Source organism: Cavia porcellus, unplaced genomic scaffold, assembly GCF_034190915.1.
Source record: "Cavia porcellus strain 051 isolate PalLab524CR breed Dunkin Hartley unplaced genomic scaffold, mCavPor4.1 scaffold_10, whole genome shotgun sequence".
NCBI classification, from domain to species: domain Eukaryota; kingdom Metazoa; phylum Chordata; class Mammalia; order Rodentia; family Caviidae; genus Cavia; species Cavia porcellus.
In genome coordinates this window covers 73,547,958-73,619,799 of record NW_026947493.1, presented here as the reverse complement: position 1 = coordinate 73,619,799, position 71,842 = coordinate 73,547,958, and the positions used below count along the sequence as shown (strand labels likewise).

Sequence of the window (71,842 nt, the reverse complement as noted above, 5' to 3'; positions counted from 1 at the left end):
AGTAAAACACTACAGGAAATTTGAATAGATGGTCTTTATCTCAATCTGATAAAAGCCGTCTATGAAAAACCAACAACCAATATCATTCTAAATTATCAAAATGGAAAGCTTTTGCTCTAGAATCAAGAACAAGACCATGTCACCTTTCTTATTCAATATAGTCCTAAAAACATTAGAGCAATTAGACAAGAGAAAGAAATAAAAGGAATAAAGATAGGAAAGGAAGAAGTTAAATTATCATTATTTGCAAATGACATGATATTCTACATAGAAAACCTCAAAAACTCCACCAAAAGACTTCTAGATTTAATAACCAAGTTCAGTAACATAGCTGGATGCAAAATCAGCGATCAAAAATCAATAACAGTCCTAGCAAACAAATTCAATGAGAGAAAAATTAGGGAAACAACATCTTTCACAATAGCATCCAGAAAAACGAAATAGCTAGGAATCAATCTAACACAGGAAGTAAAAGACCTTTACATTGAAAAGTACAGTACTCTGAAAAAAGAGATCAAAGAGGATTTCAGAAAATGGAAAGATATCCTTTGTTCTTGGGTAGGAAGAACCAGTATAGTGAAAATGGCCATATTTCCAAAATAGTTCTACAAATTTAAAACAATCCAAAATATCAATAGCATATCTCACAGAATTAGAGAAAACAATCGTAAAGTTCATTTGGAACCAGAAGAGACCTAGAATAGGAAAAGCAATTCTAGGCAACAAAAGCAAGGCAGGGGTCATCATAATTCTTCACTTGAAATTATACTACAAAGCTACTGGGATAAAAAACAGCATGGTACTGGCAAAAAATAAAAAACAAACTCAAGGATTAATGGAACAAACTAGAAGTTTCCGAAACAACACCAAACACACTCAACCATCTTATCTGTGACAAAGGAGCAAACATGTTCACTGAAAGAGAGACAGCTTCTTTAATAGATGGTGCTAGAAAAATTGGTTTTCAACATGCCAAAGATGAGTACTAGACCCATATCTTTCACCATGCACTAAACTAAAATAAAAATGTATTAAAGATCTAAATATTAAAACAGAAACACTAAATCTGCTAGAAGATAGAATAGGTAGAACTCTTAAAGACTTCAGTGTAGGCAAGATTTTATGAACAAAACCCTGAACCCGCAGGAAATATCACCAAGAATAAACAACTGGAATCTCATCTAATTAAAAAGCTTTTGCATAGCAAAAGAAACCATGAACAGAATGTGGAGACAGCCCACAGTGAGGGAAATCATTTTTGTCAGCTGTTGCTCAAAGGACTACTATCTAAACTATATTTTATAAATTCAAAAAAAATCAGAACCCCCCCCCAAAATTTAAAGATCCAATTAAAAAGTGGGCATCTGAGCTGCTCTCAGATGAAGCAGTAAAAATGGAAAATAAATACATGAAAATATGTTCAACATCACTGGCCATTCAAAAGATGAAATTAAAATATGGCTGAGATTCCATCTCACTCCAGAAAGAATGGTTATTATCAAGAAATCAACCAATAACAAATGCTGGAGGGGCTGCGGGAAAAAGTAACACTCCCACTGTTGGTGGGAATGTAGACTGGTGCAACCACTGTGAAAATCAATGTGGAGATTCCTCGAAAAACTAGGATTAGATGTTCTATTCGACTCATCTATTCCCCTTCTTGGTGTCTTCCTGAATGAATTAAAAGTATGTCACAGTGATATATGCACACCCATGTTTATGGGGGCATATTTTGTATTAACTTAAATCTCAGAAATAGCCCAATGCCCATTAACCAATGAATGGATAAAGAAGATGTGGGGTTTTTAATAGTATGAAGCACTACTCTGCCATAAAGAAGGATAAACCTGAAACATTTATAGCTAAATGGGTATACCATGAGACCGCACTCTTACGTGAAATAAATCAGACACACATCTTTAAATACCACATTATTTCTCAGGTGTGGGAAATCAAAAGTGTAAATAAGGAGCAAAATGTATGATAGATACTAGAAAATATTCAAATGAGAAAGGGAACAAAGAAGAGGAGAAGGGTAAAGTAGAGACAGAAAAAAAGATAATAGAAAAATTCTTTTGGGCTTGGCAAGGTGGGCATGCCTATAATCCCTGCACTCAGCGCGGCTGAGACAGGAGGATTGCAAATCAGAAACCAGTCTGGGCAGTTTAATGACTCTGCAAAACCCTGTGTCAAAATTTTAAAAATAAAAACAAAAAGTGGCTGATGACGCAGCTCAGTGCAGAGATCCTCAGTGTAACCCCTAGTATTGCTCCCCAAAATTATTTCAGTAAAACATATAAATGTAATAAAGTGCTTTCATGACATGAGATGAACCAAGTCAAGGAAAGATCTCTGCCCAGTCTGCGACCAAAAGGAATTCTGACAACACCCAGAGCTTCAGGCAAAAAACATTGACAGTGCGGCCTCCTTTTATCTCTCGGCAAGCAGGAGGAAGACAGCGCTGTCTGAGGAACAGTCTGCAGAACCCACAGAAACAGAAACCTGTCTGCACGCCTTTGCAGTCTGCATAGTGGCGTGCTTTTACCTCTGGAGACTCATTGTGGCTGGACATCTAAGTTGCACTATTTTTAGCAATCTTGCTATGAATGTTTAGCACTGAAATTTATGTCTTCACACTAAAGGGTGGTTTCTGTGTAGCACATCTCTTAAACAAATTGTTAAACCAGAGGATATAACTATAAATATTCCTAAGATGTCTGAGAGCATCTTCAAACACCTGTTGCTGAGTTCCTGACCTGTGAAGCTGCCCAGGTCCTGAAGTTCTGTCCCCTACTCTGCCCATCGCCTACGAGTCTCTCTGATGCCCCTTCCTCTGGCCTCCAGCCCCTGGATCCCCTTGCAGGGACCCAGGCTGCTGTAGGACTCCTGAGAGGACACCTTTCTCAACCACAGTCACCCCAGCCATCGACTGTCCACAGGCAGCTGCTACCGTTCCCTCCTGCCCTCTCTTTCTGACTGTAAGAGACACATAGAGTCCCAAGCCACGACAATTACTGCAACATCTTAACTCTTAGGCTATGCTATCTTCGTCCTGCCGCCTCCTTGGTCAGGAACTCTGAACTGTAACTGCCAATTGTAACTTTGGCCCCTTAACAAACAAAGTCTTATAACAGACAAATACGTACCACAAAAACTGGATGACAGCTACTAACAGCTCACTGAAAGACTAGCAATTCTATTTTGTAAATTTTATTTTTATTAGTTCATGTTTGCATGATTACATTCAGTGATTATAATCACAGTGATTACATTCACTGTGGGAAGTTGTACAAGTTGGGAACTGATATATGTACATAATTCTAACCTAATCACAAAAGAATGGCATTTAATTTTTTTATTTGTTGTGGAAAAATACATATAATGTGAAATTTACCATTGTAATCATGTTTTTGTTTGTGTGCTTGAGACAGGTTCTCTCTGCATAGCTCAGGCTGGCCTTGAACTCACAGCAATGCTGACTCAGCCTCTCCAGTGCTGCGATTACAGGTGTGCACCACACACCCAGTCTGACCACTTTTAAAGTATAATCCCATGGCATTAAATATTTACATTGTGTAACCATCACCACTGCTTATTTCCAAAATTCTTTCATCACCTCCAATAGAAACCCTACCATCTCCTGACCCTAGTGACTTCTAACCTACTTTCCATCTCTATGGATTTGTTTATTCTAGATACTTCATATAAATGGAATCATATAGCATTATCTCTTTGTGTCTGGGTTATTTTATTTAGCATAATATTTTCAGTATTCACCCGTGTTGTAACATTTAATAGAATCTCTTCCCTTTAATGACTGACTAATATTTCATTATAGGTACATGCTAAATTTTGTTTATCCATTCATCTACTGATGGACACATAGGCTGTTTCTTCCTTTTGGCTATATGAATAATGTTATTAATAAATGACTAGCAATTCTAATTACTCTAATTATGAAACAATGGCATTTAATCTGTTCTTATGACTCATCTCTGTTCTGAACCCTTCTAATTAACCATATTCACTCTGAATAATCAGTGCTTTAAACAGAACACCTAACTAATCTAATTTTATTTTATCTGTGAACTAGCCTCCATACAGGAATGATTGGAAAAATAAGCCCAGCTGTTCCCAGCATGGAATTAAAAGAGGATTAAGGAATTGTTCATCGTCATAGGCTGCATCTTCATTAACTTCCTTACACTGAAGGCAAACTGGGTTTCACTGTGGCTGCTATCACAGGAAGATGAAGGTGTAACAAAGTAGAATCTAGGGGTCCTAAGAGGAAGTGGTAAGTGAAAACCTTCCAGGTAGTCTGATCTTTAGCCCAGGGGTGATACTAGATCTTAACAGAAATGACCTTAGCAGCACATTCTCAGGAACTGGTTCTTACACCTACATTTTTGATAAGGGTTGAGGAGGCTTTATTTTCAGTGAAGAACCCAGAGACCTTTTGATCATGCTATTGATTAAGGGAACACTGATTAATGGAGCCATCCTCTGAGCAGGAAACACACTTGAGATCTCTTTATTAAATTTAGAAGGCTTAGACAGCATCACATGTTGGTGAGATTATGGAGCAACTGGAATTCTCTCACTGTTATTAGGAATGCAAAACACTATGACCACCTTGGGGAAATGTTTGGCCTTTTGTTAAATACTAAATATGTATTATTGTATAACTTCTATGTATATCTTGAAGAGCAATAAAAACATGCATTCACAAAGGACTTGCACAAAAATTTATGGCAGCATTGTCACAATAATTTAAAAAACTGGAAAAATTATGATTTCTATCAATAGAAGCATGGAAAATAAACTATAAATATAAATACGTCTAAATGAAAGAATTCTGTTTTACAATAAAAAGGAAGAATAACTGATACAACCAATTACAAGGGTGACTTTCAAAAGCACCTGATAAAAATTTAATAGAGGAGGCAAATAATATGAGACCTGAAAAATGTGCTGGGGTTGAGTTAGGATATGAATTTATGCCCAGTTTTCTGGCCCACGACATATTGCCTCAGTGTGCAAATGGGTATAAGAAGTAATCCCTGGTTGTGGTAATTTCATAGCATAGGTGATATTTCATTTTGTATTTGTAAAATTTCTATCTAGATTATCTGTCTATGCCTTTGGAAAATGGCATTGCTTTAAAAACACTTAGTAAAGATCACTGCAGGACAAGCTAGGTGTAGTGGCACATGCCTGTACTACCAGTGCTCGGCAGGCAGAAGCAGGACGATCACTGTGAGTTCGAGGCCAGTCTGGGCAACACAGTGAGACCCTGTCTCAAAAACTAAACAACAACAACAAAATACCAGTGTGGGACAATTATTCTAGTTGTTCAAAATAAAAATCATAATGGTTTGTAAGTGGTAAGAGAAATTTTAAAATATGTCTTAAAGAAAGCATTCTATAATACAAAAAAAATTATTGAGTGCAAGAAGCCTTACCAAAGAGTTCATGCTGTGGGATTTCATGAAAGGAGGGACACATCGGATCTGTGGTAGATCAGATAAGAACAGCAGGCTCCTCTGGTGAGTGGGTGCACAGATTAACTGTCACAGGGAAGAACAAAGTTTTCGGGGGTAGTGCTAGCATTCTATAATTTATAGGAGGCTGCATTGGGTCAAAATTTATTAAAAGGTACTCAAAATTTCTGCATTCCACTTTACGTAAATTTTAGTTCAAAAATGAGAATAATTATTACACATACTAAGCTCTCATTGGTGAAAATCTTATATGAGAAGCATCTATAACTTAATTTAAAATTCACTATAAAATAAACATGAATGGACAGATACATATAGGGATGATAAGGAACAAAACAAGTAAAGCAAATGTTACCAGTAGAATTTAGATGGAAGATACATGGCTATGTGCTCTACAAAGCTTCAGCATTCCTGCATACTACAAAGTTTTTGTATTTTAAAAAAATCCAAATCAATTAGAAGTTTTAACCAAAACTCTTGTCCAAAGGTAGACATGGGCACAAAGTATGCCTGTAGAAATTATATAGAAATGAACATTGTTTTTAAAAAGCCACAAAAGAGATTTGTTTGTCCTTGAGATTTTCATTGTTAACCTACTGTGAATTTTTTTAAATGCTTATTATCACTGTGTCAATCTTTCAGAAAGTTTCAAATGACATAGTTCCAAAAAATGTAAACCTCACCTGCTAAGTTTAAATCAGGACTCAACCACTGCAATTTTAAGTGAAGTCCACAGGGTGGCAGAGAAAAGGAGCCACAAATGTACACATTTTAATATTTAGTGCATAATTCAAAATAAAACTGCTTCTGTTACCAGAAAAGATTTTCAGACTTGCAACTCAAGCTTCGCTATCAGGGCACAGTATTAAATTTCCACCCAAATCCAAACTCTACCTGGGGATATTCACTTCCATAAAACAGTGGGGATGAGGATCCCAATGCTGGTTTGCACGAGGCTCTTCTGTTTTAGAGGTTGTCTTTTATTTATGAGCAAATGACTGACCACACAATGAGCAGCCTTCTCATGCTCATGTGATGAATCAGGTGCCTCCATCGCCCTGTTTATCTTCATGAGCCCCAGCCTCCCCAACTTCTGCCTCTACTCTCCTGGCAGAATGCTTAGGTTTCCACACTGCTGATGTGTAAGCTTGTTTCCTCTTACGTTGAGCAAATGCTTTACCGCTGTGTTGAAGATTTCAAAGTGCCAGTGCGGTGAGTAGAAATAAATGATATAAAAAAAGAAAAAGAAAACCTGTGATGTAATTATAAAGAAGCCAATAAGTAAGCAGACACAGCATACTTGAGTTACTCACAGGAATGAATATAATAGACATGATCAACCTCATATTATGCTGTTCAAGCAGCTCTTGATTTGGCTCCCCAAACTGATTCCTAAGCAAGCCACTCCCTGCACTTATCGATTCTCTGACACACACCAGAATGGCAATGAGGCGACGATGTAGCAGATGTCAGCAACTGTCTGACTAACTTTGTATGATGAAAATCAGTGAGGAAAAAAATGAGATTTATTGAGCCAGAATTCCTTTTGCCAGAACCCTGCCTATTTTGGAGTTATTGACAAAGGACAGTGCACATAGCAAATTCTGCAGGGATAGCATGCTACCAGGACATTCTAGAGATTTTTTGTGTAAAAGAATTGTGAACACAGCATGGACTGCATCCAGGTATCACATGCAGAAACAACAGCCCAGGACCTCAGACACTGCACCCAAACACCAAACCTGCCTTACCAGGAAGATAAGATCCCATTGTCTATTTTACCATGAAATGGAAAGCAAACTCTCTTTGTCTCTCTGTCTCTCTGTCTCTCTCTCTGTCTCTCTCTGTCTCTCTCTGTCTCTCTCTGTCTCTCTCTGTCTCTCTGTCTCTCTCGCTCGCTCTCGCTCTCTCGCTCTCTCTCTCTGTCTCTCTCATCTGGCAAATGTCATCGTCTGGGAACACATGAGAACTGCCTTCCAATTTCAGGTCTTCATGTAGTCCCTGTTGGGCTTGTCTTGCAAGTTGACTCATCCTTTTCTTAAGAAGGCGGCAAGCAGATGTGCTGGTGCCTCTTCAGGAGCACACCCTCCTGTGAACGCTTATTCAGCTACATTGCTGACAATTTGGACCTGCTGTCTTTGCTCACACTTCAGTGTCTGTTCATGCCCTGAAGTTTGAGCTTGACCACTTCACTATCACAATTCAGGCTACACATTTTATAAAAGTATGAGAAAAAGAATGTCACACTAGCTAAAAGATACACCATCATAATTGCAATAATAATAATACAACTGCCAGAAGATGGTCTGTCTGAAAATGGAACTCATGACCTATCAGATTGAAATAATGTACATTTTACTGGATAACAAGAAAATTCAGAGATTAAAATGCATATATCTTTCCCCAAAATTTTTGAATCAAGAAAACAAAACAAAAAAAAAATCTTCCTATTTATTTTCATTTCTTTCAGTTCTCCCATAATGAATTGTGTCCAAGACTGAAAATAATTTCTTTTCTAAAAGTCAAAATTAGTTCTTGGTCAACACCATGATTTTTCATATTGTGCACTGTCTTTCCCTCCAGTTAATTTGGTTATTTAAATAACAAGTCAATTGTTTGCAGGCAATCTTTTATAGGCAACATACACTATGGAGCAAGATTTGTTGTTATTTTTGGTTTTTGGTTAGGTTTGGTTTTTTGTTTGTTTTTGGAGACAGAGTCTCTCTGTGTAGCCCAGGCTACCCTTGAACTCACCATGAATCCCTGGCTAGCCTCAAATTCATGGTGATTCTCCTGACTCAGCCTCCTGAGTACTGGAATTGCAAATGTGTGTCACCAAGCCAGGCCAGGGGCAAAGTATTTATAGGGATGATCTTTGTGGACAAATGTTGAAAAGTAGTATGACTTGTTCAGGTCACGTAAAAATTTCCTATCTCCTGACACAAAAATCATCTGTTAAGACAGCTGAGTAGATTCTAAGCCTAATAGTACAAAGGCTTGGGGCAGGAGAGATGCTACAGTGTTACAGTCACAGATTCCAGTGAGCTTGACATCTGAGGCATGTAGGTCACTTCTTGAAAGATGGGTCTAGCAAAAGAAAGATTTGTGTGTAGACATGCATCCACAACAGAAACACAAACTCCATCGCAGGCACAGCTTGGTGACATTATTCCTGGGGTTGACATAGACACACACCACGCAAGCTGGGGAACCTTGATGGCTATGTTAGAAAACCTGCATGGCTTGCTGAATTTATCCCAAATGCCACATCATGTGTTTATTAAAGATACCCTGCATTTATTCAGACTTTAAATTTCAAGCCACTAAAGATAGCTCTCTTTAATGTTAACCAATTCTCAGTGTTCTTTGTTGATTTTCTGAAATTATGTGAAAGAAAAAAATGTTAAAATGTCAGTTAAATAAAACTAACATTTGGTTACTTGGGTACCCCAGATCTATTTTGGAAATAAGAATCGCATGAACAGCAAATTTCTCAAGCATTACTTAGCAAAGCTATAATCATCTCTTCATAATACAAATTGTTATAATAAAAGAAATGTACTACAAATTATTTATTTTTCAGGTTAAGAAACAAGAGGCAGAGCTATTTCCTCGTGCAATCTAGTAAAGCAGCCAGATGTACTCGTGACAACAGAAAGAAACTTGGTACCTACCACTGGTCATTGTAAGTCTAATACATGGTACCTGGTTCACCTGGAGGAATTCTCCACACTGACATTATTCCCAGGGCAATGTGGCCTTGGGGGAAAGAGGTTGGGAGTTGGAATTAGATAGGTTGAAATTCTCAACCATGGCTCTGTTACTTGCCAGCTTTCCATTTTCTAACTGTAAGACAACAAAATAAATTTCTCAGAGTCTCAATCTCTGCATCAATTGATTTATTTACCAATAATTATCAACTCTTCACTGAAAGTCTGATGTGAGGGTTAGGCACGCACACAGATGCTTAATAAGTTGTAATTATTGCTACTATCTTTAGGAACCTTTAGTTAATAATGGATTGGCTGGGATGTAGCCTCATGGGACGTGTTACATGAAGCATCTTTATTGTGAGGCATCTGGTCTCATCCCGGGGTTTGGTGTGCAAACATAAAATATTGGAAAGCTAAGTGACCCTCATACAGACTGAGTTAAAAGAGCAGCGTATCAGTTATACAATGTGCTAAGCAAAGTAATCAGCAATTTATAAGATGTCCCAACCTACTGTAGCTGTAAAGCTCAGGGACAGTAGGATGTGAGCCTCCCCCCGTTTACACAGATGATAAAAATTGACCACAGGTCTAGCTTGTGCCCACAGGATTATAATTTGTGGAGGTGACTGAGCAATGGCACCAGGAGCTGTTGCCTTTGAAAGAAGAGTTTATTTTGAATATATCCTGACAAAAGGAGGCACCACAAGCCACATAGGACTGCACGGAGCAGTAGGATGGGGAGGGTTAGGCCAGGGCTTCCAGAAGAAGGTGAGGCAGGGCCATGTAAACAGCTGAGGGTTGGCCTGTTTAAATAACTTCAGTGAGCTTTGGGATATAGGAGCGGTCTTCTTCGCCTGGTGTCTGGCCCTGGATCACTTAAGGAGAAGGAACTATTGCATTGCATGGGAGAATCAGATAAAAGAGGTGGTCATGGGTATAGACTTGGAATTCGTGTCAAAAAGACATTGCCCTATGCCTGCTGTATTGTCTTCAGGGATGAGCTGCTCCTAAGAAGGGGGACAGTCTCTCTCCCCAAAATGTCAAATCACAATATACAAAAAAAAAAAAAAAAGAACATTCATGTTTGCTGCACAAACTTCATGAGAAGCTTCATGAGAAGCTTCACAAAGCATTTCCCCTTAGTCCATGTTATTTTCTGTTTATTCCTCAATCACTTAGTCCTCCAAGGAATATAGAAATTTTTTTATTTTTATGTAAACAATAAGCAGTTTTAAATTTTCATAGAAATAGAGTTCTGTGCTATTTTTATTCTCTCTCTCTCTCTCTCTCTCTCTCTCTCTCTCTCTCTCTCTCTCTTTCATAAAGTTTTTTTTACAACCCCTGAAGTTCCTGTTGAGCCATCAAATCATAGAAGTACAAGGATGAGATGGGGTCTTGGAAGGCACTCAGAGCAAATTTTTAATTTTCTCTGTGGGTAATCGGATTGGTCGTTAAACTTTCTTGTTGCCTGTCACGGCTTATGTACCAGTAAAATCAAATGTGGAATATAATTATGCAAGCAACTAAAGGAGTTAATAGCCACATTCAGCCAAAAATGGTTAAATTTCAGAGTATAACTAAATATTTTTTCTTTTATTGTTTTTCTTTCAAACTAAGCAGGAGAGTTTCTTTCTTTCTTTCTTTCTTTCTTTCTTAAGTCTTGGCAGAGCATCAGAAGTTGAGCAAACTTACAGGAGCCATTCTTGGGATACATTTTTCTGTAAGAGCTCATTCTGTTGTCACCAATACAGCTAGCAAACCTCAGACAAAAACAAGACCATTCATCCATTAGACCATGACAAATTCATAGCATAAATCAAGGCAAAGCCCCCACCCAAAAGCCATCTATGTGAATGCCTGCGTGGAGAAAAATGAATCACTCCTTTCTTGATTTTCCAGTTGGGTTTTGTTCCTACCTCTCTGCTTAAAAGTAATAAAGACAGCAAAAAATGGCCACATTAAATTTAGATATTCTCTTCTCTCTAGTTTATTCTGTTGCCTACAAACCTAGTAATAAGAATGATGTGCAGAGAACTAGCAAAACAGACAGGAGGGCCCGGAACACATTCTTGCGGAAGCTGGAATTGCAGGCAAGTGCCAGGAGTGCTAACAATACCTGGCCTGACCTGCTGTTTTGAAGTCCAGAGCACCATGAGGACATACACGCTACCTAGAAATAAACAGGCTTAGACGACCTTCGAAATGAAAGCCATTTTGTTAATTTAGTTTTTCTGTTGTCACAGTAAAAATGTACACAGTTTAAAAACTGTAAATAGTCCAGCACCATTAATTCTACACCACAGCAGTTTCCCACCTGCCCAAGTCCTCCTTCTCAGCAGCAGCGGCTTACAATTGTTTCAGTCTTTAGTATGTATGTGACATTTCTAAATAATGTTCTCGGGTTACTATTTCTTTAATTTCTACCCTTCTCCCAGTTTTAGGCATTACTTATGGTTTCCAAGTATAAAAGATGACACTACAGCTCTTCTGGTACCTCCCCAGAAGTGGACCCTGCAGTACATAAAGATTTCTTTTTCCTCCACTCTCTTAAGAAATGTATTTGCAGTTAGAGTTGTGGTTAGATCCATACAGACATCATTATAGCTCTGTCAGTGCAATTTACTGCTGAGCCATGGAATGCATTATGATGAACTTGTCTTTCTTGCACAATTTTTAATCTTCCCAGTAGCTGATGATTGTTTTGCTTATTCATGGATTTTCTTCAGTTGTCCTTATTATAAATTAATCCAAGTCATGCAACTTGTCCATAAATTCACTCTCACGATTTAATCTATCAATTTCATTGACTTGAAATTTCTCCTGCATCTCACTGGCCCAGGGGCTTCTGGAGGCTGCCACCGTGGGATCTTCATTGTCTTTTTGCATATTTCCATCCTAACTCCCTTGGACTGGATTCCTACATCATCCACTTTCTGTGTTTATTTCCTTACTGTGCTGGAGCTCATCCTCCAACTGGCTCAACAAAGAAGGAGGAGTAGGAGGAAGAGTTCCATACTTCATAGGGTTTCCTCCGTTGGTTTCTGCAGCTCAGTATTGCTGTTAGGAAGTTCAGTGACATTGAGTTTTAATTCTTTCATGAAACTAATGTGTTTTCCCTCTCTGGAAATTTTTAGACTATCCTTTGTTCCCAGTATTGTGTCATTTCATAGACAGGGGCCATGGTGTGGGTTTTCCCATCTATTATACCAGGATTGTTTGGGGCCTTTCAATTGGCAATTCAATACAGTAGAATTTTCATAGTTAACTCTTAACAATTATTTCCCCTCCTCTTGTTACTGTATTTTCTTTTTTTTAGAATTCTCATCAATTGGATTTTGGGTCTCTTGACATTACCCTTTAACTTTACTGTCATTTATGTTTTCTCTCTGTGTCTTTTTTATTCTTAGTAGAATAAAAAAGTTATATCAGTTTTATCTCAGCTTTTCACTGAGCCTATCTTTCTACTAGGGAATAGATGGATAAAATTTCTCAATATCTTTTTATTATTGTTCTCCAGTGTTCCTTCATTTTAAAATAGCATCCAAGGTGTGCTATGTTATTTTTCTGAGGTTAGTTTCTCTCTTGTGCTCTCTTGATGTTCTCTTCTCTCATCATTGTGTGTATTCTCAGTTATTTTTGCCTTCTTTGGTAGTTTGAGGTCTCTGTGTTTTATATAAGCAGCTTTCTTCAAATGTCTAGTTTTTCTTAACTGATCACATTTAAGAGCAAGGACAAGACATCTAACTGTAAGATCTGTACATATAGGAAGAACTTTTCAAGTGGATTTATTGAATGTCACCATTTCATTGGGGGAACCCCAGTTATTACTATTTTTAGGTATTTCTATCGGACTGTATCCTACTCCCCTCGAAAATCCTCCAGTCTCTTGGCTAGAAGCATGAGATCATCTCCATGCTCTGAGCTGAGTCAGGGAAGAAGGCAGAAGAGTCTCTCCGTGCTTACTTAAACTTGCACTTAATCCGTCTGTCTGCAGCACAGAACTGCTGCTCTGCCCTTCCCTCTCTCCTTTCCTAAATCAATTTCCACTTGACCACTTGCTCTGGAGCTTCCCAAGTTTTGCTATATGGGTTTCACTTCTGCTTTGCCTTTATGAGTTTTTGTCTTCCTATAAACTCTTACCATTGTAGTTATTAGGAGCCCGAGAGTAAAAGTAAACACATATGCTGCAGCTTCCACCTTTGACTGGATAGTAGGGTCACTGGTTCACAAACACCGGTCCCACCAGTAGTCTTTGATTCTTGTAATTTCATCCATAATCCACCTCTTCTAATTTAGCCATTCACATATACTTATTGACTACTTTGCTGTGTATTACCAGGAGCTGCACAAAATGCTGGTCAGCAAGATGCTGGCCAGAACTGCCGGAAAGTGTATAGGTGCAGCCAGCTAAACAGGCAAACACAAGGAGGTAACTGCTACGGTTAGGGAAGAATAGCAACCTCAGGAATATTCAATAGGCCTCCTGACCTAGTTTAGAGAAATCATTCAGGCATACATTCATTCAATAAATACTTAATGGGTGTCTGCAACAAGTACTATGCTAAATGCTGGCTGCATGGGTGAAAAGAACACATACAGAACACACCCTCATAGTGTAGCTCAGCCTCTGGAACCAGACTGCAGGCAGCCAAAGCTGAGCTTTGCCACTTGCTAGCCATGTAGTCTTGCGTGATTTACTTATTTTGTACTTTAGTTATCTAACAGTTGTAGGAAAGAGTAAATAAATCAAAATAAGCAAAGCACATAAAACACTGATAGACTATGTGTTACATCACTGTTTCAGGAATCAAATGAAAATAAAAAGGTCTGAAAATTTATATATGTAGTTGATCATTCATTTCGATGGGCTCCACATCTACAAATTCAACTAGTCATGCATCAAAAATACTTGGGAAAAATGTGTCTGTACAGTAATACAGCTAACGGACTGACGAGTGCTTGAGCTAATGACTAGGCTTTGAAATGGTTACACCAGGACAGGGAAGCGCTGTTCACTGAAGAAGGATGGACCAGATTAGAAGCAGATTTGGAGATGGTAGGGAAGGGAGTATTGGCCACTGCATTTCTCATTACCGTAAATCACAATTTTTTGTAAGCATATATAATTTATGTATAATTCACAAAGTACAAAGTTTACTCATTTAATGTGTACAACTCAAGGATTTTTAGTATATTCACAGAGTTGTATAACCACTACTATAATCAATTTTAAACATTTCCCAATGGCATCCTTGGGAAAAAGTCCTCAATCATCACTGATAACTTTCTATTTTCTTCACATTTCATTCAGCCTGAGGCTAATCTACTTTCTACCTTTAGACATTTGCTTATTCTAGACTTTTTGTATAAATCAAATGATACAATATGTGCTTTCTTGATTGGCTCCTTCCACTTAGCACAGTGTTTTCAGGTTACATCCATGTTGTCACATGTTTCAATTTGTCTCTTTTGATGCTCACGTAATGTCCCATTTTACAGACGTGCTATAGTTATTCACCAGTTCAACAGTTGGTGAACACTTGCCTTGTATCTACTCTTCGGCTATTAATAAAGCTGCTTTGAGCATCTGTGTATAAATTATTGGGTGGTCTGTGTTCTCATTGAGTATAAACCTAAGAGGAGAATACAGTGACTCTGGGCCCTCCTCCCTCTTTGTGGGAACCAGGAATCAAACGAGGGCCCCACACATTCCATGAAGCACTGGATCACGGAGCTACACCACAGCCAAAATCCACTTCAGCAAGGCACTTTTCTTTATTGCACTGAGGAATGAACCAAGGGCCTTGCACTTCTTAAACACACGCTCTACCCCTGAGCTCAAACTTTTTTTTTATAGTACCAGGGATCAAACTCATGATCTCACACTTGCCAGGCAGACGTTTATGCCACTGAGCTAAATCCTAGCCCTGAGCGTCAAACTTTTAACACTTTTGAGGAACTGCCAAATTGTCTTTCAGGAGCAGCACCGTCTTATAGTCCCTATAGACACATCTGACATTTCCAATTGTCCGAATTCTCTCCAGTACTGTGACCATGCCTCTTTGGCTTATGGCCGTCTTATTGAGCGAGAAGCACTCTCTTTTTCTGACTTGCATTTCTCTGTTGGCAGTTAATCAGAAGCATCTTTTCATGTGTCTATGGGCCACTTGAATATCCTCTTTGGAGAAGTGTCTAACCAGATCTACTGCTTTTTGTTGTTGTTTGTTTGGGTTTGTTTGTTTGTTTTGAGAGAGTCCACGCTGGCCTTGAACTTGAAGTGATCTTTCTGCCTCAGCCTCCCAAAGTGCTGGGATTACAGGCATGTGTCACCATACCCAGCTAGTATTGTTCACTTTAAATTTCTAATTTTTAAATTAAATTATTAGAGCTTCTTAGATAATCTAGATTCAAGTCGTGTATCAGTTACACAATTTACAAATATTTTCACTCATCCTATGAGTGAGCTTTTCATTTTTTCTGATATGTATTTTTTTAAAACACAAATGGTAAAGTTAACTTTTTCTTTTGTTCTAATGCTTTTGGTATTATGTCTAAGAAGCTTCTGCTTAACTCACACTCCTATATTTTTCTCCTTGGACTTTTATATTTTTAGGGCTTACATTTCAGTCTTTGATATATTTAAACTTAATTTGGATACATGACCGGTGACTTCATTCTTTTACACATGGGTATCAGTTATTTCATCACCATTTCTTGGAAAGACTATTTCTTTAAATCACTGAATTATTTCTGGCTCCTGTGTTGAAAATCAGTTGACCAGAGCATGTTTATTCCCAGGCTCTCAATTCTGTGCCATTGATGTATGTGCCCACCTATTGCCAGTACCATACTGTAGTGCAATTACTGTAATTTTATAGTGACATTTGAAATTGGAAAGTACAAGCTTTCCAACTTTGTTCTTGTTCCAAAATCATGTTGGCTATTCTGGGTTCCTTGAATTTCTATGACTTTTAGTGTAGGCTTGACAATTCACGCAAAAATATTAGCTATGATTTTGATGGAGACTGTGCTGAATCCATAAATTTGAGGGCTGCTACCATCTATAATATTAAGTTTTCTGGTCTCTGAAGTTGAGATGCCTTTCCATTTATTTTTTGCTTTAATTTCTTTCAAATATGTTGCTTAGGATTCTGAACAGAAGTTTTACATATCTCTTTGTAAGTCCATTGCTAAGTATTTTACTTTTTGATGCTATTTTAAAAAATTACGTCAGTTTATAAGACCTATTTTTGACATTTGTGAATTCAAGATGTATCTTACAACCATAAGCATTTTAGTACGATGTCATAAATCATTTGGCAGTATTTTCCTTATCTTAGTAGACATAAATATGACTTACAACCAATGGCTTCTTAGATTTAGTACAATATGGTATTAAATGTAAAATGTCTATGAAACATCAAAATGGAAACAAAGGTAGGGATTTGGCCAAGCGAATACAGAAATCAGAACAGAAGTGAGACAAGAGATAAAGATGTGAGGTCATCTGCAATTTGATATGTAAATCCATAATGATAAATAAGATTTTTGCTTTAAAGAAAAAAAAAGCATAAAGAAGATAAGAGGAAATCCTAACAAATACAAGTTAAGTAAAAGAGGAAAAATCAGCAAAGGGAAACATTTTTTTAAGTTTATTATTGTTATCATTGATCTTATTCACTAGTTCTACAGGGACTGGATCTTGTCTCTTGTTTTCTGATAAACCATCTAGCAGAGCTCTTTACTATCTTTATATACTAAACTACATACCACAGATAAAATGGAAAAAGTCATTCAGAATAGCCTATTTGGGAAATAATATATTGATTTTTTCACCAGCTCTTTCACCCTGGAAAATCTTACATAAATACAGATAAATAAACCTTTCACATCTTCAGCAAACTGTTTTAATCCGATTGTAAGTTTGGATAGAAAATAGGAAAGTGATTATTGCATATTAACCTAGAGAAGTTGTCCAAAGTCAGAAGAGGAAAAATTACAGTAGAGTACTGTAGCATTCACATTTAAAACCAGAAATGTTCACAAAACTCCTTGTAAGGAGCATGTATATCATTTGCTGCCACATTTCTACAACACAAGCAGTACACCAGCTAAAGCTATTTCATTTGCCTTTCATTTACTGTTTGTCACTTTACAGATGTTGAATCTTACCCATTTTTTTTTTTTTTTCTATTTCAAAGACCCAACCATCCCAAAATGTTACCATTACACCATACTCTAAATGGTTCTTAACCAAAGGAGACTTGGGCCTCCAGGGAATGGCTGACAACATCTGAACACCTTTCTTTAATTGTCACAACTGGAAATGAGAAGCTACTGGCATCAAACAACTGAAAGGAAGAGCTATTGCTGAACACTCTACAATCCCTAGGACAGACCCCCCAAAGCAAAGCATCATCTAGTTCAAATCCCAGCAATACTGAGGTTCAGAAATCCTAAGAAGATAAATTTGTATGTGCAGTGTGTATGAATTTTTGGAGAGCAGTCTAGCTTTTCCCAAACTGTCAAAGGAAATGACACAAAAATGTAAACACTGCTCTTCATGGACATCTCATTTTGGTCAAGATTTTTAAAAATGACCTATTGATTCAATTTCACAGCAGAGGTCACCTAATAGTTAAGGCCTTCCTTTGTCAGCCAGATTTCACTGTCCCTTTCCTCTGTCCTTAGTTCTTCCAAAGACCTCATCAAGGGATCAACACAATTCCAAAGACCTTCACCAGCAGGATTAACACAACAATTATGGTTATGGTGACTAGTAATGATTAAGCTTCAACTTTGTGACGTCAATTTTTAAAACTTAACTCTTTTTAGAAACTATTTGGTCAATATTCATTTGTTCATTGCCTACCATGCTTAACACCCTGGCAGACACTGGGCATTTGGCAAAGAAAATGAGCTTACAACCTAGTACAGGAGAGACATTAACAAAATTTAAGTATGTAATTTAAGCTGCAATGGGAGAGTGAAAAACTTAAAGCAGCTGAAATGAGAATGAGGAGGAGGACTGCTCACCCAGGTAACTGTACATGCCATATTTCATCCAGTATTTGATCCCACCCAAATGCAACTTGGCTAATCTGAACAATTCCAACAACTGCATCCCAGCCCAGGTAATTTGGGATATACTCTTAATTACTTGCTGGGTGTGGACAGACAAGACAGAGGTTATTGGCCTGGCTAAGAGAAAGTGCAAGAGAAAAGCTGAAGAATAAAACCGATGTCTGAAATACTGATTCTAACTAATTCAGTACGACAATCACCAGCCCTTCTGATAGGATATAAGTTCGCTGCTGTGGCCTGTAAGAAAATGAACTCTTTCTTGAAGATGTTAGAAAGATAATATATTATTCGCAGGCAGCCTAAACCGGCCAGAGGCCCGCGCAGCAATTTTTAATGGAATGTCAGCTTAATTAAAATCTCGACTTCACTGAAAACCTCCGGCTAGTGAAATAACCCAGGTCCCCGGAGGTGATGCAAAGGGCAGCTGGTGAGCGAACAAAGGCCGCGCGGCCCGGGCCTCCATGGGGACGGCGGCCGTGGGTGCCAGAGCCGGCGGCTGCCGACCCCAGCCGCAGGGCCTCGAGCGCCGGGCGCGGGTGCGCAGGCAGGAGGCAGGAGGTAGATGGGGCGGACCGCGGGGGCAGAGGTCTGGCCCAGTAAGTCGATGACTGTGGGACAATCGTAAGACAAATCACACGGCCGCTAAGGCGAGGACAGCCGCCGCCAGGACAGCACGTGGGAAAGAAGGAGAGCTGGGGACACAGGGCGACGTCCCCAGCAGCAGTCTCCGCTGGCCCCGCCCCTCACGCTTATGTAATGGGGTCGCACTCCCATTGGTCCGCGCGACCGGAAAGGCACTGGCACGCAGGGTGGGCAGGGATCGCCGCAGGAAGGTGAAGGGGCGGGACTGCGCGGCGCAGGCAGCGCTGAGGCGGCTGGGAACGCGGCGCGGCGTGCTCGCGCACGAGGCGGGGCGGCCGGCCTGAGGCTCCGGCGGTGGTGGCGGCGGCAGCGGCGGCGGCGGCGGTCGCGCGCGACGGTGGCAGCGGGTGTGCGAGTCGCGGGCTGTTGTGCTCTCGGCGGTTCTCTTTCCCCTTCTCGCGGGTGAAGGAGGCCGAAGCGGTGCTGGGCGCTCACCCCTTCCTTCTTCCGTGACCTCTCGGTCATCTGGCGCTGCGCTGCCCTCCCGACGCAAGACTGTCCCGGCCCGGGTGAGCGGCGGGCTGCGAGGACCTCCCGGGCCCCGGAAGCGGGGTGGAGGGCGGCTGGCGGGAGGGCGAAGTGGAGCGGGCCGCCCGCCGGGTCCTGCAGGTGGCCGGGTGCGGCAGGTCACCTCGCCAGCTGGTGGCTGCTGCCGGCCGGTGTTGAAGGCCAGAGGGGCCGGGTCGGAGAACGGTGGGCGCAGCGGGGCCCCAGGGCAGGAGCCGGAGGGCTCCCGGGGCAGGAGGCACCTCGGGCTGCGGCCCGGTCGTGGCGGGGTCGGTGCTTCCGCGAACCCGCCTTTAGAAGTTGGGGTCAAGATGCGTAGCCCCGCCTGGGCCGCTTGCTTTCTGGTGGTTACAGAGAGGAGAGGAGTCTACTTCCTGGATCCCAAATCTTTGTTTTGGTCGTAAAAAGGGTTTAAAGGCAGAGTTTTCTTGTGGCCTCCGGTGAGAGCTCCTGGTTTTAGAACTCATTCCTTCGGCTGCTTCCTTCCTTGAGCCCCCTCGGAAAGCCACCACCGAGTCATAGTGAAAACCAGCATGTAGGTATTTGTGGATGACTCTTGCCCTTCAGTTTGTCGCTTTTATTCAAGAAGCGGTTGTGTATGGTTTTTGTAGAAAATTCGGTTGGCTTCAGAGCAAGTCCTAAGTTGAGCTGTCCAAAGCAGGTGGCTTGTTCGTTTGCATTTCTACTTTCGGAAAGGAAATCAATGCAGTGTGCAGTCAGAAATTGGGGGCCTACCCCAAGCTGTTACCCTGTCACATTTCCTTTATCTGCTGCCTTACAGTTATTAAAGCTCTTAGAACTTTCTTAATACTGTTGTTAGTGACATTGGGTTCAGCTTACCATGCAGTAATACGTTTAGCAACTTTACCTTGTATAAATCACAGGATGAAAATCTTACCCAACTAGTTGACAAGTTCTAGGTAACAAGCTTATGGGATTCGGGGTCTGTCTTTGTATTCGGGGGGGTTTGTGTGTATAACTAAGATTTTAATTGAAAAAAAGTGTTAGTTTGATATAACTTAAGATCTAAAGCGGCGCATTAACATAAATTTAACGTAATTTATACATTAGAAGTTAAGATGCATCAAAATACTGAAGCTAACAAAGTTCTAATACTGAGACATTCAGCCATTAAGAATGTACAGGAACATTTGTATACACTTAGGATTGAATGCCTGTCATCATCCAGATATGTTTAAATGTACTTTTCAAAAAATGCCATTTAGCTTAGAATTAATGTGGTAGGTTTTAAAAAATAAAAGTAGAAGCTTAGCTTTAAGGACTACCACAGATGGTAATATTTACCATCCTTAGGTAGGGATGGTGTTCTTATATTACACTAGCATACTAAACAGTTTTGTAATTGGTAAGATACCGACTTTCTAGAAAAGCATTGGTCTTCTGTATTTTATCTTCCAGTTTATTGTTTAATGTTAGAACTTGCCCAATTAATGCATTTACTTAGTAGTTTCGTTTGTTTAGAGAGGACCTCTGTTTCTGTTAAATACTTTGACCTTACATATTATATACATTATATGTTTAGAGTTCCAATAAAATGCCAGCAAGCATCGTTTCCTAGTGAAATTGATGTCATGCTTCGTGTCCTGCAATGCTTTAAAAATTTTAAATTTAATTACAGTGCCACTCAAATTTTTACGTAGGAATTCTGCTTTGGATCCTTTTTGAATATATATACGCTACTTCATGAATAAGTTTAGCTTGTATTGTTTAATAAGGTCCTTAATGGGAACCAAAAGTAACTTTTTGGTGACCTGCTTAACTCATTCATGTTGTCTTCAGATAATCCATAATAAAAACTTGTACCTTTCAGTTTGTCCCTCAACAGGGAACTAATTCAGTCTTTCATAGCTAGTGAAGTCTAGCAAAAACAAATTTTTTAGGGAAACGTAAAATAACATAGTGTTTCATATGGAACCTAAGTATTTAAGAGAGTAGCTCCTCTGCTCCAATGATCTCCTTTTAGGATTAGTTGACAGCTCTTGTTTCTCTTAAAATTGAATGTGTCCGAAGTTACAACAGTGAACACTAGAAAGGAAAAATAGCTTTGCAAGATAACCAAGTAAGTGATAGGGGACTAAATTTTTTTTTTTTAGTTGAAAGTTACATGTAGTAAGCAATCAGATATGTAGCTTAATGACTTTTTTTCATGTTACCTGGGGATTGAACCCCAGGCCTTTACACTGAGCTACATCCCTAGTCCTTTTATTTTTTAAACTTTGAGTTGATCTCACTAAATATCTTAGACTGGCATTGAACTTGTGATCCTTTTGCCTCAGCCTTCAAGAGTGCTGGACTTCTAGGAGAGTGCCACAATGCTCTGCTAGCTCAATGAACTGTTACAAATAAACACACCTGTGTAACCTCTTACCCAGTTCAGTAATTAAACCATTACCAGCTCCCTAGAGATCCCCCTCATGTCCTCTCTTTCCAGCTGTTCCTGAGGAGACTATATTGTTTTCCTTTGGTTTACTGTTTCTTCTCTGTTCTTTTTGCATTGTACTGTGGGATTCAACCCAAAGCCTAGCAGCATGCTAACCAAGGTGTTCTACCACTGAGCCAGTCCCCTTACCCCTGATTTGCCTACAGTATTTTGAATTTTATACAATGTATATTATTTTTGGAATAGGTACTATTGAACATTCTTGGTGTACATGTATTTCTGTTACGTTTCTGTTGACTATGTGCAGAGAAAAATTGCAGGTCATAGAGTAGAGAGTTACCATGTTTCCACAGTGGTTGTGTCAGTTTATACCTTAGTAGTGTTGTTTGTGAGAATTCAAAAACATGTATATTCCCTAACATTTTTGTAAAATTTAAGGTTCAAAGCTGAGATTGTTTCTGTGCTTAGAATCATCTAGTAGAGTAAATAATGCTTCATCTTCTGTCTTCAGATATGGCTCGCGGACAGCAGAAGATTCAGTCTCAGCAGAAAAATGCCAAAAAGCAGGCTGGACAAAAGAAGAAGCAAGGGCATGATCAAAAGGCTGCTGCCAAAGCTGCCTTAATATACACCTGCACTGTCTGTAGGGTAAGGGGACTTGAAAGATATAGCTTCCTTGGGGGTAGTTCTTTCTCTCTAAGTTGGTTCGTATAGGTGAAAATTTCATAATGATGGAAAAATAGTTGATTTATTTGATAGAGTTTTTTGGGGAGGAGAGTGATGCTGGGAGTCAAACATGGCCTCGTCGTACATGGTAGGCAAGTGCTCTACTCCTGAGTTACACGCGCAACCCCTGAAATAGAGTAGACAGCTGGTTAAGAATCCGTCTTCATTTGCACATTCAGCATACATTTTGCATGACTTCTGTGGCCAGACACATTTCTCTAGGATCCACCGGAAAGATGGAACAAAACAAAGTCCCTTTCTATGTAAAGAATAAAGATTTTCTCAATAAGGACATATAATTCACTTTAAACTCCGTAACGACATCAGATTTATAATCTAGTTTAAAGCTGACCAAACTTTGTACTGTGCCGTTGAATCCATCGATGATTATATAATGCCCACCCTTCACTAAATCCATAGTTGGAACATAATAAAACCACAGAGATATTTATGTTGAGGACTCTGTACTAAATTAATATGTTTTATAGATTTAAAGACTAGGCTAACAACTACTGCATGGGCCTACCAAACCAGGCACCAACCCAGATGTTTTACATATATCTGTTTAATTTGCATAACAACTTTATGAGTTACACTTTTATTTTCATTGTACAAGAGAGTGAACTCAGTTATGAGAAATTTAAGTATGTCATCCAGCTAGTAAAGTAAAAGGGCCGGGATCTAAACCCAGGGATTGCAGCTCCAGAGTCTGCACTGCCTGTCAAGTCTTTCTCAAATCTTAAATCAGGCTGTTTTTGCATGTTTGTGCTGGCTCACTACTGCCATTGATGTCAAAGACTGGAAGTGCCAAAGGACAAGGCAGTGGAGTCGGTCCATACTTGTAAACACACATTGTTTTCAAGCCTCCTTGCTTGAATAGGGTTGATGGTGTGAGTGATAAGGCGAGATTCTTGGACTGAAGTGTGTCATCATCAGTCACCAATGAAATAGAAGTTCCTAACTGTACAAAAGTTCTCATTGAGAGGGAGAATCTGTTACATGAGCTGTGTTACTCAGGTGAGCATTGATACACTAAAAATAATGAAACTGAGCAGCTTGTGATTCTATTCAGAAAGAGGATGAAAATAAATTTCACAAGGTTGGTGATGAAGAAATAATTTGGCCTAAAAGTATAAGGATAACTCACATTTAGAAACTTACAGCCAGACTCTTTAATTCATATTGGCATAATTGAACCTGTTGAAAAATAAAAGTCTGTCTGAGGGAAGCCATTACTGTATACAGTAGTGTGTTACTTGAGAACTGAAGTACCTAGTACTGGGTTAAAACATCATTCTTAGACAAGTAAACTCTGGGTTTTAGTTTTCCTGCTTGTGTAAAATGAGGACAGTAGGTGCAAACTGAAGGTCCTGTGAGAATTAAGGTAACAAGCTTAACCAAATGAGGAAGTGTTCTTATTGTTTGTTCTTAATGAGATAAAATATTCTCTTTGTATGCAAAATGGGAGAATGCTACGAATTTTTCATGAAGTTCCTCTTCATATGCCAGCAGTTATAGGAACCTAAAGACTTGTGTTTAAGATTTTATGTTTAAGAACTGACCTTTTTTTGGTGGTTTTTTTTTTTTCTGCACAATTTTTAGACACAAATGCCAGACCCTAAGACCTTCAAGCAGCACTTTGAGAGCAAGCATCCTAAGACCCCACTTCCTCCAGAATTGGCTGATGTGCAAGCATAAAGTTGTTTACAGGTAACTAACTTTTTTTCTATAGGTCTTTTAATGTCATATTTGAATATTGGAGCAAAACTATCCTCTAACTGAAGTTAAAGACTTGCCAGCTGCAAGGAAATGGTTACTTCAAATGCACTTTTTAACTTCCTCCAGAAGTGATGTAGACCAATTTCCTGAGCACGGTTTTATAGTGTTTTACTCACAGTGCCTAGCAGAACTTCTAAGTATTAAAATATAGATTAAAATGTAGGTGTGCAGACTGACTTGATAGTCTTTCATCTTAAACATTTGAAATGCATATAGTAGCTTCACTTGTAACGATTGCATTCACTGAAGTGTTTCCTTGTGTTTTGTAGGTGAATTCATGACACCTTTGACTCTTCTACTGTCTCAGACCTTAGGTAACAAACCTGCAGCTGCTTTTCTAACAAACTGTTGATTAGCAAAAATAAAGGGGCTACAGAAACACTCATTTTTATGCTGTTCCCTTTTGGGCTTCATGCAAAGACAATTCTGTGTAAATGTACAGTTGACTCTGATTTGGAAATCCAAAAATCAGTCCATCCTTGTTATAAAAAATTTTTTTACAATTGTAATTATATTGATGTTCATATCGTGTAAAATAACTCATTTAATAAAGTAGTACTTTGATTTTACAACATCAGAGGATAAATGGTTCTAGAAATTCTGTTCTGACTTTCCTTATCATTTACCTTATAAAACTAATGACTTCATCAGCTAGAATTGCAAGTGCAATTCTTAAAACCCTTTTTCAGCTCAGTGGCAGGTTCGTTACACCTAAGGGCAGACTCATTCATCAAAAATTGCGCGCAGCTGATGAGCTAGGTGAAGAATGACATCTGCTGCTTGATGCATTGCAATTGTGTGTCATTGCCCCCTCTGTCTCCTGTGTTTGAAGTTGGAATATTGAAACTTGCTATGTAAACTGGCTGTATCCTAGAGATAACTAATCAGTCCATAAGAGGGACCGGATTGTCAGTGAGCTCTGCTGACAGATTAGGTTCTGAAGTATGTGCTGTAATAAAATAATCGTTAGGCCTATTATTAAACACAAAATATGATAGAAGAATTGTGAACTGGTAAACATCAATCTTTTAGAAATTACACTAAATTCTTTGGAATCAAAGAAATTGAAACATTTAAAAGAATTTTTGGAAGTTATTATTTTGCCAATTTTATGAATGGGTTCTTTGCATTAACAAGATTTTAATGACCCGTGGCTGGTTATTTCCCAGAATACTCCTTTTCTAATTCTTGGTTTTAGGAATTTACTTTGTGCTGGTTCCTAAAACCACAGACTACATGTACAGTATGACTTCCATATGAACTAGAAAAATATTATAGGTGATGTTCACGTTCTTTTGGATCTAGAGATGGGGAAGCAGTTCTCTTCAGCTGAAAGACGTAAATTCCAATTAAAGACTAATTTTAGCATTTTTCAATTAAGGTTTGTCAACTATTGTACAAGTGAAACTGCTGTAACTCATTTAAATTTTAAGATTAACATGATAGGAAGAACACTGAAACATTTACTGATAAATGCTTAGAGCCACATACCTGATGCTGTGGGTTACAAAATGCGTTCCCTCTTCTGCTGTAACTCATCACTGCCTTTGTTTTGTAACTGCATATTGTGCTCACTTTGTCTCCACTAGAAGTTTAAATATTTGCAAGGAAAGTCTGCAGTGCTGTTAGTTTCTTAGGATTCCTATTCTTAGACCCTTGTTTTAAAATACAGTCCTTTCATTTCATGTATTTAATTTCCTAAGTTTCAGACTTAATACCTGTTTTCTAATATGTTGATTACCAGAACATTAGAATTTTACCTAATTTCCTGTGGATGGTACAGAAGTTCTGGTTAAATTACAGTTTAAAAGTTTTTGGAAGTTCTTTGAGCATATGTATGTTTATTTTTAGTGACAGATTATTTAAACCCCATTCATGAATCTTGGATTTTTTTCTTTTGCTTTACTGACTGTAATTCACAATAAAAGCTTTTTGTTCTTGTATTTGACCTTTTTATAAGCAACTGAAGACACCATATTTGATTCTGTATCTCTGTGGTAGGGAAATAGTGGATTGACCTTGCATCAGATATTCTTAATATGGGGATTGTGAGTACAATCCTGCATTTATCGTGTTTGAGTTAAATTTGCTATAAAGAGAAAATTACAACTCTTAAACATGTTATTTCATTTGAAGATTCTTTAATAGATCATAGCAAAGTTTGTTTTAGAACTGCTGTGGTGTCTTCAAAAACTTGATATAATGCAGAGAGAATTGGTCCACCTGTATTCTGTATTTGCATTAGTTGCCAAAAAGAATGGGGTTACGATTAAGCTTGTTTCCATTCTATTCATGTGGATACACATCCCCATGTTTAACTGACACTGGGGCCTCAGTTGTGTGCTGTAATGTAAATTAAAGAAGATATTAAAGAAAACCAAACTAGTCTAATTTCTTCTATTTTTTTAAAGAGGTTTTTATGTTGCCTCTAACTTTTTTTTCCCCTCAACTTAGAATTGTCTATAGTGTAGCTAAGTAGTCTAAGGGTGACAAGAGATTTCCTTCATTTTTCATTGTTTTCCTTGCATTCTGTGTCTATTTTGTGTCTGTAGAATACTTGAAATGAAGCGGGGCGGAGTCTGTCATTCTGAAACCTGGCTGTATAAGTTTAATGGGAGGTGTAAGGCGGAAGTAATTGGCTGTTAACCTAACACCAAAACAAAAAATGCTTAGGCCAGTTAGTTGAGCTATATGATTGTATCCTTATAACTTTGACTGATTGAAGCTAATACTTTTGGATTTATATTAAAGGAATTACATAGACAATCATAACAATTGAGACCTAAAATATAGCAAGAATAAGGTAAACTTAACCAGTGTTGCTGTTTTATATCTCACACCCTTGTTTTTCATTTTTAATATCAGGAACATACTGTGCTTGTATTTAAATGGCTAATGTAAAGGCCTTTTTCTATAAGATAGTGGTAAATCACAGTCTAAACTAACTGAACTCTTTAAACTCATTTAAACTAAGTCTAAGTTAATACAATTGTACCAGTTTAGCATTTTTTGTTTCTTTTGGTATCTTTTTTAAGAATGTATAACAGTGAAGAGTGACACTACGGAGTCATCGTGTTTACTGTGACTTTGCTTTCTGAAATAGTACAGGCTAGCTTTTAGTGTAAAAATTTCAAAAAACTTGTAAACAGCTTTCAGTGGACAGGTTTAATAAAGCATCTATGTACTTGGCTGAAAAAATAGATGTTTTATTAATAAAAGCTTATCTTGTCAAAAGCTTATCTGAAAACATCTTATTTTAAATATTCTTTTGCTATTTCTGTATTACCCTTTTTTAAGGCAGACGTTCTTTAACTTGTTTCTTGTTTATAGTATGACTCGAAATTTAAAATCTGTATTTACAGACAGACTTGAGTCATTCATTCACTTACTCATTTTGTAGTACTTGGGATTGAACTCTGAGGCTTTTACACTGAGCTACATCCCCGGCTGTTTTGGGATTTTTTCTTATTTTGAGACAAGGTCTTGCTAAGTTGCCCAGGCTGGGCTCTCTGATGTGCAGTCATTTTATTTATTTAAATCAGTGTTCTGGTAAATCATATATACACTGTAAAATTTAGTTTTATTATAAATATAAACTTGAATTTTAGTGTAATGATATATAGAAGTAGTACTTATTTAAGCTTTACTATAAAAAAAAGTTATGAAATTTAAGTTTTTGTCATTGAAATAAAATCGGCATGCAGTTCAATGGGATGGGTGCCCAAAGGGAGAAAATGATCTGGCAAAGTCTGCTTGGAGGTGTCACAAAGTCTGCTTGGAGATGGTGCTTCCAAACACTGAAGCCTGTCTTCTAAAAGTTACCCAACTTCAGACCAAAATGTTATATCGTTAAAAGTTGACTGGCAATATTTAAAAGTTGATGATTCTTTTCTGTTTCTTTGGGACAGGCTCTCACTACATAGTGCAGGATGGGCTGGGTTTACAGATGTGGCCACTCTGCCTGGCAGGGGTGGATTAATTCTTAAAAGAAAGACTATTACAAGGTAAAGATGGTTTAGATAACTAGAGAGTTAGTTACACATGTAGTTCAAAGTACTTCTTTTCTTTGAAGATAAAATTAACTCATTCTTTAGATGAATCCAGAAAAACCAAGTTTCTGTAACATAAAAAAATGTGAAAAATTCTAAATGTTTGGATGAGGCACAACTTAATTACTTTTCCTATCTCATTTTCTAACCACTTTTTTCATGTATATGGCATCATTTCTAAGGGCTTAGATTTTTGTAGGCCATCTATAAGATTGAGAATAGGACTTGTGTTTTGGGTTCTGTTTTATTAAAATTCTAATTGCCAAGGCTTATTATCATCAAGCTACTAGTAAAACAGTGTAAATGTGTTTCTCGAGACGAGGTATATAACTAGAGTAACACATATCCTGGTTTGACAAAGACAGTCTTGGGTCAAATAGTTAATTTAGCACTAAGTATAAAATTAATACTATTTTGAAATACCAGTGTCTTGGCATACATCTTAATATTGCCTCTTTTTACTCACAGGTCAGCCACTGAAAGTTATTGTATCAAACAACCAACGTGCATTTTTCAGATGGAAAAAAATTTCATAACAAACCAGTAAGAGAATAGCAATAGTTAATACATTGCACATTGTTACATTTAAAGTAGTTATTCAGAGTACAAAATATGGGCATTAAATTTTTCTCCAATCAATATTAGCACAAACCTTCCCTTTCAATAAAGTAATACACTAATAGTATATAACTGATTCTCTTTCTTTTTTCTTTTTTCCTGTTATTCTTTTCCCTCTCTTCCATCCTAGTTCCTCTTTGAACAGTTTCTTCCCATTTCACAATGTCTGTTATATGCTTTAGACTTTATTCACTCTTTCAGTTTCTCACACCAGGAAGACTGTGAAGTTTTACATGTGAGTCTTGCTTTATTTCACTTATGAGTATGCCCTCAAGTTGCATCCATTTACCTATAAAGGCTTACAGTATGTCCATCTTTACGGCTGAGTAGTACTCCATTGTGTAAAAATTCCACATTTTTTTATCCCTCAGTTGATGGGCATTTGAGGTGTTTCTAAGATTTAGCTAATACAAATTGAGCTACTATAAACATGGGTTTATAATAGCTTTATATGTGGATTGCTGTGGTATGGTATTTTTAATTCTTCTAGGAAGATACCAGAAGGTGACTAGCTAAGTTGAATGATAACCTCTAATCCTAGCTTTTTGAGGAATTTCTTTATTGATTTCCACAGTGGTTGCACCAGCTTACACTGCCACCAACAGTGGAAAAGAGTTCCTTTTCCCCTGCAGCCCCACCAGCATTTGTTATTGGTTGATTTCTTGATTATAGTCTTTCTTTCTGGAGTGAGATGGAATATCAGTGTTTTAATTTGCATTTCTCAAATGACCAATGACATTGAACATTTTTTCATATATTAGCTATTTGTATTTCTTCATCCAAATACTGTGTATGCATCTCAGATGCCCATTTTTGCATTGTCTTTGAATTTGGTGGGCAGTGGTTTCTGATATTTTTCAATTCTTTATATGTTTTAGATGTAAGTTTTGTCTGAGGGACAACTGGTTAAAATTTTTTTCACTCTGGGTTGTCTTTATCCTGTAGGTGATTTCTTTTGATGTGGAAAAGCTTTTTAGTAAGATGAGATCCCAGTTGTTGATCTTTGAATTGTTTCCCATGCAGTCTATGTTTTGTTGATAACTCTGCCTACATCTCTGTCTTGAAGATTTTACTTACTTTCTTTTCTAATAGCTCTAGTATTTTGTTTTAATATTTAGGTCTTTAATCCATTGTGACTTTAGTGCATGGTGAGAGACATAGGTCTAGTTTTAGTTTTCAGTATGTAGAAAGCCAGTTTTTCTAGCACCACTTGTTAAAGAGGCCATCTTTCTTCCAATGAACATGTTTGGCCCCTTTTTCAAAGATAAGGCAGCTGAGTATGCTTGGAGTTGTTTCTACATCTTCTAATCAGATACAGGATTTTTTTAAAGCTCTCTATAATACCAGAAATTCTTATGCGTTAACATTGAGAATATGTGATACTGGCATATATTATTAGCAAGGTTAATTTTTTTAAAAGCTATTTAAATGTTTTTCCAAAACTCTTATGTCTCAAGTATCTAGTAAAATGGATTAGATTCTAAAGTTTTGCAATAGAGAGTTTACCTAAATTTTGTGTTGTTTGTACCACTCTGGTCCTTTGTACCCTCTTCGTCTTCTCACCTGCAGGACTTACCTGTACAGTGGCCGGTTGGACTGAGAGGACTGTGGTTGGCCAGGACTCTATGACTTATGTAAGAAAAGGAAATCAACTGGAAAGTAGACACTCTCTGCTCTAATACTATAGAACATTTATTAGTTTAATCTAGATTTTTGGTACAGGAAGCTTCTGCATATTTTCCGATCTAAAATTTATAGTTTTCTTTAGAACAGTTTTAGACCTACCAAAAAGCTGTAAGAGTTCTTAAACCCCTTACCCAGTCTCAGCTTCTCCTCGTAAGGTCTTATATTACTGTGATAGATTTGCCCAGACTAAGAAGGCAGCAGGCATGTGTTTCTCTTGCTCCCGTTTTCCTGTGCCTGTCCTTCTGTTTCATAGAGGACACCCCGTTGCTCTCAGATGTCCTTACACCTTCATCTCCTCTGGTCTGAGACAGCTGCTTAGTCTTCACCTTGGTTTTCATCACCTTAATAGTTTTGAGCAAATGACATAGGTGACATGTAGAACATCCCTCAGTTCGGGTCTGCCTCATGGTTTTCTTGTGGCTTCCCTGGTTGGCGGGTTTTCTGAAAAGACCACCTCAGAAGTGCCTGGCCTCCTTATGACATCGTCTGGGTGTACAGTGTTGCCATGTGGTATCGCCTAATGATACTACCCTTCATCACTAAGGTGATACTTAAGGTATCACCTTAACCAAGTGATGGTTTTCCCACTGGGGACATTAAGTAGTTTTTCCTAAAGGAAAAATGAGAATTCTCCAGGAAGTCAGACCAGTCCTTACTTAAAGGGAGTGGGGGCTAAGTTCCACTTGCTGGAAGGGACTGTATATGTATTGTTCTACAGAGAATGTTTACTTTCTCCCCACTTACTTTTCATGGGGACTATTTATCCCTGTACTACTATATTATTTATTTTTTATCCAAATTATTCCAACTTTGGCTTATGGAGAGCTCTTTTGGATTGGCTCTGATATCCCTTTGATAACGCACATCCTTCAGTTTTTTGTTTTGTTTTGGGAATTGCCTTTTAATATTATACAAATATTAGCCTTATCTACAATTTCATTGCCCTACTGTAGTATGAACCATTAGTCTGAGGAACCCTGATTCTTTTCACTAGAGAATCATATCTAAAGCCTAGATTTGAGTAGTGGGCATAAGTTGTTTTGTTCTCTTATTATGAACGTAACGTTGAACTTCACTAGCATTAGCTGATCCTTAAAGATCATTGGGAGGAAGACTGTCTGCAGCCCAAATCTCTTGGGATGAGCTGTTTTAAGTCATCAGCACATTTTCTGAGAATAATATATGTGAAGTTGTTTTGTAAACTGTAAAGTGAAACGGTTTATCACACAAATGGAACAAAAGTCGCTAATCTTTAGATGATGCAGATAACGTGTATGCTGTAGTCATTTTAGATTAGATGGTTAACTGGTGTTTACCATCTCTAGATGGTAAATTCTATAAGCAAAATCAAGAGGGGTAATATGTAGAGGAGGGGGTGGTTTGTGGGCTGAAGAGGTCAGTCTGTGCCTGGATGGAGTCAGCTGGGACGGGGAGAAGGGCAGGAGCAAATAAAGCAGGCCAGGAGGGGGTGGCTGAGTGAGCAGAATCTCAAGGGAGCACATAAGGTTTCTTTGAGAGAATGTGAGTGGGCCAGTCAGAGCTCGGCTTGTGAATGAGAGCCTTTGAGCCCGGCTGAGAGGCGCACAGCCTTTAGAATGGGACCAGATTGTGCAGTGCGTGTGCCCTGCAGGAAGTCGCTCAGATGACTCCGATGCTCAGAAGCCTTTCTGGGACTGGGGGCAGGGAAATAATGTGATGCAAGTATTTAAGGAAGATTTGTGTTTATGTGCTACTTTGGTCGAGGTCTTTTATACCCTTCTCTACCTTGTTTGTTAGCATGTGTACTGTCTGGTTTTTTCTTTTTAGTTTTTTGAAACAAGTTCAGTCTGTGTAGTTCAGTCTGGAGTTTTGCTGTGCTGTAATGCAGCAGTGCTGCTGGGCCTCCAAGGAGCTGGGTCAGAGGGTTGTTGTTCTTTTTTCTCTGCACTAAATAATCTCAGGCTTTATGGTATTTGTCATCTATTTCGTTATAAAGGTAATACACTTCACTATATATAGGTATTTTGAGGATATTGTAAAGTTGAATTTTGAAACTTTATCAATATGAAACCTTTTTGGTGAATAGTGTCTTTTTCCACACATGCATATACACGTGCATGTGCATGTTTTTAAGGTTTATGCTAACTTACAAATTGTGTGGTCATTTTTTGCCTATCATCTTTGTACTTAGCTATTTAACACACGTAGAATCTATTACAAACTTCATGTAAGTATAATTTTTGGCTGCACTGTGATCCACGGGTAAATTTGCTGTAGTTTTTTTTAACCATTCCACTTGGACTTTTAGGTTTCCCTAATTTATGTAGAATGTTTTATTTCCACAGTTAGAATTACATATCAGAGAACTTCAGCACTTTTGCTAAGAAGCAGATGATGAGATGAAAAGTGTTGCATTCTGGGTAATACACAGGAGCAGGCGGCGCTGTACCAGCCGGGTTGGAAGGTGGCTGCGTTACTTGCAGGACCAGTGCTGGGTCGTGAGTTTGGTTGTTTAAGCATGGTGTGTTACTTTGAGTTCTAGTGCAGTTTGATTTTTTTTTTTTTTTTATTTAAGGAGAAAAAAAAGACAGAAAAAGGGTACAAGTAATACAAAATTTAAAAAATAAACAGTAAGAAATCACTAGTTAATTACATATTCTCATCTTAGAAATAGTTGTTCAAGTTACAAAATTGAAGCATATAAAGTGGACTTTCAAACAGTGAGAGTGCAACCAGTTTTGTTCAGTGATCCAAAAAAACTCAGTAATATGGTTATCTATATTATACAGTTAAACATATATGCAGTTATAACCTTTAGAGCACTTTCTTTTCTTTTGTACAATGACAATTACACATTTTGGGTTTTATTACTCCCACATTTTTTAGTACTTTTTTTGAAGAGAGTAAAACCAAATGTGACATATCAGAACAGTCAGTCAAATCAAAAGGATGGACATAATAGATAATGTAAAAACAAAATATAAGGTGATCAACAGTGGTTACCATACTGCCTCTTGGTATTTTAAGAAGAATTGCTAGTTATAATAAAATTGAACTAAACAGTAAAGAACAAAACCAAAACATTGGAGACATTACAGGACTTTAAAAGAAAATAATAGTCATTCGGAATGGGCGTCATAATGAATCTTATTGTCTTCACAGTTTTGCCTGTATTTTTGAACTTGGTACTATCAAGCAAAGCAGAATAGAGGAAAATAAGTCAAAACAAGATGGTGAGGGCAATACAGGATTTCAAATCAATTTAATAGGAAATCAAAATAGGTTAATACAATGTATCCTATTTTTTATTTTTCCTTTAATTAAAAAGATAAAGAGAAAAAAGTAAATAATTTTTAAAATGGGGATTGAGATAAAAGAGGGCATAACAACAGAACAGTGCAGGTCAAAACATAACCATTTAAGCAAAATAGTGTTTCACCACAAGATATCCTGACATAAAAATAGTTACTATAGTTCTCTTTCCTTGAAATCTTTGAGTATAACTTCGTATACTGTAGCACCAAACATATCAAGACACTATAAAACCGTTCAAGAGAATGACATTATTACAGGGTATTCAGAACCAGCTAACAGAAATTGAACAATGGTTTCTGTATAATCTTGTCTATAAAAGTTTTTGCTTATTATTATCACATATAAAATCCAATAAGATACAACCTTTTAAGACCGATGTCAACAGAACAATACAAGTTTGATGGGACTTCAAAATAAGATGATACTAAATCAGCACTAGCTATTATGATGTCTTGTTTTCTCCAAAATAGCTGTTCCTACCATCCGATCTTCTCTGCCTCATTTCTGTTGAGCTCTTTTTCTGTCATTTGTTGCCAGTTTGTCATCTTCATTTCATTTTCTGCTCCATTCATTGTGGCCTCTCTGCCACTATTTCTGGAATCTTGGTATTTTCCTTTTTTAGACTATCCTGCAGTATTCTCTGTAGAGTTGAACTGGTGGTTGCAAATTCCCCTAGTTCCTCTTTATCCTGGAAGCACCTTGTTTTTCCGTCAATTTTTCAGGGATAGTTGTGCAGGATATATCAATCTTGGCTGGAGGTTATTATCTATCAAAGCTTGAATTATTTCCCTCACACGCTGTTTGTGATTTGATGGTTTGTGCTAAGAAGTCTGCTGTAATTCTGATGGGTGTTCCTTTGTAAATGATCTGTTTCTTGTCTCTGACGGCTTTTAATATTCTGTTCTTACATTGGATTTCTGGAATTTTGATTATTCTATGCCTGGATATAGCTCTGTTTGGGTTGTAGGTGGCTGGAGTCCTGTATGCCTCATATATCTGAATATCTTTACCATTTACTAAATTAGGGAAATTCTTTTGGATTATTTCTGTGAATAGCTTTTGTAGTCCATTTGTTTGTGTCCCCACATCTTCTTTTATGCTCTTGATTCTTAAGTTATAGATCTTCTTACCATCTTCTATCCTTTGTATTGTTGCTGTTTGTTTTTTTGTTATTTTTAAGAAGTTTTTCATTTCATGCTCCCATATTACAAATCTGCCCTTCAGTTCAGATAATCTGGCCTTAGTTTCTTTCAAGCTGTTATGCTAGTTTTTGATAGTTTTTAGTTTCCTGGTAATCTTTTTGAACCTGCTTCACGTATTCTATGTTTTCTCTATTTTCTCCGTCAAACAATTCTCCCCTTTTTTTCTGTTCTTCCATTCCACCATCTGTTTTTCTTGGGCAGTGCTTAGCATTTCTCTATTCTGCTTATGTCTTGCTTCAGGTCATTAATAACTTCATTCCTAAACTCGTCTATAAGGCTCTGGGGACAGCGCTTTTATGTCTATAGGTGCCACGTCTGCTATTGCATGTTTCTCAAGATTAGGGGCCGAGGACCCTTTCTTGTTGCTCCCTCTCCCATATTCTTTGTTCCTTTTATATAAGAATATATAGGAGGCCCAGCTTCCTTCCCTGTCGGCCACAGTCTGTTTGAATTGCCCTGGCTAGGTGTTCCCGCCCACCGCAATGCACCAGGGAGATACGGACCGGGCAGCCTATGCCAGTCTGCCCCTCCAGGTCAACCTACCGAAGGCTTCACTGCTAGGGCGCACCTCCTGGCTGCTGGGACCTGGGTTTGGCTAGCCTACTGGGTCTCAGCCAGCGGTGTCACGCAGGCCAGGCACTCCCCACCAATCCCGCTTGAGAGGGGGATATGTGACTGAAGTCACTGCAGCATCTCGTTTCGGGTAGTCTGCCTGGTCCAACTATGTCCTCCGCTGAAGCCTCCTCTACAGAAGGGTCCCCAATCCACTCACTCACCGCAGGTCAATGCAGGGCACCTGGCCAGTCCCAGTCCCAACTCCATTCAACGCTTCCCACTCTCAGAGCTTTCGCGCCAGTCTCCCCGCCATGCCGACCTGGATGCAGCAGAGGTTGCAGAAAATTCAAATCACAGCTTCCAGTGGCTCGGGGTCCAGCTTCCACCCTGAGACCTTATCTGTTCCTGCTGTATCACCGGGATTGCGTTTCCAGTTGGTTTCTCTTAATTTAGTTCATTCCTGGGTCGGCAAAGAATATTCCCCTTTGCTTAGGACTTCCTGCCCGGCACCATTCCTGGATTTCAAGTGTGGTTTCTCAGCCTCCGAAGCTGCTGCTATCTATCTGCCATGTTCTCCCGGAAGCTTCTAGTGCAGTTTGAACATTTTAATTACATTTGTTTTCCAGAGTTAGTTTCTGTTTTGTGAGCTAGCCATTGCTCATTTATGTGTTGTGGTTTTCTTGCTATACTCACCTGCACACCATAAATTAGGAAGAACTGAAAATTTCCAGGCAGTGTCAAGTAACTAGCATTGACAAACCCAAACCTGTTTTATACGCACTGCAAAATCATAGTCTCTGGCTGCACTACTTGCTGAAGTCTTAACAGGTGACTGAAGCATAAAGCTACAGTTTACATTTAAGAACTGTTTTTCATTCAAGACTAATAAAATTTGATCTTCATTTATTGAAACCTATGTGTTTTGCAGAAATAGTCAAAGTAATCTTTATTAGATTCAGCATGCTACCATAACAAAACAGCCCATTATATTTTCTAAATTTCGGATCTGCTTTTTGATAGGTTCTTTTTCGTATTCATGCATATGGTTCTAAAATAGACTTTAATCCTTGTTTTAATGTGCCAGTTATTTATGACAAGAACAGAGTTCTTCATTTATAGAATGAAAGACTGGGCTAAATAGTGACTTCAAGACCAGTCTGAATTATAGAGCCAAAACTCCATCTCAAAAAATGAAAGAAAAAGAATTTAAAGCTAGTTAAAGGAGATAAGAAATACCGAAGTATGAATGTAATTCTACTTCTTTCTAGCTGAGGTTACTTCCCATTTCTGAGCTATATGGAAGAAGTGTCTTCAGTCATGTTTTTAAAAGGTAAAATCTAATAGCTGCCTTAAAGAGTCGTACCTTGATAAATAAATGGAACAGTGAGCGTAGGTCACTTGTAACTGTTGGTGTGCCGTGACCCCTACCCTGCTTTCCCACAGTCTTCCCTTCTCCCATCCTTCTGCTGCAGTTGAGACCATAATGTGTCCTCACGAGTACCTTTCTCATTTTGGCCACTGCTTTTTGTGCCTTTGTTAGGACTGAAATGATTTCATCCCACCTAACCCCAGTCTCTTCCTGTGGAAATGCTACTCATTCTTCAAGACAGCTGCAGTGCTGATTTTTTTTCATGGTCAGCACTTAAAAATACGTACTGATGGGAGGAGGAGGAGGAAGAAGATATACAATATGAAATAAGATAGCAAACTATTAAAAAGTAGTGTCAAGAAGCCAAATGTAGAAAGGCACCAGGAATGAGTGTGGGGTAGCACGGCCTTTGTATTTTCCTTATTGTTTTGTTTGTTTGTGTGTGTGTGTGTGTGTGTGTGTGTGTGTGTGGTTTTTTGAGACAGGGTCTTGTTATTTGGTTCAGGCGACTTAAATTCATTATGTAGCCCTGGATGACCTTGAAATTGTAGCAATCCTACCTCAGTCTCCCAAGTGCTGGGATTACAGCTGCATGCCCCTACTCCGAGCTTGTTTGCCTTGTACTTAGTAAAACACTGTAAAAATGAAACGCTCCATTATGGTGAAATAAGAAGAGGATATGGTTTCATTAAATTTTCTCTTGGCCTTGATTACATCTCAGAAGACTAAGTTTTGTAGAAAAGTAATAAAAACAGTAGGCTGTCCAATAGACGAGATACGTAATTTGTGTCTTAATTTATAAGAAGACAATATAGGGGCTGGGGATTTAGCTCAGCAGCATACGCACCTGCTTGTAAGCACAGAGTCATGAGTTCAATCCCTGGTACCAATTAAAAATATAGATATAAAAATACATATATATAAAACTTGCTCTTGGCCTTCAGGTGAATTAGGTAAATATTTTTACTGTGAACCACATTTTTTGTCAATTAGATCTTTGACTAATTTCATATTTAGATATATTTCTAGTCTCTTCTTGTAACCACTTCTGTTTTCCCTGTAACAGAGAAATTCCACAACACATTTCCAGCCCTGTTGCTTCCTCTTAACACCATTAGGGCAATGATGGCAAAACTTTGAGAGGTTTCAGTGGTAACAGCCACTGCCTTAGGGACTCTTGGTGTCCTGCCAGGTGAACCCATGCTCCTGGTGTGGCTGACATCTCCTCAGCCTGGGTCCATGTGCTTCCAAACCTTTCTATGCATCTTTTTTTTTGGGGGGGGGGGGCTCGAACTCAAGAACCATGCTTGCAAGGCAGGCATTTATGCCACTGAGCTAAATCCCCAGCCCCTCCATGCCTTTCTTGATCGTGCGCTGCTGCGTGGGTGAACTGTGTACCCGCTGAATGACTCTCACTGTCTCTTTCTGGCCTCGGGATAATCTTTCTCCTGCTTACCTACAGCACCCACTTTCTCCATCTCCATTTTCTTGAGTGCTGTCTCTGATGCTGCCAGTCTAATGGGATGGTTCCTTCAAGTACTCATACCTCTCGGAGTCATCTTTTATCTTTTCATGTGTACATGCTGTCTTTTCAGGATCCTTAGCCACAGAAATGTTCTTTGGAGGGGAGTGTTTTGACCGAATTGAATTTTATGAGTGAACATACATCTGTTATCTTTAGATGTAGCATTCCTTAGGTTATGACAAATTGTGATTTGCCCATTCTCTGTGCTTTTGTGGATTACTTTTTTATTTTAAAGAGAAAAGAACGAGACAAAGAACAACAAGAAACCCAAAACAATAACAAAATAGGTTTTCAAAACAAGACGATAGGAATTTAACAATGATTGTTATATTGCATATTGTTATCTTCAGATGAATTGCTTAGATTACCAGATAGACATACAAAATTGATCAGACCATATGAGTAATAATTGTTCTTTTCCATGAATTAATAGAATTAGTAATAAAATCATCTTAGCTATCTTAGATATATATATGTATGTATATATATATATATACACACACACACATACAAATTTTTTTCTTTTCCCTTCTTTTCTCCTTTACCCTGTTCTGTTGTTTTTTCCCTTTGAGCAATTTCTTACCCTTTCACAATATCTGTTGTAGATTTGGATCTTATTTACTCTTTCAGTTTCTTATAATAGGGAGACAATATGGTATTTATACATGTGGGTCTGATTTATTTCACTTATGAGTATGGTCTCAAGTTGTATCCATTTACCTATAAAAGCCTCACATCAGTCTTCTTTATAGCTGAGTAGTACTCCCTTATAAAAATGCCACGGGGTTTTTATTTTAAATCCATTGCTTGGTTGATGAGCATTTGGGTGGTTTCCAAGATTTGGCTATTACAAGTTATGCTGCTATAAACATGGTGGATTACTTTTAAAAATTTTTCAAAATTAATTTTAGATTACAAAAGTAATAAGAGTAATGCTCATGTAGGCAATGTTATGTATGTGTAAAGTGCTTTGTAAGTTACATAATATTTTTGAATGTAAAAGTAAATATAACAAAGCTTGAAGTCAGGTAAGCTTGATAGTCTCAATTTTAGCAAGGCAGTATAATTTATGATCATCCTAGTAAGATTTAAAATTTTTATACTTCAGTGTTTAGTAAATTTTGCTAATTTTTGAGTTCACATAACTGTCCTTTCTACTTTTTAAGTGTGTGTGCGTGTGCGTATATGTTACCATTTAGAGGTTACCCAAATGTGAAATGCATATTAATAAAGGATTACAATTTAGAAAGATTTTTTTTACTAAAAGCCAATAAAAGTTTAAGTAGAATAAATACAAAAGTATTTAGAATTTATGAAAATTGCATTGCACGAGTCCAAGATATAGACAGCAATCTGTCTTGACATTGTTTCATGTAAGAGGCAGAGTGCTAGCTTATTACAAGCTTACTCTGAGCCAAGCATGACTTGGCTCTTTAAAAGATAGGAATGTAAGTGTAGGGAGTACTCGTCTTAACCACATGAAAGGTCGTCCTTGTCCATTGCCAGCTAGCCATCTTGTATTGCTGATGTTTAATCCTGCTTGTCTTTATTCTAGTGGTTTTGAAGCGGAACATTGCTGGCAGCATTTCTTACAGTGGCAGGAGGGGTCTAGAATGGTGTGTCTTGTTGTTGTAGGTGCAGATATGAATATCATGCTGTAGGTGGGGACTGCCTCATTGCCTATCAGTATCTGAATGGCTTGCTGTGGAATAAACATCCTTTCTCTGAAGTTCTTAGCAGCATAGATGTCTCCTGATTGTATCTGGACAGTACAGTGGGGCTTTCCAGTGTCTGTTGAAAAGTCACCTGAATAATTCTCTGACCGCCCCTCTTCACACGTAGTCCACTGACATCAGGTGGCCCTAGTGCTGAAGAGTGTCCAATCTGCAGCCTGACCTCCTCCTACAGTTAAAATATTTTTAAATAAAGTGTTTTACTTACGTTCATGAACTTTATTGTATATTTGCTACGTGGCCCAAGACTATTCCCCTTTACTCAAAAGAAGGTAGGAAAAAAGGCAGCCTACAGACTGGATGCATCCACAGGCTTGCGAAAGTGTCATCGCATCAGGACTCTTCCATCGCTCCGTCTGTGTTTGTCTTCATCTTTCCCTGGTGTTTGTAGCTGTAAATGGGAGTAGTTAGAGTACAAGTTGGGTACCTTCCTGTTCTTGGGCGTGGGGGACACTTCTCTGACTGTAAATACCTGTTTTCCACATTGTAGTAGCTGAATGGTTGGGTAGTGTCAGTGCACTTTAGGTCAGTATTATTTTTCAGGTCCTTGTGGTAATTAAACTGGCAGTCAGCAGCGGCATTCTTTTTTTGTCACAACTCAGACACAAGAAGAGGAATGCCAGAATGCCTCAAAAAGTGGCAAGAATAACGGGGTAAGTGTGTTCAAAGTGAAAAAAGTGCTTTGAAGGTTTATTAATGGCATTATGTCTTTTACTATAATTTTTACAATTTAAGCATTCCATCATATTGATCACCCCTTGCAGCAAAGGCTGTGTCAGGTAGCCCTGAGTTCAAATCCATCATCACCATTGAAAACTTTACATTTAAGTGTTTAGTAGTAATTCCTGGCCCTGAGCAGTACTATCCTTGTCTCTAAGGTGAGGGCAGCTACCTGCGTTACTCACAAAATAGTAATGGGCATTTAGCACAACAGCTATACATGATAGAAATTTTAAAGGAAATAAAAAGCCTTTGTTAGCCATCTGAAGGCAGCAGGGTAGCAGTCTGAATAAGGTGACTGAAGTACATAGCTGAGCCAGGTTGTGTGTCTGTCTAAGTGGTAAGTGTTCACAATTTTGAAATTATATTTTGAATTAGCCACAGTGGGAAATGCTTTCTTACCTTTTAAATGCTGTAGTACAGTGATGGCGAACCTTTGAGAGATGGGTGCCCAGACTGCAACCCTAAATCCGTATTTACTGTAAAGGTGCCAGCACTGCAGTAAACCCGAATACAGAGGTTTTAGTTTAGAAAAAGCAATTCATACATTAACATCTTTAGAAAATAATAATAATAATAGCGTATGCCATAGGTTTCCCACCACTGCTGTAGAGCTTTTCTTCAAAGCACCTTGGTTTTTACTAGTCTTGAGAGTAGTTTTTAATTATAAAAGTAGTACATGCTTCATGGTAGACATTGCAGCAATACAGACAAATAACAAATTAGTGAAAAAGCTTCTTTCCACTCTGACCATAAAACTCATTTTCCTTTGGTTTGGGTTTTGATTATTTGTTGACTAGTTTGATTCGGTTTTGGTTTTCAAATTCAAAACACTGCCTTTGTATCACGTGTTTTCAGTGATTGCTTGTGTAATCTGAAGAGAAAAACCCCTTTCTAGCGGTCCTCTTAGGAACAATGATGTCCTTGAACTGCCCTGGCCTGTGTGCTTTTAACACCTTAAAAGCCCCAACTACACAGCCCACAGACTCACATAAAGCAGAGTTTAACTGAGCTGTGTTATGAGCAGCTCTAATAATAGAGCCTCCACTGGCAGGAAGAGCCGCAGCCCACTGGCACTGCGGAAGCCCCGGTGTGGATGCCCGAGAGCACAGCTCAGCCCTCCCGCCCCTCGGCTAGGAAACGCGTGATTGCACAAACCGGGCTCTGCTGCTGCTGTTGGCTTCTTAAAAGTCTCTGTGTAAGATGGTAACTCTACCTGTTGAGGGCATTGTGGCTGCCTTCAGATTACAGGAAAAAGTGACATTAAAAGAAAATACTGAGTTTCCAAAAAAAATTAATGCATCACAACAATAGAGTGAACTTTCTGTCAAAGATACTCGCCTCATAAGCTGGTTCTTCTTTAAAATTGTATGTACAGTAAAATAAAGGAAATCTCAGTCTCAAACATTTTTGCTTAAAGGGTTGAAATCAGTGTTCAGGCAGCAGTGTCGAGCTGGTTTTCAGCTGTCCTGGTCTGCATTGACCATGTTGAGGTATTTCTAGCCTACCGGAAGTACACCAGCCTGACACCCCAGGGGAGGCCTCTCCTCCCTCCACCCCATCCCTTGCTGCTCTGTGGTTGCTCTGTGATTAACCAAGTGAGAAGGTGACACCCTGCAGTGAGGTGACGGTGAGGTCACCACAATACTTGCTTCCATACCCAGCTCCCAGACTGTTGCTTTAACACAAGGATAGAGAAAAGCAAAATGGAATTCTGCCTTGTGATTTACTGTTTTTACCAGGTTTATTTTACTGAGCTTTTACTAGACCCTCAAGGATGTAACTTTTTTCTTTTAAGTTCTGCTCATTTAAAGGGGATGACTGACTTGTTTGGAATGAAGCAAACTAGTTTTCTGATCACAGCAGATATGCTGCTTGACTGTTTAGTGTCTGAATTACTGAAAAGTACCCAAACCTTCCTTGATCGTAGTTTCTTTGTAATGAAGACCATACCTTCCTCCCAGGATTGGCGCAAAATGTGGGTGACCTCAGAGCACCTGTGGATGGGGTGCTTTGCTCAGCGGATAATGGCTCTGTGCTTCCTGTGAGGTGCAGCAATAGGCATGGGGGGCACTCTCACCAGCCATGGAGCTGAGACAGAGTGGGAATAAAAACAGTAGCTTCAACCTGAGAAGGGGAGGAAATGCCACACGATGCAAGTGGAAAAGTTAGAATGTAGGTCTCCTTCTGAAGAGAGATTTTACTCTTAAGCTTTCTAGTCACCAGCAGCTACAAAGATTGTCATTAGCACCAAGATATGTAGTGGTAGTTGGGGAGTGGTCGCCGAAGGGTTTCTGGACCCTGAGTGTGGGTTTAGGGTCCAAATGAGCTGGTCTCCAAGTGGCCACCCATTGTGCTGCCTCCACAGGGAGGCCTGAGATCTGGGTCCTGAGTGTAAAGTCAGAGTCATAGGTGGTATTTTTGTTTATTTTTTAATCTTTTCCATTTGAAGGCCATCTCTATAAGAGGTATGGGAAAGAAGCAGATGGTTTTATACATAGTATCAAATAGAAGTTAGTTTTTCCAGTCCATGGTTTAGAGTATCAGTATTTCAAGGTTCTAAACTGGGCCCTGGGAGGCTGATACCAAACTGAGAAGTATCACAGGAGGGCAAACACCTGTGAAAGCTGGGAGAGAGAGAAACCCCCCAGAAGTCTCCCACAGTGGAGAAAGGAGGGGAAGCAGGAAGAGAGTTGTGTAGCAAAGCCTCAGGTGGCAGATAGCCCACTTGGCCAACATTTGGCCCATCAGGCAGGACAGGCCAGCACTGTCTTCTAGGAATGGAAAGAACGTTGTACAGAGAAAAGGGTGCCTTCTCAAGCCTGATGGTGTGCGACAAGGAACCAGGCAAGGCAAGGCTTGGTTGGCCTTGGCTAGGCCTTCAGATCTTTCTTAAATGCAGTAGAAGAACTGAGAAGGTCCTGAGCACGAACTAAGCGAATATATATTTGACCCAGGGCACCCACCCTGCTGCGTGGAGAGGCATTTGGAAGCTGGGTGGTGAGATGAGAGGCAGGAGTAATCTAGTGACAGTCATCTAGGTGAAGGGTGGCAGAGGTGGATCTGGCTGCGTTGGCTTCTCTGGAAAGGTGACAGCGCTGCCCAGGGTTCAGGCATAATCAGCTGGGTGATGGTGCCACCCTGCCTACTGTCTTAGTCACTTTTGTGTCACTGAGACAGTACCTGAAACCCTCAGCTTAAAGGAAAAGCTTATTTTGCCTCACAGTCTAGAGGTTTTAGGCTGGTTGACTGGCTCCAAGACAGTGAGCTCCTCCTTCCAGCCCCCACCCCTGCAGCTGTACACCCCATAATCCAGTCACCTGCCAGAAGCCCCACCTGTGAGCACGTGAGGCTTTGGGGGAGAGCTAGGTATAAAGCAGAGCTCCTGTGATACTGGGAAAGCTGAGAGCAGAGGAAGGATGTGAGGAAATGGAGAGTTGTTTTGGATATGACTTCCAGATACCTATTAGCCAAGTGGCATGGGCAAAGATCTTGTACTCAAAGCACTCGTGTCCGGAGGTGTTTATGATTCTTGGAGAGGCACTGGCTGGAGACAGGAATTCTAGAGTTGAAAACGTGTAGTATGAATTGAAAGCCATGGAACTGACTGGGGTTGCTTGGAAAGAATTGTAGATGGAGAAGAACCCAAGGATTAGTGCTAAGCAACCCCAACATTCAGAGGTGGAGTAGAGAAACAGGGCTCAAAAGCTCAGGAGGGAGGTCCATCTCAGTGAGCAGAGAGATGGAATGAGAGGAGTCCCAGCTGCTGAAGGACACACAGTGGTCATTTCCCCAAAGGACAGGGAAGGAAGGAAGCGCATTAATGGGTCAAAAGGAGGAACAGGGTGTGGGAAAGCAGAAGCAGCGTGTGTCGGCCACTTTTCCAGAGCTCTGTTGCATAAAGGAGCTGAGAAGTGGTTTCATCATTGGAGGCGGATGCAGAGTTAAAGTCTTAATCTTTGTTTGTTGTAGGGTAGAAGTTGTAAAAGGAATTGAGACTAGTAGTTTCCATCCTGATTAGCTGGGAAAACAAAAAGGAGCCACAGACGCTGCCCAAACCGCTGGAGGCCGGTGCCCAGATCAGGACACCTCGAGTCAGGACAGTCAGGTGACTGGGAGACAGTCACCTGCAAGCAGGGTCATGCTCATGTCACAGTGAGCCCAAAGCTCCTGCAGGAGGACTGAATGCAAAGCCAGTCTGAGGACCTCAGTGACAGAGCTGTGACAGCAGGAAGAAGAGGCTTCCCTTTTCCTGCCTTGCCGTGGACGTCAGCAACCACAGAAAGGACTTGGTCAGCCTCTGGGCCTCGGGGACATTAGGACTGATGCTGAACCAAGAACAAGGTCTGTTTCTGTGCTCCAGCAGCACTTTCCTGCCCCACAGCTTCCTGGCTGTGAGGCAGTGTCACCGATTTGTCAGGGTTCCCAAGCTCGCCCTGCAAAGAAGACTGGACAGAATGTGCTGGCAGAGATTCAGTAACCACCAAGAAAGGCTTTAAACTGGAAAGGTGGAAAAATGGCTCACAGGAAGCCATAAACTTGGTAAGAAAATGTGTAACGTGGATGTAGAGCAGTTGGAGACTGCTTCACTTTACATGGGCGAATAAGGGGGGCAAAGGCAAGGGACAAGGTACCCGATCTCCAGGCAGGAGAGCAAATGTGAAGCCCAGAGACATTAGCACCTGGGAAAAATCGCGTCTCTGTAGGCCCCCGGAAGGCCTGATGTAAGGGGAGACGGAGATGGTATGTGTGCCGTAGGTATCTAAGTGCGTGGCCAGACACCTTTGTAAAGAAGCATGATGGAGAATATTTGAGTGGAAATGAAAGGTGAGAGACTCAGAAGTCCTTTTGCCATAGGAACAGTTTAAAAGTTAGAGACAGTCCTCAGATGATTCTGTCCACTGAGCTGGGTCAGCTCCTCTGGCTGAGGGCCCAGGAGTATAGAGGCCACAGCTGGACCCTTTCATCAAAGCTGCAGCCTCACAGCACAGCAGGCAAGACTGCCTGTGGAAATGAGCCTTTAAAACAGGATGAAGGCCATGTTTCCTAAGGGTAGCCTTGCGGTGATTCTCTGCTCTAGCGAAGTCACCTGCAAGGTGTTTTAACCACAGACGCCCATGCCCGCTCTGGACCAGATGAGCAAGGACCTGTGGAGTAGGGACAGGCAAGGCAGGTATTTTTGTTTGGTTTTGTTTTAAACTTTCCAGGTTTTTCCAATGTGTAGCCAGGTCAGGAACCACTATTTTTAAGACTTTAGTAAACTTCTTTAAAGGCTCTACTGTGTGTAATACCTATTTTCTCTTCATACCTCCATCAGAGGTAGTGTGGTCAAAGTCAGGACAAAATGAGCACCATCAAAAGAGAACCCTCTAGTACAGCAAATTTTTAGAGCTCACGTGGCAGACTGCAGCCCAAAACCCACTTACTCATCACAAAGGGCTGAGGCTGCAACTGAACCTGAATAGGGAGGGTTTAGTTTCAAAAAACAACTCTATAGTAACAGCTTTTGTCTTTTATTGTGTTTTTAAACACAAACGGGTGCTATAGGTTTGCTGCTGCTGTACTAGTTGTGTAAAGTATATATGATATCTCTCAGCCCTAGCAACTTGCTTTCAGATGGCTGAAGAGCTTCGTAGATACAGCTAAATGCCTGCACATTCTTAACGCTTATGTTAAATAAACAGTGGCCAAAAGGCAGAAATCAAGGAACTGTCAAAAGTGAAATTCACAAACACTACAAGCTAGTTAGCTTGAGTCTGTTGTTACCTGGAAACACTGCAGCACTTAATTCAGAGCACAGTTCGTAACAGTCAAACATGGCCATGCATATTTGAAAGGCTGAGGCAGAAGGATCACAAGTTTGAGATAATTTGTGAGACTTTACAAAGAAATCAGTAAGGATATACTGTTCCTACTTGGGTACATGAGAGGTTAGCCCTCACCTGATAAAAACCACTCAAAATAGCTTCACTTATGACAGAGAAATATAAACCAAGTCATTACTCAGTTACGCAGTTTACATGAATGCACTGCTTGAACAACTGTAGCCAAACCCCACTGGCAATGGAAGCGTGTTTAACCTAGAGGAAGAGGCATCTAATTCTTGGACCCTTTCAAAGCTCTAGTTGTGAACCTCTTATTTCTAGAAGTGCATTTTAATGTGAAGGATCTTATCCCCAATGATGTGCCCCAGCCTAGGGATCAGTGTATGGAGAGCCTGCGACTGGCCCAACACAGCTGCTTCCCCATGCTTTCCCAAGCCTCACCCTCTGCAGAAGGGGAAAGAATATCATGCAGACCTGGCCCTGGCGTCTGATGTCTCGTCCACCTTCAGCTGTTTTCTGGCTTTAGCTTTGGTGACTCACTCACAGCTCTGATCCAGACATTTTAGCAAGAACGCTGACCTGATTTTTCATTCCCCGTAGATGTCCAGAGCCCCAGCCAGCACACTGCAGTGACATCCCATTCTGCCCTCCGTAGGCTTTGCTAGCCAAGTTCACAACCTTAGAGGTGACCAGTCACACACTAAGTGCATTCTGCAGACACCATTAATGATGTAATCTTGGAGATGTCTTCCCAAAGAATTCCCTATGAAAATCCCATTTTTCTCCCTGGTAACCCAGTTTTCCAGTCACATGAATTTTCTGAAATATTTCTGAAGAGAACCAGTTTTATTCAAGAGCTGCTGGGTCTTTGAAACTGTCTTTACTACAGATATAGACAAAGTTAAATTTATTCTCTGAATGTAAATCATCAAAGTTAGGAGGTAAACTTTAGTGGAAAAGGGTCAGGGAACAGCAACCTGAAGTATCAGAGTTTGTCTTGGACAAACTTTGGCTGTGGACATCGCAAGGTCCACAGCCCAGCCCGGAAGGGCAGCCCATGGCCTAGGGGCCAGACCTGTCTCCCTGCCTTGCTGTCCCTTCTTTGTCTGCAGACAGCAGCCATGTGGCAGGCCAGGCTGGTGAGCAGAAGGGGTGTCCCCTCCCAGAGGCTGCACCCGGTATTCCTACACACAACATGCACACATGCGCGCGCGTGCGCACGCACGCACACACACACACACACACACACGCATGCTATGAGTAAGTCTGGGAAATATGGATTTGGGGGCAACCAGTAAAAACAGGTTCTCATAAGAATGAAGGGGGAAATGGATATTAACAATGAATTGTCTTTCCAGCAAGTTTCAGAAAATATAAAACTTCAGAAGAAGCAGCAAGTTGTCCAGGAAGGGACATCATTATCCCATCCAAAGAATGACACCAAGCTTCGAGCAGCAGAGCCACCTCAGCAAGGCTGGCACTCTGGCTGGATTTCCTGTAGTTTAGGGGCAGTGATGGAGCTGCAGGGAACCTCCTTTCAGTGGCCTGGAGCAGGCCCCTGACCCGCCTTCTCCAGGGCCCCTGGGCTTCCTCCAGAGTCACAGGTCTACAGAGCTGCTGAAGAGCGGGCGGGGGTGCAGGGCTGATTGAAAGGAGGAGCCTGTTTTCACATGGGCCTCTCAGTAAGCTCCGTGCCGCTTTCTTGTCATTGCACGCCTCGCTTGTCACCAAGGCGATTCCAATCCCTGGGCATTTTTCATGTCACTAGATTTAGCACATTCTGTCTGTTGAGCTCCACCCTTTTATTCCTCCTGCTGCTTAAAACAATTTTCTGGAGCATTCGAACAAACGCACATACATTCTCCTTCCTTCAGTTCTTTTTTTTAAAAAATGCTGCTTTCTGTTACAAAAAAAAAAAAAAGCAGAGAGAATTCCATCCTCAGGGCCACATGGTGGATCTCTAGTCAAGCATTGTCTTTCCACCTGTGTGGAACTTTAATTAGTTCAAGTGGGAGGTCAGTGTCAAGAAATGGGGCGCCACATCACAGTCTCGATCTGCAGAACAGATTTCTTCCCTTAATAACGCGATTTCCAACTGAGTCCTGCCTGCCGCGTGGCTGCGGAAAGCATGTGCTCCTGACCCCAGCCACCAGCCCTCGCCAGCTCGGGAGCTGTGGCTGTGCATTTCCTGAGAAAAGAACAGAACCCCAGGGTCCATTTGCAGTGTGTGACAAAGGATTTCACAAGTAGTCCCAAGTCAGCCACACACTCGCCCTGCCCGAAAGTAAATAATGTCCCCCTCATTTTGGCGATGAAAAATTGAGGCTCATATCTTAAGTGACAGAGAATGAACTAAAACAGGACCCAATCTGTCTCTGCATAGCTAATATAAGATGTCCAAGACTGCCTATGGTTAGGAGAGAATGAACGTCTATTTTTAACAGTGTGCTACATGTTCTGTTCTTCTTTCCAGAGTCCAAGATTGTCTTAAACTTTGGTTTGATAGAATCACTTCCCGTGATTCTCCGAGTCGGGCTCTTGGGTCTTGCTTTGCTGCGTGGTCGTGGATGTTCCTTTTTTCCCACCTCTGACATGGTAGTTCTCTACCTGAAGACTGTGCCACTGGGAGCTGCTGCAGGGAGGGAAGCAATGCCCGTATACACTATTTAAGAGCTAGAGTTAAAGGAACTATCCGTAAATGTTGCCTGACAGAAGCCTTCTGAATATTTCATTTCTACCGGAAATACTGGTTGTTTTAAGCAACACTGTGCGTTATAGAATATCCTGTAAAGGGAAAAAAGTATCCCATATGGTAACAAGAATAATTTTTTAATAACTAGCCCATTTTCACAACAAGTGCTATAACCAGCTTATAAGGCTGAAAGGAAATGTATTTTATATTAAAAATAGCTAAGAGCACAGTCATTGTGATGGTTTGGAACAAGAGTCAGTGTTAAGTGTTTTAACGTGAACTGGCGTGTGTCTACATGAGCTTTTTAAGAGAAAAATTACAAGTTTTATAAAACCTAAGAAACTTTAAAAGTATGTCATTTACGATGTAAAATTAACGCTTTTGAAAAGCAGCAGTTGACTCAGAGCTCCCACATTTGGCTTCAGCTCTCCTCAGCTCAGATGGTTTTCTTTAAAAATTAGTGCTATCAGCTCCGTGGGACTGGTTCCTACTGCTGCCCACGGAGTGGGGCACTTGTGTGCGCACGGCAGCTGGGTCCCTGGTCCACGCCCCTGGGAAGTGGGGCAGAGGCAAGCCAGCTCTCCACACCCGATGGCCAGTCAGGGCAGGAGCAAAACCCCAAACAAGGCTCCTAGAATTCCTCTCTATTTTATGCACATGAGCTACATTTTCTGAGTCAGTCAATTTTAAACGTAGGTGGACCCTCCAAGGTCTTCCCATTTGGCCTCTTTTGTACAGTAGCAGAGGCACAGAGAGGGTCAGCAGCTCATGCAAGGTCACACAGCTGATAATGGAACACTGAGGGTCAAACGCCAGACCTGTGTGATTGCAAGTTCCTAGTTCCCTCCACTACCTTGCTTCCCAGGGAGAAGGTGATCCGCCCAGAGCACCAGTGTGGCGCTCTGTACGATCAATTTTGGCTTCTCTGGACACTCATTTTCGGTGTTATTAAAATGAGACCTAGATGGCTGTCTTCCAGCCTGATCCTTGTTCCTGGGTTCCCAATGCCCTGCACCCCCTGCCTGCCTTCCTGTGCCCAACCCTACAGCACAGCAATCTCTGCCTCTCTGTCCCTCCACCAAGAGAATCCTCACAGGCCCTGTGCCCCGCAGATCAATGGAGGAAGTGGCCTCATTGCTGGTTTCTCTCATCTGAGTCCCTCCAGAGGCTCTTACCTGAGCTCCGACAGTCTCAGAAAGCCTAACTCTTTGTCAGTTTGCCACCCTCGGGCCAAGATGCACTACCCACTTGTGACATGACCATGGCAAACGACAGCATCAGTGCCCAGAACGGTGCCATCTCCTGGGCCTGTTGAGGACTTTCTCCAACTGGCACCAAACTTTCTCCTGACTCCTCATCACACCTGGCCTGTCCTGACGAGCCACGCCCCACCTTTTGGTCACACTCTGCCACACTTCCCTGTCTGTTTCCTCGTGCAGCATCAGCATGGTGTACATAGGAGGAGCACTTGCCCTGTCTTTGTAAACTGTGGCCACCTCTTCTTCATCCGCACATAGCGCCCCGCACACAGTGGGCTCCAACAGTTGATGTGGATAAATGTATTCAACCTAGAATCCCACTAGGAGTTTCTAGTTTATTCTTGATGCACACTAGGATTCCTGTCAAGGAAAATCTTTAAGCCAGTTTTCTCCCAGCCTTGATTCCTGAGTCTCTTATCGAGTTTATTAGCTTCAAATCATAGGATCCACAAGTGAGATATGTGTATGGTGATCATTCTTCATTGAAGCTGTTGATGCAAATATTGTATCAGGTGGAAAACCAGTAGCTTGCTACCTTGGCACCTCATACTGTAACTTGATAATGATCCCTTAGCTAGCAGTCTTTGGATCAAGTTCTTTAACAATCCATGGTGCTTAAGCTTACCTGTTTCAACTTGATTGCCTTAGAAGCCACTTAGGTCAATGGTGGGGAACCTGCATGCATGCCGAGTGGGCTGTTTGTATCAATGAAAATTCTTGAAAGTTCACCATCACTGATCTAGGGGGTTAGTGCAGCACGCTTCAGGGCCTGTGTGGTGGGTCTTGAAGACATGACATGGGTACCATATCTGGTCCCTGGCCCTTCCTAGGTAGTGCTGTCCCCTGCTTCACTCACCCACCACCATGAACTGAGCAGCTTTGGTCCACTGGCCTCTTCCACCATGATTTTCCACGTGGAGCCAGTTCACCATAGACTGAACCCCCAAAACTGTGACCCAGATTAGAATTTTTTTTTAATTCTCTAAACTGTGGTTGTTGGCCAAGCTACAAGAAACCTGACTAATTCACTATCCATGATTGGCCCCTCATCATGTATACAGGCAACAAAGAATTACCTATTCTCGGCTCATTTATTGAGACCAACCACAAACAGGACAGTTAGTAGGCATTGTATAATGTCAAGTAGCAATCAAGATTTGGCTCTTCTCCTTCTTTGAGCTGCAAAAAGCCAACAATATAGGCACAGCCAAGTGCAGCAGCACAGAATATGAGGCAGATCATGAGTTAGATCAGTGCTTTGAGGACTCCTTGGGTGAACCTGTGCAGAATGATGAGGGTTTTCACAGATGGAGATGAGATACAGGCCGCTCTGTTAAGGCAAAGACGGCCGGGAACACAGAGCTGTCCTACAGCAGTTTTTTTTATCTCCACAGTCAAGATCCAAGTTTGGTAGCTCTGACACTGTAAAATGAAGTCATTTTAAGGACATAACCAGGAAGCTGTCATGGCTTCTGTCCTTGTCACTCTGGCCTGACCTGAGTCACATGCCCCGCCCAGCAGAGAGGGTGTGTAGTTCTTACCTGGATAGCTGCACACCCAGCTGAAACTATTGCATTCAAGGAGAAACAAGACAACTGGAAGTCAGCCAGCCACAAGGAAAGAGAGGAGTTCCACGGGAGGAGAGCACTGCAGGAGAAAGATCTGATCGGTAATCTCTCAGCAAGTGGATGTTACCAGGAACAGAGGTTTGGATCCAGTAGGAAAAATTAGAACACTTTAAAGAAGGACTGGGCTGTCTGGGGTCAGGCTTCTCTGCTTCTGAAAATGAACAGGAGAAACGGTCAGAAGGATTTGCTCTTGAGGAGGATGGAGAAGGGTCAGGGTCAGTCTTGGTGAGAAAGCAGCTCTGAGAGGAAGGAGCCTGAGACTGAGCTACACCCCCCTAGGAAGGTGGGGGGCAGGTGTGGGGGGCGCTTGCCTTGGGCAGTCGTGACCCTGCAGGGAGCCACTCCTCGAGGAGTGAGCGCTGGGCACAGTTGCATCTTCTGGAGCCTGGAAAGTTGAGCCTGGTGCTTCTCCCCTGGAACCTCTGGCATCTTCAGGTCAGGCTTGGGAGAAGGCATTTTGCTCACCACAGAAGTGTTTATCCTCCCTCTGCCCTAATTTTCATTTCTGTTCAAATTCAGTAAAAGGATGAAAGAACTTGAAAGTCGTGAGACACCTTTGCCCCCACTCCTGGTTCACCAAAGGGATTTAGTCTGTTTTTAAAATGCCATGTTCCCTGGATTTATGTGCTCTGATGGGAAGTGCTTTGTGTAACAATAAAAACTCCTGTCCTTTGGGGGATGCTATGGTTGTTTTGTGTTTAGTCCAAGACTGAGATCTCACATGTGTTAAATAGCAGCGTTTCCCCCACTAAGCAAATTCCAAACCAAGATGGTCAAAGCCTGCTGCTTCCAGCAGCCACCGAGGGCCATGTTTGCAGAACACGCCATGCATAGGCAAGCAGTCTTGTCCAGTAACACTGTGGAGACTGAGGCTGAGCATAGGAGCCCAGCGATGACCCTCTCACCCAAATGCTTGGGAGACAGGAGCGCCTGAGTGTTAGCAGAGCCGTAGGCACCTCTAGGAGCCAGGACTGCCAGCGTGTGCAGGGCCCTGTGCCTGGACAGGGCAAGTTCCCTCAAACCTCCCAATCTTACAGTAAGAAATCATTAGTTAAAAAAAAAAACAACCCTCCCAATCTGCAAGTGAGGAGCTGAGCTCAGCAAGGCTCAGTGGCTCGTGAATACTGGCCCGGGCTTTGAACCTGGGCCTCCAGAGCCCAGCTCTTAGGGCACTGTACCCCTCAGCCGGCGTCATGCTGCACTAAAACCTGGTCACTGCCTCTCAGGGAGAACTCTGAGACCAGCAGCAGACATGAGCCAGCAGACAGGCAGGGGACACTGCAGAGCTCTGGGGTGGGGGGAAGACAAGGGCCATTCTAGACCTTGATGGCTGTCCCATGGCGTGAGGTCCGGAACACAGACTGGAGCCAGCTAGTTAGCCTTCCCGACCCTCAACTGCCCAAATGCACAGGAACGTAATAGCCTCTTTCTCCAGGGACTGTGCCGTTAGTTCTCCTAGCTACTCTCTGGCTTCTTTTTCTACTGTAGTGCACTCTTGCTTTCCACCTGTGCACCTCACCTCCCAGAACGAACACTGTGCTTCCTGGGCTCCCTTGCAGCTATCTGCAGCCATATAAGAAATGTGAGCAGATACTGTATGGCACCTGCTGGGGAAGGGCAGCTGTTTCTTCTTTTTCCTTCTTTGTCCATTCTTCTGAGCTACTGTTTGGAATGTGGATGTGACATCAGGCATTCAGCTGCTCTTTTGGACCATGAGGATAAGAAAAGTGGGCAAACACCATAAAGATGGCAGACCTGTGAGCTGGAAGGAGCTTCATGACCAAAGTCACCACACAGCCCCCAGCCACCTACTCCTATCCTTTACTTGAAGTATCTTTTTTAATCACTGTTATTTGGGGTATTTGTTACTTGTGGTTGGAACTAATTTCAGCTGTACAATCCAGATGCTTAAAGCACCATCTAGTGCAGAGTGGGCAATTCCCTAAGTATCAGTGTGTGTTATTACTTTGTGTCAATTAATGAATAAATTGAAGTTAAATTATAAACAAGCTCAAAAGTCAAGGAGAGAGGTCTGAACTTGCTGTGAGGCACCATTACAATCTGATTCCAGAACAGCTCAACCAAAAGGACCCAAAGTCACAGGACTGACCCATAAGGACCCGCGGCAGCAAGTCCGAACGCAGGGGGAGAATTCGGCAGGCGCCCAGTGCTCAGGGCCTTTGCTGAACTGTGCTTGTGAGTTGGCCTGGCCCTGCCTGCTACTCAGGCTATGGAAGTGCACAGCAGAGGCTTCCACTGCACCAGGACCTGGTATGGCAGTCGAGGCTGGAAGGACTGGCGGGTAGGAGCGGAGAGTGCATGGGCTGGGAGCCAGGCAGAGCCCAACTGTGCAGGGTGCAAAGCCATCCGGGAGCCTCGGGGGAAGAGACCCAGGCCTGCCGAGCGCGCAGAGGAGATGCAGCAGGAGGGTGACTGCAGCTTCATGCCTGAGTCGTGGCGGCAGTCAGGTGTCTGCCCCCAGCATGCCAGATGACAAGCAGCCCCTCAGGCCCACTGGGACAGCGCATGCCCACCCATGGCTATAGCCGAGGCTCTGTCAGGGGCTGGGCCCGGACAGGCTCCACTCCGGGCTTGTCTCAGCCAGCACATGGTTTGATTTGTGGCAGAAGTACAAGAGCTGGCCCATGCCTTGGAAAACGCCAAAAGCTCCACTCACCTCACTTCCACTGAGACGCCTGTTAGCCATGGCAGAAGAGCAAAAAGTATTTGCCAACTCTACCAGGAGGCCTGGCAAGGCTAGGCCATGGGAGATGAGGGCAGAGCTGGCCCAGGCTGTGGAGGCTTGGCACATGAAGTCTTCAGGGGCACATCACCCCTCCAGCTCACAGCTCCACTGTCCTCAGGGACTGAAATGACAGCAGAGTGCCAGATATCACATGCACATTCCAGGAGGAATGAGACACAATAATCCAATGAGCACAGCAACTAAAATAAGAGTGATAGCTAAACCTGGAAATGTGGAGTGGTTCCTCAAACACCTGTGCCTATGATATGAGGGACATCTGGGAGACTGCAGTGTGAGCCTAGGGGAGTACGGGAGTGTTTCTCTTTTCCTTCGCTTGGCTGGTGATGCTTTGGGAGGCTCCGCCAGGAGCACCTGCCCAGCTCCTCTGCACCTGGCCCTTAGTCCCAGCCGCAGCATGGCGAAGGGACTCTGTGCTCGGGATATGGTTCCATCCCCCTCCCAATCCTGGGGCCCAGCTTTGGAGTCAGCCTAATCCTGGCCTGGGAGAAGCCCCGGCTGCCCTTCTGCATGCTGGGCTGTTGCTTTCTGCCCTCTTCATGCCCTCCGGTGCCCGAGGTCAGCTGGACCCCTCAGCCGCGCCGCAGGCCTCCCCTGTCCCCTTTCTTGCTTGCCCTGGCCATGCTCTGACCATCCCTTCTTCCCATTGCAAGTCTTTCTTCCCTTCAGCTGTGACTTGCATGTGGCAGCTCCAGCCCAGGCTTTACTTGGTTTCCCCTCTGACTCATCTGCAGCTGCTGGTGCAGTCCCCCTGGGCCGGGCGGAGCTCACTGGGTTGGAGCCGAGCCCTCCTCCATGAGAACTGGGAGTCTGCACTGCAGCAAGGTGTCTGGAACCAAGGGGATCCTCCTGCAGGGGAGAACTGGCTGGTTACTGGGGAGATGGGGGTTCCCAGGAGAGATGGGTGTTCCCAGGAGCAACTCTAAGTGCTTCCCCTGTCTGTTAGCAGAAGAGCCTGAGGGCCCAGGCGAGGGCCACTGCTCGACCAAGCTGAAACCCACTTTTGCTTCCGCAGTGCTGGTGACCCCTCTGTCCATCCCTCTGCCCTCACCTGTCTGTCTGTGTCTTTCTCTCCAAAGACAATCAGTGGAGGTTTTCTTTATCATTCCAGGTAGTTCTCCAAGCAATCCTCTCCTTTTGTTTCTGGGACCTTTGACCCCATTCTGGGGCAGCATTATCTCCCTTAAACGTTTATTGTCTCCTCTGTCTCCCATGCATCCCTACCTGATCACCAGGATGACAGATCTAACCCTGGCCAACCTCTGTGCTGCAGGGTGAGCCTGGGACCTGCAGTCCAGGTTCCTTGATAGAAAAGCTGAGTTTGGAGCAGGCTCCCCACCTTGTTCTTTGCTAGGAGTCCCCCTTCCTAAGAGGCCCCTTCTGTCCCCACACCTGCTCCCACCTCCACTGAGACCTCACATCCGCAGGCCGCCTCCCCTTCCCTCAAGACCTTCCTGACTGATTGGGCTGCAGATGCCTCCACAGCATCCATAATGCCTGAACACTGCCCTAACCCGCCTTTGTTAAGTATCTGTTTCTATGCCCACAATCTCTATGAATTCTTTAAAAACAGGGACAGGACATGGTTTATAGTAAGAGCTCATAAATACTCTCCAGGGGATAAATTTAGGTTTCAGCCCCTTTGTTGTAAAAGGGGATAATCACTTCCCCATATAGCAAGTTGAAATGAGAGACAAATAAAATGCTTGCTTGTGGCTGGCACATGGGCAGGACCCGAGTAGAAGTCACCTCCCTCTCCAGCATTCATCCTCTTGGGCCGATTTCACTTAAAAGGAAAACACTTTTGGGGCTGGGGACTTAGCTCAATGGCACAAGTGCCTGCCTAGTAAGTATGAGGTCAAGAGTTCGATCCCGGTACCAAAGGAAAACACTTTCTCAGTACCGTTTGTTTAACTGTGCATCCCTCCTACTGCAGCGTAGATTCTGAGAGAACAGGGCCAGGGCCACATGAAGCTCATCTTTTGAACATGGTTCAGTACAGTTTGATATAAATGGATTTGATCGTTAACCTGCAGCTTCCATGAACCTTTTTCTTTTACCTAACATATACCTCTATGCATAGATGGATGTAGCTAAGTAGATATACAGATGCATAAATGTGTGTTTATTTAACCTGCATTGCTTCCCGCAGCAGACCAGCCAAAGCTGACAAAGAATGGACTTGGGGTCCAACTATCACCCTGCCGCAACATTCGCTGCTGCCTGTGCAGGGTGCGGAGCACTGCTGTGTGCACACTGGCTCTTGGGGTTCTCAGAACAGTGCTGTGAGGCAGGTCTCGGATCGGGCTCAAGCTGGGGAACTGCAGAACAGGGAAAGGGCCGCCTTGAGGAAGAGCGTGATGCCCCAGGGCTGGCAGGGACAGATGATTTCTGCCACCCAGGAAGGAACCAGGACAACGGCCCCTAGCCTCCCTGTCGGGCCTCCCCACTGGGCGGATGGCCCAGAGACGAGGCACAGGGCCTTCTGGCCCTGGGGTGCAGACAGGTGAGGCTCCAGGCTGCTAGAAGAGTAGGAGGGCAGGGCAGTCCTGGACAGTGATGCTCCACCGCGGTCACATCACTGTCCCCAGCTTCACCAGCTCACTAGCTGCGCGTCTGTGCTCACCCTGAAACCAGGCCAGACTGCAGCACCCAGGGGTGCATTGGAAACACCTGCACAGCCTCACACACCATCTTTCATATCTACTCTGCCAGCTTGCAGAATCTTTTAAGGACAGACACTTCTACTACTAAGTACAAAGAAGTCCAATGATACCTTGGAGTGATTTATGATTTTGAAGTACTTTCTGTTTTGATTTATATTTTAAAGTACTTTTTCCTATTGTCAAATAAGACACCCTAGGAAAGCCCACAAAAGTCCAGTGAAAACTACTACATAAATATTACTCTGCTTTTTCTTTTTTATGAGACAGTCTTGCCGTATGTTCAGGTTGGCCTTGAACTCGCTTTGTAGTCCAGGCAGGCCTTGAACTCATGAGGGTCCTTCTGGGTACTGAGATTACAAGCCTGAGCCATCATACCCAGGCCACCGCCTGTTTTAAAGATGAAGATGACAGAGTCATGGCGTCTCACCAGAAGGCCACACCTGAAGGCAGGCACTGCTCGGAGGTGACCACTGGGAGTGCACAGACATCCTCTGTCACAGCTGCAGGGCTGCTGTGTGCTGGGTCACTTAATAGTGTGTGTTTTGCTGGATTATAATCACGCCCCTCGTTTGCTGCCACAAATATCTGAGCTGCATCCTCCAGCTGGATCTGCCTCCACCCCTCCCAGCTCCTGCTTTTCCGGCCCTGCCAGGTGGGAAGCGGCGGAGTGAACCCCTGGCTTTGGGCAGCGTTTTACCCACAGTCAGGGAGGCCAACCTAACGCTGAGTGGCTGGAGGTGGGTGTCTCACCAAGAGGAGCCCATCTCCTGAGCCAGCACAGAATGTGCCTTAGCGTCTCTCCTTTGGAGAGAGCTATTTTTGTCTTTCATCTTGAGGGACGCTGTTCCAAAATAGGGGAAAGAAGTATCCGGAACAGAGCTGAAAAACAGCCAATTCTCCATTTGCAGAGAGCAAGTCACTGCGCTGCTTCACCACTGCCACCGCCACCCATGCCCCGGGGCCCTGGGGGACAGGCCGGGGCCAGCAGGCTCTGGCAGAGCACTGTGTCCAGCGCTGTGATCCTTCCGTGGGATTTCTCACCACACTTAGCCAAGCTGAGCTCGTTGTCTTGGTTACCAACAAATCACATGACAGCCGAGCTCCTTGGAAGTGCAGACCAGACTGCCAGGGAGGTAGAAGATGCCCCCTTGGCTCCCTCCCCCTCACCGAGTCCTCCCCGTTATCCTTGCCCAGGGTTAAGAGCAGCGTGGCCCTTTCCCAGTGGGATCCTCACCGGCCGCTCCAAGCTGTTTCCTGACTTTGGAACCCAGTCCCCAGCGCTGCCCTGCCGGCCTCTGCGCCAAACGCAGATCAAGGATCGAGGTGCTGGGATTAAACCCCGGAGAGGAGCACGAGGCCAGAGCGGAATGGCCATGGTCGGGCGAACTAGGAGTGCCTCCGGGAGGGAGGACAGGGGAGAGGGACGCGCAGGTCCTGGGACACAACAAGGGCCAGGGCTGCGGCCCAGGAGGTGGGCCACCGCGTTGGCCCTGTCCTTTCCTGCCTTTCCCTTGGGCCCCCTGATGGGCAGCACAGGGATCAGGTGCCAGGCGCCAGCGGGGACACCTCTGCCTCTGCTTCTACTGCTAGCAAATCTTCTCCTCTCCCCATGGCAAAGCAGGGTCTGGGTGAGAGTTGATTCAGGAGTCAGCCAAAAGCAGGCCTGGCGAGGTGCCAGTGCCCTGCCCAGCTGTGCCCTGTGGCCCTGCCCCAAGAAAAGCAGAGGGTTCTGGAGCAGAAGAGGCTGTGGAACCAACCCTGTGGCACCGGGCAAGGGTCAGAGACACCAGGGTCTCTAAAATAGGGGGATGGGCCAGGTGCAGTGGTACACACCTGTGATCCCAGCTACTCAGGAGGCCGAGGCAGGAAGATTGCAAGTTCAAGGCCAGCCTTGGTAACTTAGCAAGATCCTGTCTCAAAATAAAATATAAAAGGGCTGGGAATGTAGTTCAGTGGTGGAGCAACCCTGAGTTCGATCCCTTGGTACAAATATAAAATAAAATAATGAAGTAGAGGAGGGACACTCCAGACCCCAAGGGTAAATGAGATCCTGCTCAGTGAAGTTCAAGAAAAAATATCTATTAAGACAAGTTTATAGTTATTTTATCTCCTGGTATGTATTTTGCTGCATGTATTTTATAAGTGCGTGATTGTATTCAGTAGGTCTACATGTGGCTGACATGAGAGAATTTACAAAGCAGTGTCTTACACAAAAGTGAAATTTCTCTTATATCCCTGCAGTCGAGGGCTGGCTGCCCAGGCTGAGGGACAGTCCTCTCTGTGGCTCTAATATCCCCAGTCATCCTCCTACGGAGTCCACATCAGAACCAAGGCCAGCGCTCATGGTCCCACCCATATTCCAGGCTGAGAGGGCCAGAAGAGCACACCTTCCTTGGAGGACACTTCCTGAACGGGGTGCCCCACATTTCCAACACCTTGGCCAGTAGGACTGCATCACATGGCCATCTGTCACTGCGGAGACCCTGGGATGTCTGTGCTGGGATGCTATGGTCCCTGCACAGGAAGGGAGGGACCAGGTTTTAACTACAGTAATAGTAGAATAGCACATGTGTGTACCCCAAGGACATAAATATGCTGTTGGTGGCATTGTCCATGTTGGGTTTTAGGGGTGGAGTTTGAAGTTCACTGCTATGGACTATACAAGCTACAAGTGTAAAGAATTGATTTAAGGGAAGAGTAGAACATTTTCTGTGGTTTTAATAAGTTTTCTTCAAGGCCCTTGTACCTTAATGGATCGGTTCCTAGCCCATGGTGCTATCAGGAACAGGAGGAGGAGGAGAAGCCCTTAGGAGGTTGTTATGGTTTATGTCTAGAGGTCCCTCCAAAGTCTCAAGCAGTCGTGAAGGGTGGGCCTTTCCAAGGTGGCTGAATCTAGGGTTTCTGATTGGTTCATAGCCTGGCGCTGGGATTGGCAGTGTGAGTGCTGGGCCTGCCCTAGGGCGGTAGCCTGCATACAATCTGAGGGAGGAAACAAGGCTTGCTCCTCCCGCTTACCTTTTTGCTTTTGTTGTTTTTGGCATGGCTGTTGTTTTTGGCATCTTCCATGGTTGCCCCTCAGCCACACCAACCTGCCTTGGAGATAGCTGAGTATGGACTGTGAGCTAAATAAACCATTCCCTCTTTAACTTTTGGTGTTGGGTGTTTTGTCCCAGCAACAAGAGAAAAGTAAGACAGAGATAGAGTTCATTGGAGGGGAGTTGGGTGGATGGGACCCCAGCACCCCCTAATGGTAACATTGGGACAACAGCACCCAGGTTGCTCCCCACACTGTCCTGCAGCCTTTGGAGAGAGTGTGTCTGAGAACACAGAGCAGAGTGGCGTTCAGACCATGACACTGTGCCCGCTCCCACGTGGCATACATGGCACACACAAGGCACCTGCACAGAGGCACTGTTAAAGGAGCCTTCTTAGACTCTCTGGAAGAGGTCAGCTCCCACAATTGGCAGAGTGAGGATGCCAAGCCTGGGCTTGAGTAGCTTGGGAGCAGGGCACAGTGCCTGGCCACGTGTCTACATGAGGGAGAAGTCCATGCCCATCTTGTCTGTGTGGTCCCTGTCTACATAAGGTTGTTTTTAGCAGCCAGCCTATAGCCCAACAAGTACACATGTTAGTCATTTTAATTGCTCAATGCCACATAGACTGAGAGCAGAGCAGCAAGGATTTGGGTGGGCACAGTGGGCAAGCACTTCCTGCGGCTCCACCCCAGCCCAGGAGCAAGGATTTGAACTCACTCCATCCAACTCAGGAACTGCTGATCACTGCTGGTCAATCTGCTCCTGTGTCCCCAGGCTAAGGCCTTTCCTCTATAAAGAGCAAGTCATACCGTGTCACACTGAGCTGTCATTGCCTCTCTTTGAGCAGTGACAAAAACGTTCCTCATAATAAGTCACCTTCACAAGCGGAGCACTTTGACCTAAAATGAACAATCTCAGAACCAAGTGACAGAAGGGCTTTCTCCCAAGTCCCTCTCACCCTAAAAGCTGGGTCCTCCAAAAGACTCACTCAGAGGAAGAAAGGCTAGAGCCACACCCAGAGCCCAGGTGAACTTTGTCCAGGCTTCTGTGGGCTTTTCAAACCTGTTCATCTGTGGCAAAAATCACTCTTTACCTAAAATTGCCTCCAGCCTCTACTTCTCTCTTCCCCGTGAAGAGGGTCAGCGAGCTTATAAACCTCACTGGGTGGTGGGGCCTTCCCTCTCCTGTGGTGTGCCCACACAAACACTAAGTGTGTGCCCCTCTCTCATTCAGGTCCGCTGCCCACTTCCTTCTTCGGTTCAGACAGCAGTCCTCCGGGAGGAAAGAGAAGGTGTCTTGCCTCGGCCCACACACGCACATGAGGGACAGATGGTGCACTGTCCACCCCTTTGTGCTGTCCAGGTCTGGCCTTGGCTTGGAGCTAAATAAATGTTGATTGAACAAATGAATAATACATGGCCTTTCTGAGCTTCAGAGCATCTAGCAACAATCCCAGAATCAAATGAGATCGTGTTTGAAAAGATGTTTTAGAAACTGCCAGCCAACCATATACTTTGGTTATAATTATCCTTCTTAAGAAATTCCTGATATGAAGGGTAAGAAAATGCCACTATTTGAGAGTGTACATCTCGACTCTGATCTCAAGAACGTGTCCTCTGCCATAGTTCTGTGTTTTGACACCTTTGTTCAGGTGACCATCCATCCAGTCACAGCACCCTTAAGGCTGCAGGACACCTTAGTGACCACTCAGACAACCTGCTGGCCCCAGGCAGAGCAGGTTCCCCAGGCAGAGCTGGCCCCTCTGTGGTGGTTCTGCTTACCAAGAGGTTAGTTGCTCAGTGCTCCAACAACACAGCCCCAGACTGGAATGTGACTCAGCTATGCAGGACCGAGAGGAGTCCACACCATTCCCTGGACCTTGTGTGTGCCCCCTCCTATCTCTGTACACCTGCCTGTTCCCCCACAATTCCTCTTCCAAGGTCAGGTTCAAAGTCAGACCCACAAAAGCAATGTGCAGGGAGTAGGAAAAGAGAATCAAAGCAGCTTCCTAAAATCTTCAGCATCCACAATGCTCTCTTGGTAAATGCAAGCTTCTGCTGCATTAAGAACGCTCTGGGTACCTGCAGAAGTCTCTCTGGGCCGGAAGCTGGGTACTCGCTTCTTTCTACTTACTATGCAGTTATGACACATTGACATTATAGTTTTGTTTGTGCTTTTGCACAAATGCCACCACATCCCCCTTCCAACTCCTGTCTGCTTCCTCTAAGGTGAGGTTTTCAAGGGCAGAGACTGTGTCTTACTCATTCGATCTCCCTGCCTCTATGCCTGGCACTTGTTGGTAATTTAATAAATGCATCGTGAACGAACGAGTGAGTAACCGAGCAGAACAGAGGGCTGCGCACTTGGTCTCCAGCACGAGACACACTCTGTCCACGTCGCCCTGGGAAACCTCGTTCATTCATGCGTGCAGGTCCTGATGCCTTCACCCAAATATTTGGCTGAGTCCCTGTTAGATTCTAGACACCATGCTAGATAATAGCAGAGGATAAACAGGAGGAACAAAGATCTTGGCCCCTACAGAGCTCATATCTGAGCAGGAGAGACTGAACATAAGCAAGGACTGAGTAAGTAAACAAGATAAACCTGAAGATTCTCAGCTGTCCTCAAAGGAAGTGAGCAAGGCATGTTGTAGAGGACCCAGAAGAGGCCACCAATGAAGGATTGGCAGGGAAAGCATGGTGTGAGACACGTCTTAGCTTTCTGGCACCGTAACAAAATAACGGAGCCAACCAAGTTATAAAGAAAATGTCTGTTTTGCCTCATTGTTACAGAGGTTCAGGCCAGTATGAGGCAGTACATCATGGCAGGAACCACTAAACTATGAATTGCAGCCACTGAACTATGGCCAGAGAGCTCCTAAGAGAGGAAGAGGAAGTGTGGGTGTGTCCAAGGGTGTGCCCCGCCCAATGACCTAAAAACCTCCCTTGAGCTCATTCCCTAAAGCCTCACCACCCTCTAAGAGCAGCATGCTGGGACCAAGCCTTTAGCACATGAGCCTTGGGGAACCTTAAGATGGAAGTGACTGCAGGACATTTGAACCAAGTCCTGAAAAATGAGAGTCAGCCCACTTTTCAATGAATAGGCAGAAAGATGAGGACAAGTGTGAAGGAGGCAGGGGGAATCGTTCTCTTCCTGAGGGTTCCTTTCTTCATCTCCAAATGGAAGCCATAAGGAAAGCAGTGGGCTCACAGTCCACCATGGGGCCTGAGTGCACCGAAGCGCTCAGCAGAGAGCCGGGCGCACAGAAAGCCCCCAAGGCACACACGCTGTCATGATCTAGGATGGGAAGGAAGTGAGGCTGGCGCTGCGCTGGCCCTCTGTCATTACCACTTCCTTCTCCGAGTCCTCCCAAGCCATCTGTTAAATGATCCATGGAAGAAAGTTCCTGAGCACCGCCTCCACCTCTCTTATGGCCTGTAGAATCAGTGCAGCGAGCAGTGGCCGAGCTGGGCCTGGCCCGTGGCCACTGACCCAGTGCAGCCCCACAGCTAGCACTCAGTTACCTGCAGAGGCTCAGTTAGCTGCTTTTCAGACGTGGGCCCTCGCTCAGCTCCCCAGAGGAACCTGCGAGGTGGCAGATGACAAAGCTCTGCCTGAAAAGACCTGCAAGACTCTCTCCAATGCAGACTGCTGGGTGCATTGGCTGGATTTTGCGTTTGTGACAGGCGCAAACAGGGATTCTGATAGTTCTCGTACACAAAAGCTTTTCTGCATTTCAAGCCACTCTGAACCTGTGGTTTCTGTAATAAGGAGTGTGTGTGTGTGTGTGTGTGTGTGTGTGTGTGTGTGCATGTACACTTTGTGCAATCAAGACTCCCCACTCCACACTCCTCAGACCACCGGCTCCGGCAGGCAGGGTTATTTTACATATTCATGTTTTCAAGTGTGGCCTTAAGTAGCAACATAAGCAGAAAGATGTCAAGATGAACGGTGGAACAAGGGCTTAATTACAGGGACCTTTGTCCAACAAACATGCCAATAATTTGCCCGGCAAAATGATTCAGCAGAAATCTTGCCAGGGTTCCCAAAGAAAGCCCATCTCTGGGATGACGTAATGTCTCCCCACCTCTGATGCTCTGTGGCTGCCCACCCACTGCTGCTGCCTGCCATCTCGGCTGGCTGGGGACCCACACTTCCATCTGGGCAGCCTCTAGTCACCATCTGCATTGTGACGAACACGGATTCCATGATTTAACTGGTAATACCAGGTACAGCGCTGCTGTTCCAGCCCCTCACATTTAATAACTCAGTGCAGAAATAGAGACCTGGAAAAAAAACCTGGTGATGTATCAACAAATCGCGAGCTTTGCCTGCAGACTGCCTTGCGGATTCCAAATTGGATATTTGATCTCTGCAGCCCATGAATATTTATACTTTGAGGCAAAGTGATTGATTTAATTTATCACTGGAAATTGAGGTGACTTTCTAGATTTGCAATGTGGAAAATGCTGCAGAGAATATGAAGAGGAAGGGACCTCACCGCTACCCTGAAGAGTTTTGTGAGATATCAATGTAATCTCAAGTTATATCCATTTACCTATAAAAGTTTCTAGTTTATCCGAAGGTACTCTTATATTTATTCAAATTAATTTTGGTTTTCCTTGCCATTCATCGCTAAGCATTATCATTCATTTTATTATAATTTATTTCAAAGAGCAAAAGAAAATAATCTGGGTGTAAGTTCTGGGGAAAAAACAAGCAAATAAACAAAAGATTTTGCTGGTAACAGGAGACCCAAAGAATAAATGGCTCTTTTTCCCTTCCTTTGAATGTTGTTGTGATGCAAGGGACTCCTGCAGCCAATTTACAAACATGAGGGGAGCTAGCTGAAAAAAATGACAAAAATCTAGAAATAGGTAACCTCAGAGTTGTAGATAAGTTGCTGATAAACCAAACTTAGAGCTGCTCTGTCCCCATCTACCTGTCTGTGACTCTGTCTCTGGTATTTAAGCTGACTGCATGCAGGCTGTCTGCAATATAAAAGCTGCAACCAGCGTTGCTACATGAAGTGGCGGTTTTCAAGCTTTTTGACTGCTAGCCAAAGTGAGAATTTCGTTTACATGTAATGCACTCTAGACTGTTCTCTCCTGCTCTACTTCATTTTTTCAAATTCAGATCATGACCCACTAAAGTGATTTCAAAACTCACTAATGGGCCATGACCCACATTTCAGAGGATGTTTAAGTTCGGGGGCAGGGTGGGGGCAGCATAAGCTGCTGGGACAAAATCGAAAGCATAATGTGTTCTCATAGAAGACTTAATAATGAGGGTGAGCAGCAAGGCTGCTCAGAAGGACAGAGGGCACAGACAAGGAGGTGGGAGGGGCGGACGCCAGCCGTGAGCAAGGCCGGGGACCCCAAGTCAGTGGTGCTGATGCTGTGATTTGTTTGTTTGTTTATGTATTTATTTTTGGTTTTTCAAGAAAAGGTCTCAGGAGGCAGTTCAGGCTGCCTTGAGCTCACTGTGTAGTCCAGGGCAGACTCAAATGTGTGATGATCGCCTGCCTCAGCCTCCTGAGGGCTGGGCTACCAGGTGCACATCGCAACACCGGGCAGATGTTGCAGCAGGTGCTGCCGTTCTTCTAAATGGAAGCGAGCGAGTGTGAGCACAGGCAGCTGGCTCTCAGGCTCAGCCAGGACAACCGCCCCTGACTTCTTTGCTGCCCGGCTCCAGCTTGCACAGCTGCAAATGAACTCATGGTTCCGTTCAGACCCCAAGCGGGCCGGGCCTTGTTCCTCGACCCCTCTAAAACAAGTCAGTGGAGGTGGCTTTGAAATTACTGGTTCCCCTGGGTACTTGTGCTGCCTGTGCAACTGGATTAGCCCTGCTATCCCTTTGCCGGTCTCTCCCTGAAAGGCAAAAGTTGACTCTTAGGACATCAATTATTTTTTCAAGAGGGGTGGGTCCCAGGAGTTGAACTCCGGTCCTTACTTGGCTGCTGAGCAACTTCCTAGACCACAGCCTTCTCCGTGGCTCCCACTTCCTCCCCCGTGTTCCCCAGTGGCTCCCCCATCCAAGTCCGAACTTACTAGTCTGCCCTTCAGGACCCTCCAAGACTGAGTCCAGGCTGTCATCCCTGTGTTTCCTCCTTCGGTGCCTGGTTCACGCCCCAGAATGTGGGGCAGACAGGAGCTCCGCACTCTCTCTGGATTCTGAAACACCTATCCGACTACAACCTTATGATGCTTTGTGACATCTTCTTTAACTAGGATTTTTTTTATACTGGTTTGTAGTCAATAAATATTAGTTGTATGAAATCCATTAAATGCATAAAAATGCAATTCAAAGATTGCATTTTTAAATGGAGTCTGTTTATAAGCACATAACACAGCTTTTGTCAACTTTCTCTTAAAGTACCTATTGAGGATACACAAGACATTAAATTAATAATTCTACAGGAAGCTAAGAGGAGTGGAAAATCTACTGCCTAAGCAATTCTAACTCCTGTAAAGCCAACTAGAGACTCAAACTCAGGAACTGCCATGTTTGATCCACCACCTCCAATGGAGCAGATCTATGATATCATTTCATTTCTCTCTAATATTTTACTCTGGCTCAGAGATCTGGGAACCAGATCAAGAACCATATATAAGAACTCCATCCCCCAATGGCTTGGTCTCTGTGTAGTTGAGCAGGGCCCTCTTTTCCTCTTTTGACCTCAACAACAGTTCTTTCTCTACATTCATTTTGAAACTTCAAGTCCAATTTTAAGAAGTTCCCCAAAAACAATGGTATAGAGCGCCAAGTACACACGCGCCTTTGCTGGGGCCATCCAGCTGCAGCTGGGCAGGGCTCTTCCTTGTGGCCACAGCCAGGCCACCCCCAGCACTTGAGGAGCTGGGCACATGACACACCCTCAATAGTAAATGCCTGTCTGGTGGATGGCCCCTGGCTGTTCTTTGGGCTGAGGGAAAGGAGTTCTCTGATGACACAGCCTCTCACCACAGCCCCCCGGCATAGTTTCTCTGCTGCTGTAGCCCTGGAGGCCTAGTGTCATCTCTGCAGCCAGTGCTGCAGGTACTTTCGGGCCCTGCGGCTACCAGGCCTTCCTCCTGTAATTGGAGTCCTAGGCTCCCGACCCACGGAGGCTCTGTCTCCTGTATCTGAGTTAAGAGCCTTATGGCTTTCCTCGAGTTTTCCCCGCTGCAGGGTAGCAGTACACGCTCTTCAGGACTGGGAAGAGAACCCTCTCCTGCCTCTTGCTATAAAGGGGCCAAAGCTGGTGGCCCACCCTGCCAATGACTTGCTTACAGTGAAAGCTGTATGTTTTTAATACTTGAATGCTTGCTTAGCCTCAGCAGCAGAGGCCTGTTGGGGCCTGCTCCCTGGCTGTTCATGTGACTGGGACTTGAGCAGAGAGTTCTCCTTTGCATGGTTAGGATGAGAAGAGCAGTAGGGAAGGAGCCTCCAGGAAATCCTGCTCACAGCTTCCTGCCTGCGCCCTGGACACAGCCAGCCACCCTGAAGGTTCTGGGGAAGGTCAAGGGCACTAGCCCAAGGGCACTAGCGCAAGGGGCTCAGGTGCAGCTGGCTCTTTCTCCTACCCCCCCAGGGAGGAACTGGGGGACCTCTGAGGCTCCTAAGACTGCATCCTCCAAAGTCTGAGAGAGGACAAAAGCCATCAGAGCCCGGATGTGTTCAATGAAGCCTAGACACAGGGAGAGCCTTGCAGGACAGAGTGGGGAGAGTGGCGGCTGCTTTTGGGCCCTCCCAAACGCCAGGCCCCTAGCAGAACAGCTGCTCAACAGTGCTCAGTGCTCAGTCAGGTGGGAGTGTGTATGTTTCCCTGCCATACCTGACCTACCGAAATCTCCACCCCTTCCCAATCTCATAGACCTTGGCTGACAGGATGCCCCTGGGCCAGTGGCCCTTTTTCAGGCAGGCAGTGGAAACTAGGTGGGCCTAAGCTACAGCCAGAGTGGCCCCTAGACAACCTGTAACTTCATCATAATCCCTCTGATGTCCTCAGTGCCGTGACAGTTGCCATGACAGCAACTCCATAAAAGGAGCAAGAAGAGGTGGCGCTGGAGTTCCTGGAAAATGTTCACCCATTTCCAGAAAATACGTGGGTATTTCTCCACCTTTTTACCCAATCCTTCTCTGTATTTATTTCTTCTCTCTCTCTCTCTTTTTCTCTCTCTGTCTCTCCGTCTCTGTCTGTGTGTGTGTCTCTTGTCTCTGTCTCTCTGTCTCTTTCTCTCTGTCTCTGTCTTTCTGTCTCTCTGTCTCTCTCTCTCTCTTTTCTTGAAGTGATGAGGATCAAACTTGGGGCCTTGTGCTTGCTAGGCTGTTTCTTGACACTGAGCGACATTCCCGCCCACCTGTACAGACTTTAAAATTTCAAGACAGGTCTCACTAGTTGCCCAAGCTGGCCTTATCTTGACCTTATCTGAATGTGTATTCACTTTCCAGTTTGAATGGCTCCCAACATCCCAAGTGTCTGAAAATACTGGGGCACATCATCATCCTAGGGCATTTTACTCTGCATTGACCTCCTGACCCTCAGCAGGTGAAGAAGTTCATGAGCAGTTTTTCCCCCCTTTTAAGTCCCCTTGACTGCTCAGTTGGCCCCACATCTCCAAGGGAAAAAGAACCACTTCAGGGTCAGAACTGATAGCACGCATGGTGTTGCATTAACTCAGAGGCTTTGGACATGGAAGAGTTTTGCGCCTGCTGGTCACCCAGCAAGCGCCCCTCGGGGTGGTAGCGCCTCGCAGGGAGCTTTCTTCCCTCAGCTTTGCAGCTCACAGAACTCTGTGTCATCAGCTGCTCATTTTGAGGCTCTCAAAGAGATTCCAAGGAATGTGCTGCACTTGGGGAGCCAGCAAGGAGCCTCCGCACCTCCTCACCGGGCCAGACCCCCATGGCTGCCTTGGAGCCACTCCTGCCGGTTCTCCCTGGTTTAAAGCAGTGAGGAGCCTGAAATGGTCATCAGAAGATGGCCTGGTGCAACTGCAGGCCAGGAAGGAGGGTGGCCACGGTTGTTCTTGGAAAAGTTCTGAGCAAAGCCAAACACAGCCTTCTCTTGGGGTACAAGCAGCTGCTCCCTAGGAAATACAGTGTGCTGTACAAATGCTCTGGATTAACAGAAAAGAGAACCACGTCTTGGCTCAAATGATCCTAACAGTTTTTACCCCTGTACAAAGGATCAATAGGATATTCAGAACTGGCCATCCATGCTCTACTGGCCACTGGCCACCTCCAGCCTCTGTCCTCTCCACAGCCATCACCCTCCTTGCAGTACTGTGACAACCAGTGTTGATACTGGTGAACCAGTGTTCCCTTCCTGTTTGTTGTTCAGTGAGGACATGACATCTGGTGACTGTCACCACCATGCTTGGTTGGGGTGCCAGCCTGTAGCAGGGGCCAATGACCCCCTGTGTCAGCTGGCTCCGGGCTTCCTGAGCTTCCCCAGTGTTAAGTAACTGTGCATGTGAGTAACCACTCACAGCGCTACACATGGTTACAGAAAAAGCCAAAGCTGCTTCCTGATAAAGGCATGTATATTCCGACTGCTTAGCGATCCCACTTCTGTGCTTTCTAAAAGGACTCAGCCTTTCTTCCGGGTCCCACCTTGGGAGCTAGTAAGATGAGGTAGGTAAGGACCGTTTCTGGGAATCATTCCAACACGGCCTGTATCAGCTGTGTACATTTAAGCAGTCACAGCATCTGTCTGATGTCTCATTTCCTCATCTGTAAAGCAGAGGCAGCAATGGTAGAGCATCGCTCAGGATACTGTAAGCATTAAATTGCACGAGTTCACAGAAGTCAAGAACTTTGAACAGTGCCTAGCACGTCTCTGATGCCAAATCAGTGTGACCTGTGATGACAGAGTATATTTCAATTTTTTGGTAGATTTATTTTTAGCCATAAATAGCAGAAATTCAACACCAATTAAATTAATCAAAGGAAGCCATCGGCAGCTGAGGAGCTAGAGATGAGTTACAGAAGCAGAAATCAAGGCTTCAGGGATTGACGCAACCTCGTACTTTTAACAAGTGATGCAGATCCCCAGGTCTCCCTAAGAATCACCCCACAGCCCCCAGGTCAAGCCCCAGCTACACAGCAGACCCATCCCCACTGAGACCCGGGTGCCAGGGTTTCTTGGGCTCCCCAGTGGTTCCAGTGTTCGTGGTGGCTGAGAACCACTGCTACTGAACCTCTGCTCATCTCTCTCTTTCACTTCGTTCTGAATGAATTTCCTCTTTCCATGGCTTCAGATGCCTGTCCTCCTAGTAATGGTTCAAATGAGGGGAAAAGGGCTTCCTCCACCTGCTGCACCAATGGCTGTGTCCTGCTGGCTCTGTGCGATCCTTTTCATTTGCTGTCGGTGTCGCTGGGCCTGGGGAAGAAGCCTCCCCTGTGGCCAGGAGCCTGACTGGTCACTCATCAGAAACACTTGGCACAGAGACCTGGCCATTACCACCAAGATCTCAGAGGACTGAACAAGAGAAATCATCTAAATAACATTAGACTTCAGCTTGGTTCGTATAATTCATTGGTGTGTTGTCTTCAGATTCTTTAACGACTGCACGTGGTGAGGCAGTGGCTTCCCCAGGATGATGGCTGGGGCTGTCACTTGTCTGCGAGCTGGAGCTGCAGCTCTGATCCGCAGAAACACAGTCACTGACTCTGTGTCACGCCCACAGATGACTGATCTGCTTTGCTCGCCTCTCGATGTCTCTCGGTTTCACTCAGTGATAATCTTCCAGTGATGCTGTCACCGTTAGATATGAGAACACTTAGCATTTCCCCGCACACCGAAATCCAAGTTTCCATTTTCCTAAACTTTCAACCTCTTGTACCTCCTTGACTTGGTTAGCTGCAGTTGGAGAAGTGCCTGTGAGA

At 43.1% G+C, this 71,842-nt stretch overlaps 1 protein-coding gene and 1 long non-coding RNA gene across 4 annotated transcripts; one reads left to right on the top strand and one right to left on the bottom strand.

Moving 5' to 3' along the window:
- Positions 1 to 19,276: 19,276 nt before the first annotated feature.
- Znf706 (zinc finger protein 706) lies at positions 19,277 to 62,385 on the top strand. Of its 3 annotated transcripts, none has more exons than XM_063257632.1 (4): positions 19,277 to 19,449; positions 22,360 to 22,496; positions 24,177 to 24,284; positions 62,207 to 62,385. In XM_063257632.1, the coding sequence occupies exons 2-3, from the start codon at positions 22,362 to 22,364 to the stop codon at positions 24,270 to 24,272; spliced, it is 231 nt and encodes a 76-aa protein (XP_063113702.1). In that variant the 5' UTR covers positions 19,277 to 19,449; positions 22,360 to 22,361; the 3' UTR covers positions 24,273 to 24,284; positions 62,207 to 62,385. The 3 variants fall into 3 exon arrangements, with proteins under 3 accessions (XP_063113702.1, XP_003479901.1, XP_063113701.1); XM_003479853.5 differs by lacking the exon at positions 62,207 to 62,385 and adding an exon at positions 24,623 to 24,927; XM_063257631.1 differs by lacking the exons at positions 19,277 to 19,449; positions 62,207 to 62,385 and adding exons at positions 19,805 to 19,982; positions 24,623 to 24,927.
- On the bottom strand, positions 51,953 to 59,446 carry LOC106025851 (uncharacterized). Its single transcript, XR_001199421.3, has 3 exons — positions 59,173 to 59,446; positions 55,186 to 55,375; positions 51,953 to 53,013 (listed from the first exon to the last, which is right to left on the bottom strand). It is a non-coding gene; the product is annotated as an uncharacterized LOC106025851 (long non-coding RNA).
- Positions 62,386 to 71,842: the final 9,457 nt, after the last annotated feature.

What these genes read in the sequence shown, in the direction of transcription:
- Znf706 (XM_063257632.1), top strand. Translation starts at nt 22,362, where the DNA reads ATGGCTCGCGGACAGCAGAAGATTCAGTCTCAGCAGAAAAATGCCAAA. An exon ending in ACACCTGCACTGTCTGTAGG is followed by an intron (nt 22,497 to 24,176) that starts GTAAGGGGACTT and finishes CACAATTTTTAG; the next exon opens with ACACAAATGCCAGACCCTAA.